General features: G+C 44.1%; 1 protein-coding gene across 1 annotated transcript; it reads right to left on the bottom strand.

The window, feature by feature from the left end:
- Positions 1 to 21383: 21383 nt before the first annotated feature.
- Positions 21384 to 46473, bottom strand: LOC144673767 (scavenger receptor cysteine-rich domain-containing protein DMBT1-like). The gene is made up of 11 exons (XM_078535446.1): positions 46338 to 46473; positions 44525 to 44842; positions 30938 to 31252; positions 28193 to 28507; positions 26325 to 26549; positions 24807 to 25124; positions 24262 to 24579; positions 24082 to 24123; positions 23776 to 23892; positions 22668 to 22775; positions 21384 to 21502 (listed from the first exon to the last, which is right to left on the bottom strand). The coding sequence occupies exons 1-11, from the start codon at positions 46471 to 46473 to the stop codon at positions 21384 to 21386; spliced, it is 2331 nt and encodes a 776-aa protein (XP_078391572.1).
- Positions 46474 to 72089: the final 25616 nt, after the last annotated feature.

Raw genomic sequence — 72089 nt, forward strand, 5'->3', positions numbered from 1 at the left:
ATTGGGATTTTATGTCTGAGCGGACTGGGATTTTGTAACTGAATACAGTGGGTTTTCGGACTGAAGTTCGTGGGATATAATCACTGCGGGGAGGCGGATGTTATTACTGAGAGGACTTGGATATTGTGATTGAGGGGAGTGGGATGCAGTGACTAAGGGGATTGGGATGTAGTTACTGAGCGTAGTGGGATTTATTCGCTGAGGGGAGTGGGATGCAGTGGCTGAGGGGAGTGGGATGTCGGAACAGAGTGAAGTGGGATGCAGTGACTGTGGGCAGTGGGATGTAGTTACTGAGGGGATTGGGATGTAGTCACTGAGGGGATTGGGATGCAGTGACTGAGACAAGAGTGATGTAATGACTGAGGGGAGTGTGATTTAGTGACTGAGAGAAGTGGCAAGCAGTGACTGAGGGTAGTGAGATGCATTGACAGTGGTGAATTGGATGTAGTGACTGAGCGGAGCCGTGTGCGGTGACTGAAGGATGAGGAATGTAGTCACTGAGGGGAGTGGGATGCATTGACTGTGGGGGTGTCATGTAGTGACTGAGGGGAATGGGTTGTAATGACTGAGTGGATTTGGATGCAGTGACGGAGGGGAGTGGTATTCAGTGACTGAGGAGAGTATGCTATAGTGCCTGAGTGGAGTGGCATGTAATCACTATGGGGAGTGGGGTGTTGTGACAGAGTGCAGTGGGATGCAGTCACTGTGGGGATTTGGATGTAGAAACTGAGGGGATTGGGATGCAGTGACTGAGGGTTTTGGGATGTAGGTACTGAAGAGATTGAGATATTGTCACTGATGAGAGTGGCATGCAGTGACTGACGGTGGTGGGATGCAATGAATGAGGGCATTGGGATGTAGTGACTGAGGGGGATGGGTGCAGTGACTGAGGGTAGAGGGAAGCAGTGACTTAGGGTACTAGGATGCATTGACTGAGGGCAGTGGGATGCAGTCACTGAAAGGAGAGTGATAGAGTGAGTGAGGGGAGTGGGGTTTAGTGACTGAGAGGAGTGTCATGCTGTGACTTAGGGGAGTGGGGTGCAATAACTGAGGGGACTGGGATTGAGTGACTGATGGGTGTGGAAATCAGAGACTGAGCGGAGTGGGATTCAGTGATTGAATGGAGAGGGATGTTGTGACTGAGGCGAGTGGGATGTAGTGAGTGAGGGGGTGGGCTGCAGTGACTGAGGGGAAAGGGAAGCAGAGACTTAGGGGAGTGGGTTTTAGTGACTGAGAGGAGTGGCATGCAGTGACTGAGGGTAGTTGGATGCAGTGACTGGGTGTATTGGGATTGAGTGACTGTGGGGAGTGATGCAGTGACTGAGGTCAGTGTGATGCTTTGACTGACGGGATTGGGATTTTATGTCTGGGCGGAGTCACTCTCTTGAGGTGATGGGCGCAGTTAAATATCCCATGTCTCCTGGCTTCATTTTAGATCCAGGGACAACACCAACACTGGAATCTAAGGACCGCTCGAATGAGAAATCTCCCAGAATCAACTAGCTCAAAAGAATCTGAAATACCTGTTAACAGTTTGGAGGAGATATTCCACAGAAAATATTCGCACAGCATGGTCACTGAAAACGGGTACTGAAGGGTGCGGGGTTTATTGACTGAGGGGTGTGGGATGTACTGAGTTGGGTTGGTATGTTGTGGCTGAGGGGAATGAGTTGACGTAAGTGAGGGAGTGAGATTCTTTGCATGAGAGGAGTAGGATGTGGAATTGAGGGGAGTGGAAGGTAGTGAATGAAGGGAGTGTAACGTCTGACAGAGAGTAGAGTGCTGTAGTGACTGAGAGGAATGGGATGTAGTGACTGAGGGGAGTGGGATGCATTGAATGTGGGGAGAGTGATGTCGTGACTGAGGGGAGTGGGATTCAGTGACTGAGGGTAGGGCGATGCAGTGACCCAGTTGAGTTGGATGTAGTGACTGAGGGAAGGCGGATGCAGTGGCTGAGACGAGTGGGATGTGGTCACTGTGGGCATTGGGAAGTAATCACGAAGATAAGTGGGACGTAATGACTGAGGGGAGTGGGATACAGTGACGGAGGGGAGTGGGATGTAGTGACTGAGGGGAGAGTGATGAAGTGACTGATGGAAGGGGGATGCAGTGACTGAGGGTAATGGGATGTTGGGACCTAGGGGAATGTAATTTAGTGACTGAGGGGAGTGGGATGCAATGACTGAAGGGAGTAGGATGGATTTTTTGGCTGAATAGATTGGGTTTTCGGACTGAGGGTCGTGGGATATAGTCACTGCGGGGAGTCGGATGTTATTACTGAGGGGTCTTGGATGTAGTGACTGAGGGGGGTGGGATGCAGTGACTGAGGGGAGTGTGATATAGTGACTGAGGGGATTGATTTTATGTCTGAGCGGACTTGGATTTTGTGGCTCAATAGAGTGGGCTTTCGGACTGAGGGTCGTGGGATATAGTCACTGCGGGGAGTCGGATGTTATTACTGAGGGGTCTTGGATGTAGTGACTGAGGGGGGTGGGATGCCGTGAGTGATGGGAGAGGGAAGCAGTGACTTAGGGGAGTGGGATACAGTGACTGAGAGTAGTTGGATGCAGTGACTGAGGGGATTGGAATGCAGTGACTGAGAGGAGAGTGATGTTGTGACTGAGGGGAGTGGGATTTAGTGACTGAGAGGTGTGGCAAGCAGTGACTGAGGGTAGTGGGATGCAATGACTGAGGGTAGTGCGATGCAGTGACTGAGGTGAATTGGATGTAGTGACTGAGGGGAGTCGGATGTCGTGACTGAAGAGTGAGGGATGTAGTCACTGAGGGGAGTGAGATGCATTGACTATGGGGAGAGTGATGTTGTGACTGTGCGGAATGGGTTGTAATGACTGAATGGAGTTGGATGCAGTGACTGAGGGGAGTGGGATTCATAACTGAGGGGAGTGGGCTATAGTGCCTGAGTGGAGTGGGATGTAAACACTGTGGGGATTGGCATATAGAAAATGAAGGGATTGGGATGAAGTCACTGAGGGTTTTGGGATGTAGGTGCTAATGGGATTGAGATATTGTCACTGAGGGGAGTGGCATGCAATGACTGATGGTAGTATGATGCAGTGAATGAGGGCACTGGGATGTAGTGACTGAGGTGGATGGGTGCAGTGACTGAGGGTAGAGGGAAGTAGTGACTTAGGGTAAAGTGATGCAGTGACTGAGGGCAGTGGGATGAAGTCACTGAGAGGAGAGTGATGTAGTGACTGAGGGAAGTGTGGTTTAGTGACTTAGAGGAGTGTCATGCAGTGACTGAGGATAGTGGGATGCAGTAACTGAGGGGATTGGGATTGAGTGACAAATGGCTGTGGAAATCAGTGACTGAGGGGAGTGGGACTCAGTGATTGAAGGGAGTGGGATGTAGTGACTGAAGGGAGTGGGATGTAGTGACTGAGGGGAGTGGGATGCAGTCACTGAGGGGAGTGGCATTTAGTAAACGAGGGCAGTGTTATGTAGTCACTGAGGGGACTGGATTGTAGTGACTGAGGTGAGTGGGGTGTAGTGACTGAGGTTAGTGCGAGGTAGTTACTGAGCGGAGTGGGATTTAGTCGCTGATGGGAGTGAGATGCAGTGGCTGGGGGGAGTGGGAAGTCGTGACTGAGGGAATTGCGTTGCGTCACTGAGGGGAGTGGGATGTGTTCGCTGAGGGTAGTGGGATGCAGTGACTGAAGGGATTGGAATTGATTTACTGAAGGGTGTGGAGTGCAGTGACTAAGGCGAGTGGGATTCAGTGACTAAGAGGAGAGTGATGTAGTCACTGAGGGTAGTGGGATGTAGTCACTGAGGCGAGTGGAATGCAATGACTGAGGGAGTGCGATGTAGTGACAGAGGGGAGTGAGATGTAGTGACGGAGGGGAGTGGGATCTAGTGAATGAGTGCAGTGGGATTTAGTCACTGAGGGGGCTGGAATGTAGTGACTGAGGGTAGTGGGATGCAGTGACTGAGGGCAGTGGGATGTAGTTACTGAGCGGAGTGGGATTTAGCCGCTGAGGGGAGTGGGATGCAGTGATTGAGGGGAGTCGGATGTAGTGACTGAGGGGAGTGGGATGCAGTCACAGAGAGGAGTGCGGTGTGGTCACTGTGGGCATTGGGAATTAATCACTAAGGTGAATGGGACGTATTAACTGAGGGGAGAGGGATGCAGTGACTGAGGAGAGTGGAATGCAGTGACTGAGGGCAGAGCCATGTAGGGACTGAGGGGAGTGGGATGCAGTGACTGAAGGGAATGGGATGTAGTGACTGAGTGGAGAGTGATGCAGTGTGAATCAGAATGTACTGAGTGGGCGAGTGGGATGTTGTGGCTGAGGGGAATGAGTTGAGGTAAGTGAGGGGAGTGAGCTTCAGTGCGTGAGAGGAGTAGGATGTTGAATTTTGGGGTGTAGAAGGTAGTGAATGAAGGCAGTGTGATGCCTGACTGAGAGTATAAAAATATAGTGACTGAGGGGAATGGGATGTAGTGTCTGAGGGGAGTGCGATGCATTGACTGTGGGGAGTGTGATGTAGTGACTGAGGGGAATGGGATGCTGTGACTAAGGGTAATGGGATGCACTGACTTAGGTGAGTTAGATGTAGTGACTGAGGGGAGACAGTTGTGGTGACGGAGGGGAGAGGGATATAGTGACTGAGGGAAGTAGGATGCATTGACTGTGGGGAGTGTGATGTACTGCCTGGGGGGAATGGGTTGTAATGACTGCGTGGAGTTGGATGCAGTGATTGAGGGGAGTGGGATTCAATGACTGAGTGGAGTGGGATATACTGACTGAGTGAATTGGGATGTAATCACTGAGGGGAGTGGGATGTCGTGGCAGAGTGGAGTTGGATACAGTCACTGTGGGGAGTGGGATTTAGTCACTGATGGGATTGGTATGAAGTCACTGAGGGGTTTGGGATGTAGGTACTGAGGGGAATGGGATGTTGCCACTGACGGGAGTGACATGCAGTGACTAAGGGGAGGGGGATGCAGTCAATGTGGGCATTGGGATGTAGTGACCGAGGGGAGTGGGATGCTTTGACTGGGGGAGTGGGATGTAGTGACTGAGGGGAGTGGGATGCAAATACTGAGGGGAGTGGGATGTTGTGTCTGAGGATACTGAGGTGCAGTTACTGAGGGGATTGGTAGTCAGTGACTGAGAGGAGTGTGATGTAGTGACTGAGTGGGGTGGGATTTAGTGAATGAGAGCAGCGGGATGCAGTAACTCAGGGGAGCGGGATGCAGTCACTGTTGGGAGTGTGATGTAGACACTGAGGTGATTGGAATATAGTTACTGAGTGTTTTGGGATGTAATTACTGAGGGGAATGCGATATTGTCACTGAGGGGAGTGGAATGCAGTGGCTGAAGGGAGTGGGATGTAGTGACTGAGGTAAGTGGGATGCATTGTCTGAGGGGTCTGTTTTGTGGCACTGAGGGGAGTGGGATGTATTGACTGAGGGTGTAAGATGTAGTGATTGAGGGATGTGGGATGCAGTGACTTGTGGGTGTGGAATTTAGTGAATGAGGGGATTGGGATGAAGTGACTAGGGGGAGTTGGATGTATTGACTGAGGGGAGTGGGGTACAGTGATTGAGGGGAGTAGGTTGTAGTGACTCAGGTGAGAGTGATGCATTTACTGAGGTGAGTGAGATGCATGACTGAGGGGAGTGGGATGAATTGTCTTAGGGGAGTGGGATGTAGTGGCTGAAGCAAGTGGAATGTAGTGACTGTGGGGTGTGGATGGAGTGACAGAAGGGTGTGGAATGTAATGACTGAGGATAGTGGGATGCAGTGACTGAGGGAAGTGTGATGTACTGAGGGTGGGGAGTGAGATAAAGTGACTGATGGGAGTGGGATGTAGTGACAGAGGTGGGTGGTATATTGTGACAGCGGGTAGTGGGATGTAGTTACTGAGGGGAGTGTGATGTAGTGACTGACTGGAGTGGGATAAAGTGGCTGAGGGGAGTGGGAAGCAGTGACTGAGGGGAGTGCGGGTTAGTGACTGAGGGGATTGGGATTTAGTGACTGAGGGCAGTGAGATGTAGTGACGGAGGAGGGTGGGATGCAGTGACTGAGCGGTGTGGGATATAGTTACTGAGGGGAGTGGGTTATAGTGACTGAGAGGAGTGAGATGTAATGACTTAGGGGAGTGGATGCAGTGACTGAGAGGAGTGGGATGTAGTAACTTAGGGAAGTGGATGCAGTGACTGAGGGAAGTGGGTTGCAGTGACTGAGGGGATTGGGATGTAGTGACTGAGGGGACTGCGTGTCAGTGACTGAGGGGAGTGAGGGTTAGTGACTGAGGGGATTGGGATGTAGTGACTGAGGGAAGTGGGATGTAGTGACTGAGGTAGGTGGGATGTAGTGACTGAGGGGAGTGGGATGTAGTGACTGAGGGGAGCGGGATGTAGTTACTGATTGGAGTGGGATATAGTGACTGAGGGGAGTGGATGCATTGACTGGGGTAAGTGGTTTGTAGTGACTGAGGGGAGTGGGATGTAGCGACTGAGGGAAGTGGGTTGTAGTGACTGAGGGCGGAGGGATGTAATGACTTAGGGAGTTAATGACTGGTGTACAGCCAGGAGTGACGGTGCAGAGTGACATTGGTGAGTTGAACTGTAGAAAAAATGATGGTGAATCATTATCTAAAGATTCCTACCAATTTAATGCTCTCTTGTAGTGATAGGCGCACTTTATTATCCCATGTCTCCTGACTCCATTTTAGATACAGGGACAACACCAGCTCTGGAATCTAAGGACCACTCGATGTGAAAATCGAATCTCCATGAATCAACTAAGCCAAAAGAAATATCAGTTAGCAGTTTGGAGGAGATATTCCACAAAAAATCTTCACACAGCATTATCGCTGAAAACGGGCACTGAAGGTTGCGGGGTGCACAGCCTGTGGGGAGTGGGATGTACTGAGTGGGGGGAGTGGGAAATAGTGAGTGGGGAGAGTGCGATGTTTTGGCTGAGGGGAATTGGTTGAGGGAAGTAAGGGGAGTGAGATTCAGTGGGTGACCTGATTAGGATGTCGAATGGAGGGGAGTGGGAGGTAGTGATTGAAGGGAATGAAGGGGAGCGGGATACAGTGACTGAGGGAAATGGGGTTCAGTGACCAAGGGGAGCGGGATGCAGTGACTGAGGGAAGAGGGGTTCAGTGACCAAGGGGAGAGGGATGCAGTGACTGAGGGAAGTGGTGTTTAGTGACAAAGGGGAGCGGGATTCAGTGACTGAGGGAAGTGGGGTTTAGTGACCAAGGGGAGCGGGATGCAGTGAGTGAGGGAAGTGGGGTTTAGTGACCAAGGGGAGCGGGTTGCAGTGACTCAGATAAGTGGGGTTTAGTGTCCAAAGGGAAGCGGGATGCAGTGACTCAGGGAAGTGGGATGTAGTGTCCAAGGAGAGCGGGATGCAGTGACTGAGGGAAGTGGGCTTTAGTTTCCAAGGGGAGCGGGATGCAGTGACCCAGGGAAGTGTGGTTTAGTGACCAAGGGGAGTGGGATGCAGTGACTGAGGGAAGTGGGGTTTAGTGACCAAGGGGAACGAGATGCAGTGACTGAGGGAAGTGGGGTTTAGTGACCAAGGGGAGCGGGATGCAGTGACTGAGGGAAGTGGGGTTTAGTGATCAAGGGGAGCGCGATGCAGTGACTGAGGGAAGTGGGGTTTAGTGACCAAGGGGAGCGGGATGCAGTGACTGAGTGAAGTGGGGTTTAATGTCCAAGGGGAGCGGGATGCAGTGACTGAGGGAAGTGGGGTTTAGTGTCCAAGGAGAGCGGGATTCAGTGACTGAGGGAAGTGCGGTTTACTGACCAAGGGGAGCGGGATGCAGTGATTGAGTGAAGTGGGGTTTAATGACCAAGGGGAGTGGGATGCAGTGACTGAGGGAAGTGGGGTTTAGTGACCAAGGGGAGCGCGATGCAGTGACTGAGTGAAGTGACTTTAGTGACCAAGGTGAGCGGGATGCAGTTACTAAGGGAAGTGGGGTTTAGTGACCAAGGGGAGCGGGATGCAGTGACTGAGGGAAGTGGGGTTTAGTGACCAATGGGAGTGGGATGCAGTGACTGAGGGAAGTGGGGTTTAGAGACCAAGGGGAGCAGAATGCAGTGATTGAGGGAAGTGGTGTTTAGTGACCAATGTGAGTGGGATGCACTGACTGAGGGAAGTGGTGTTTAGTGACCAATGGGAGTGGGATGCTGTGACTCAGGGAAGTGGGACTTAGTGACCAAGGGGTTACGGGATGCAGTGACTGAGGGAAGTGGGGTTTAGTGACCCAGGGGAGCGGGAAGCAGTGACTGAGGGAAGTGGGGTTTAGTGACCAAAGGGAGCGGGATGCAGTTACTGAGGGAAGTGTGGTTTAGTGACCAAGGGGAGCGGGATGCAGTTACTGAGGGAAGTGGGGTTTAGTGATCAAGGGGAGCGGGATGCAGTGACTGAGGGAATTGGGGTTTAGTGACCAAGGGGAGGGTGACGCTGTCTGTCAGTAAATTGGAATTTAGTGAGTGCGGATAATTTGTCTAATCCGGCTCCTTTTCTCTCTTCCTCCAATTTCCCAGTCAGAAGTCTTCACTCTCACTCTTGATTCAGTCCTGTCCTCCCTCATTCCAGCCGTTTGTCACTTGTTCTCTCCCTCCTGTTCCCCGCCCCATGCTGAAGCTTTAGTTTGGCTGCTTTCTCCCAGAATTTGAAGAGTTTGGTCCCGGTCAGTTTATTTCTCAGTTGTAATGTGGATGATTCTGCAGCTGAGAGGATTTCTGACGAATCCCTTGGTGAGTAATGGTACTGACTGATTCGCTGTGGTGAAGCAGTGATATCAGGTTAACCAGTAATTGAGGATGTGCCGAACAGAAGAGCAGAACGATTATGATCAAGAGATGACCAATCGGCCCCTCGCGCCTGCTCCCCCATTCAATACGATCATGGCTGATCTTGGGATCCAACTGCACTTTCCTGCCCGCTCCCTAAATCCCTTGATTCCTTGAGACACTAAAACTTTGCCTATCTCTGTATTAAGATTAATTACAGGAAGCCATTCCTGGCACTGGTCAATCATTCCGAATCTCTGTCAAACCCCTGGACTTTCGGAATGAGCCTTTAGGGATGGAAATCTGCCGCCCTTCCCCGCTCTGGTCTATATGTGACTCCAGATCCACAGCAATGTGACTGACCCCTCACTGTCCTCTGGAATGGCCCAGGCAGCCACTCATTTGTATCCAGCCGCTGTAGAGAAGGGAGACCAGACGGACTGCAGCGCTTCAAGAAGGCGCCTGCCCACCACCTTCACATGGTCAGTTATGGATGGACAGTAAATGCTGGCCTTGCCCGCGATGCAGACACAGAACAAATTAAAGCAAAACAAAACCGTGGATTCGCTTGGAGTGAAATCATTGGAAACGCGGGCTGCAACTTTCTAAATATTTTCTCAGCTTCTCTGTCAATTTTATGCCTCTCTCTCACTTGTGGCTTCATCTATCTGTCCGTCTCTCTCTCTCTATCTCTCTCTGCCTCTCTCTCTCTCTGCCTCTCTCTGTCTGTCTATCTCAGCCTGTCTTTCTGTCCCTCTCTCTGTCTCTCTCTCTCTCTCTCTCTCTCTGTCAGTCTGTCTGTCTCTCTCTATCTCTCTATCTCTCTCTGTCTCTCTCTCTCTGCCTCTCTCTGCCTGTCTCTCTTTGCCTGTCTTTCTGTCTCTCTCTCTCTCTGCCTGCCTCTCTCTCTCTGTCTGTCCCTTTTTCTGTTTCTCCCTCCGTCTCTCTTTCCCGCCTTCACTGATTTTTATGTCGATAAATGTATAATATTTCTGTACTCTGCCTATCTGCCACTCTCCCACTCGCTCTCTGTTGCCCCATCTCTTTATGTGTCGGTGATTATCCTCATCTCTCCATTGCTCTAGTTGTCTCCTTTGTCTCAATATGTCTCTGACTGCCTCCCTCTATTTCCTTACCTCACTTTACTGGCTTCCTCTGTTATTTTTCCCTCTGCCTCTTCTTGTCTCTGTTCACCAGCCCTCCTCTCTCTCTGTTTTCTCTTTCTCTGTCTTTCTCTCCGCTTCTCTCCCTCTGCCTGTCTCTCTCCCTGCCTCTCATTATTCCTCTCTCTTCCTGTCCCTCTTCCTCTCTCCTTCTCTGTATCCCTCTCCCTCTCTGTCTCTCTAGCTCTCTATTCCTGTCTCTCTTCCTCTCTCCCTCTATGTCTCCCTCTCTCTTTGTCTCTCACCCCGGTCTCTCTTCCTGTCTCCACCTCTGTCTCTATCTCCCCGTTTCTCCCTCTCCCTCTCTGCCTGTCTCTCTCTCTGTGTCTCTCCCACGTCTCCCCTCTCTCTTTCTGACTCTCTCTCCATCTGCCCTCTTGTATTTCTATCAGTCTCTCCTCCTATTTCTCTCTCTCTCTATTTCTCTTTCTCTCTGACAAGACGTAAACACGGGATGTAATTGATATAAGGAGAGGAAACAAGGGGTTGACAGTGAAGAGAAGGGATAAAGAATGATAATAAGGGAATGGTAGAATTTAGATAAGGTGGAATGAGATGAAGAGAGAAATGGAGAGAGGCAGAACGGATAAAGGGGATTATAAACTGAATTAGAGGAATCAGAAATTAAACGGAAGTGATAGTTCCGAATACAAACTGTGCCTTATAAAATTCTGGGTGTGTTGAACCTGTTGATGTTGTGACTGTTGTTTTTAGATACTAACTACAAGACGATTCGTGTGAAGGTCACTTCAGTGAGAGGGCTCAATGAAGAGAGAGCGAAGGATATCATTATGGATCGGGTGAGAGACTGCACTGCACTCAGGACAAACATGAGAGACACCAGATCCTCCTTTCACACTCTGTGTTCACTGATCAGGAGCTCCCCCCTCAGATAACTGTTCCAATTTCCCCTCTGGTTATTCTCCTGCCCATTGATCAGAAACTGAACTGGACTCGTCATTTAAATACTGTGGCTGCAATAGCAGGTCAGAGGCTGAGAATTCTGCAGCGAGTAACTCTCCTCCTGACTTCCCAAAGCCTGTCCACAATCGACAAGGCACAAGTCAGGAGTGAGATGGAATGCTCTCCACTCGCCTGGATGAGAGTAGCTCCTCCAACACTCAAGAAGCTCGACACCGTCCAGGACAAAGCAGCTCCGCTTGAATAGCACCAAATCCACAAATAATCACTTCCTCCACCTCTGACGCACAGTAGCAGCCGTGTGTGTGCCATCTACAAGATGCATTGCAGGAACTCAGGAAGGCTCCTTAGACACACACATTAGCAGCAGAGTGTACCATTTACAAAATGCACTGCTGGAATTCACCAAGGCTTCTGAGACACACAGTAGCAGTAATGTGCGTACCATTTACAAGATGCACTGCAGCAACTCACCAAGGCGCCTTAGACACAGAGTGGCAGTAATGTGTGTAACATCTACAAGATGCACTGCAGCAACTCACTAAGGCTCCTGAGACACACAGTAGCAGTAATGTGTGTACTATTTACAAGATGTACTGTTGGAATTTACCAAGGCTCGTTAGACACACAGTAGCAGCAGTGTGTACTATCTACAAGATGCACTGCAGCAACTCACCAACGCTCCTTTGACACACAGTGGCAGTAGTGAGTGTACCATTTTCAAGATGCACTGCTGCAATTTACCAAGGGTTCGTAGACGCACAGTAGCAGCAGTGTGTACCATCTACAAGATGTACTGCAGCAACTGACCAAGGCTCCTTCGACAGCACCTACCAAACCCACGACCACAACCAAAAAGAAGGACAAGGGCAGCGGATAATGGGAACACAACCACCTGGAAGCCCACATCCCACGAATGAATAGTAAAAGGAGATATTTATCATGATCAATCCATCTCTCCCACACCCATTCATCCTGCCCTATCCCTCACTTGCTTGTGACACTCATCCATCATTTCTTCTGTTTACGGCAGTTCCAGAAGAATCAATGTCTAAAGGACTTGAAGCGGGAAGACATTCAGTGCTCAGGTGTGGATCCTCCGGAACCTTGAATCAGGTGGAGACTGTCACTGATCAGCCGTGATCCAATCTCCGTGTGCTTTATAAACTCGCTCGATGACGGCTCTGCTTTAACTTCAGCTTCTTTAATACAATGAACCTGTCAGCAACGTGATCATCTACAGCTAGACATGTGTGATTCTGATACCGCTATTGATTCCGCTACACACTGCAAGAGAGGGGGGCAGTTTTACAGCCTTTGCTTTGTTAAATAGAGAATGATGTCCCTCTTTTAAATTAGTGACCGCTGGTCAGACTGAATCCAGACTGACCCTTCCAGCTTCGGCCCGTTCCAGGAAGGAAGTGATCTCCTGTTTAATGAAGGTGTTCTGTTAAAGATCTCCCACTGTGCACAGGTCCTAAAGCTTCATGGAGCTGTCAACACTGAGAACGGGCACTTGTTGAAGGTCAGCCTCTGGGAGGATATCATGTTTTTAATCAATGTTTCTGTAGAATGGGGGGATAATAGGGTGCGGGGCTTTGCAGAGTCAAAAATAGACTCACAAATCAAGATTTTATTGGATATGAGTAATGTTATGTGCCAATAGTTGTTTTAGATCTGCTTTATAAACATATATTGATGTTATTGAGATAGAAAGTAAATGTAAGGGGAGCAGCTGAATTAACTGAAGTTCCTGATAAGAGGTGGATTGAATAACATTTTCCTTACACGGAATATTATTCTTGAGAAAGTGAAAAGTGAGATTTTCTTTCCATTTTGACTGACGACCATCAATAGAAATGTTGTGAAATGATCCATTGACCCTGCAGGGTAAACCTGTCAATCTGCACAGGTCAGAAAGCAGGGCTTCCATTGATGGACAATCAGACAAGGAAATCTCTCCGTTAGAAAGGCATCAATAAAGTGGCAGAATGCAAGGAGCATTCCAATTGCAAGGGTTTGAGTGGCTGAATACTGAGCTTACAACTGGAACACGCTCGAGTCTCTGATAATCCGCTCTGATGGGACATCTGATTGTTTTTAAATTTTATGTGTAAATGCTATTACATGAATTTTGTGCTCAATAAATTCCTGAACGCTTCAACAGAAGGTTTTAAGAATCTCCTTATTTAATGGAATGGCTGCATCATCTGAAACATTTACGCCTCTCTTTCTCTATAAGGGCTGCTCACTGAGTGGGTGAGGCTCAGCATCAGGCAGGATGGGAGTGTGAGTGGTTAGTTGGTTCCACATTCCCAGCTCCCAGGGTCAAAGACTCTTCTCAAACCAGTTTCACTGTCTTGTGATTAAAGTGATACAAGCGCACCCTCTACTGGCAGCGCATTGCTACTACAGGCGCCGCTCTTAGCCAGCCTCAGATAAGTTCAGCAGTTGCATGGCTGCATCTGGAAACAGATTGAAGAGTGAACATTAAACAATACTGTAAAGGATAGACGTTTTCAGCAGGGCGCACTGTTCATTCGGATGGTGCATTTATTCGTTTACCACCTGACCCTGTACATTAACTCATTCCTCATTCCCTATTGGAGATATTGGCTGGAGATAGTAGTTGGGGATTATTTCAGACTGCAACGTGCATAGTTGGTTCAGTTATCAGGTCTAATCCCATTCTGAATGGGAGTAGATAAACGTTGCTGTGTTCTGTAATGTCTCTGCAATACATTGGCAATGTTTAACCTAACAAATTGGCTCTTGTTAAAGGTTTTATTTAAGTCCGTCTTCAAGATAATTTTCTCAATATCTCTGATTCTTTGTCGATATAAATTAGAATGAAAACACAAGCGGTATACGGGACATGATTGATTGTTACAATGAAATTGATAAGAACCCTCCAGTGCTGAACATGTTCTCACATCCCACCAGCTTCCGGGTCTCAGTCACTCTTTCCCAGTGAACTTGTGGTAGAAGCAGCCTCGCCCAGTCTGCATGGCCTGATTTCCCCCCTTCCTGTTCTTATTTCCCCGCAGGCAGACGGTGGCATTTAAACCCACGACCCGCACCGCCACACCCCCCCACCCCCACCACCCCCCCCCCCCCCCCCCCCGCCCCCCCCCCCCCCCCCGCCCCCAACCGCCACCACATCGAGATGCTCCAATTTGTGAGGGCCCAAGAGGGAAATAGATGACTCCAAGACTGGGATTAAGCCGTGGCCCCTCCAGTGACCATAAACACAGGTGCCAACTTGGCTCGGTCCCAAAAGAGAGAGTTCCCTCCCCACTCTGTTACCAGAGTCAGAGAATCCGCTCATACCACCTGCCTCTAGAGCGACATTCCCTGCACCTCACTGACAACCGAGCAGCAGGACCCATTCCCTCTTTGTTACCACAGCCAAGGTACCTGTCTAACTGTCCCCATGGCAGCAGAGCCCTCCCTACTCTCTAACCATTGACGAAGGCTCCACCATCCCCTCTATCACAAGAGGGATAGGACACATCCCGCTCTGTCACGACAGGGACACGCCCTGGCCCCCACATTTTACACTGGGGAGAGGACTGGACCCCACTCTGTCACAACAGAGGCAGCTCACCACCCCGCTGGAAGAGTGAAATCAAATGGTTGAATACTGGAAAATCTCAGTGACTCATTTCTTTAAATCCTGTAAAGCATCGAAGAATTTGAGTAAAGGGATATTTCAGCACATTCTTCAACTGCTCCCTGAACTTAGTCAGTGTCACAGCGTAAATCCCAGTGTTTGTGCAGCAGCTCAGGAGCTGCAGCATGAAGCCCAATTCCCGCACATATTCATCCATACATAGAGAATAGGCCACCATATAAAACATTCGCCTCCATATAGAATACACCATTAAGATCGCCCACCACAGGATGAAATTGGCCGAGATAACAAACAGTAAAATGATTGATTTCCTCCGACTCTCCATCTCTGGGTCTCTGGTCCTCTCCCTACTGCTGTGAGCCCGGAGTCTCCTGCGGGCTCTGGTGCTCATTAAAATGTGTCTGACGGTGAGAACATTGAGCAGCAGAATCAGGATGAATGGGACACAGGGAGTAATAATGTGATGGAGAAATTCCATGATTATCCAAACCGGGGTTGTCTGAACTTCGAACGTTAGAAGGCAAAACCAGGGGTTGTTCCACATTAAATACGAATCTGATAACATAAAATACCAGAAAATATTCTTTAACATGCTCAGCACAGTCTCTGATCCCAGAACCATGGCCGCCATTTTCTCAGTGCAATATTTACTTTTCAACTTCTGGCACCAAATGCCACAAACCGATCAAAGGTGAAAGAGACGGTGAACCAGACAGAACAGTCAGTGGCTGCATAAAGCAGGACTGCATGGATATTACACACAGGCATGGACCACAGGAAAATAAAACATTCCCAATAAACAATTGGAATGTGTCTCAATATCAGGTCGACAATAATGACCAGTAGATCCGCTGCTGCCATGGACACCAGGTAGCGACTGACACATTTTGAGAGACCACAATTTCTCCGAGTTAAGATCACAATCGTCAATAGGTTTACTGTAAGGAACAGTGAAAACAGTGAAATTATACAACATGCTCAAAATTTTGAAATCTCTTTGGCTGAAGGCGCTGAAATGTTCCAGTATGTTGCTGCACCTAGTGATATTTTGAAACTGCTGTAGATACACTAATAATCTGAAATGTCTGTTATATGGCGGAATGCAGTGTAGATGAAATAAACACTGAAATTGCGGAACTCAATGATTATCATAATCCTGATGTCTCACCCTTCCTGAACTGGTTGAAAAACTATGCAATCTTGAAACACTTCAAATTTAGATGCAGGAGAGTAATGCAGTTAAACATGTTCTTTAGCATTAATAGCCATGTACATTGAGACTTACCAGGGACGCCAATAATTGCAAGAATGCGATAGTAACCCGCCTGAATAACGTGGAGCGCCCAATAGACCCGGCTTTCCAAAGATATCCACTTCTAATATGTAGAAAGTTGATAAAGCGCCACCGATAAACTCCTGCTCATTGCCGTAACATTACAATCCAATGTTCTCAGATTGTGACCCATTGTTGTAACATTCCAATATATTGCTCCAAGATTGTGATATAACCTCCCCCTCTCTCTTGGAACAGCAGGTCACTGTAAGTGAGAGAGCTGAAGCTTCCGCTGTCACTATGAACTAACACATTGGGGAGATTCCCTTATTAACAGCAGCGGGAAGGATCCATGGAGACAGGCATTCATTCCAGCCACTGAACAAACAGGTTCAGTTAACGCTTTCAATCCAATTCCTCTTACAAACCAATAATGTTGCACATTTACCTTGTCCTGCTGGGGTCTATGATGGTTTTCTAGGGTCAGAACAGTATAAACAGAGGATTGAGAAGTAGAAAATCGGGCAACATCACTGTTGAAGTTTCTAGTGGACATGATCAATCTGATAGGAGGAAGTTAATTTGATTTGAATTATTGTGCTCGGAAGTGCTCGGTAGTGGAGGTTCAGCTTGTTGTTGGGTTTTGGGTCCACAGGAACCACTTTGTGTTTTGCCTTGGAGGGAGACTTTGTGCTGGGTGTGATGGGAGCCACTTTCTGATTGGTGTGGGGGGAAGTCACATGGTACTTTGAAAATCCTGAACAAATTCAACAACAGCCTCAACATTGATTAACAACAAGAAATTCAGCAACCTCAACATTGAAAACACCAACAAATTCAATAGCAACCTCAACTTTCAAAAACACCAACAACTTAAGCCACCTCAAATTTGAAAACACCAACTTTTTCAAAAAGAACCTCAACATTGAAAAAGCCAACAATTTCAACCACAAACTGAAAGTGGAATAACCCCAACAAATTTAACAAGAACCACAAAATTGAAAAACACCAACAAATAAAACCATAACCTCAACATTGAAAAACACCAACAAATTCAGCGACAACCTCAACATTTACTAACACCAAATAATTCAACAACAATCTCAACATTGAATAAAACCAACAAATTCAACAACAACAGCAACATTTAAAAACACCATCAATTACATCAACAACATCTACGTTGAAAGACACCAACAAATTCAATAACATCTTTAAATTTGAAAAACAACAACAAATTTAACAACAACATGAGCTTTCAAAAATACCAGCAAACTCAACAACTTCAAGATAAGTAAAACAAATAAATAAAAGATGTCTGGACCTGAGTGATGTCTGAGATTCTGTTCAGAGCTCGAGGTGTAGGCTTTCATAATGGTGTATTGATGGATTGAAATATAATGGATATGTACTTCCATTTGAGAGATCTTGGGACAGAGTTGTGGTGGGTACCATACATGGCTGCCCGGACGGGAGTGGACGTGCTGGAGGGCATTGTGTCTTTGCTGAATTATGGAGTTTTACAGCGCTTCCTGTATTTGTGAAGGATGAAGTTGCAGATAGATTGGGTGCCTTCTTGAGGGATGCATGTGTGTAAGGGATGGGTTTCCTGGTTATGAATAGAAATTAATAGGGAACGGATGTCCCAGTGAGGAATGGAGGCGTAGAGGTGCTGGTTGACCTGGTGAGGGATGGAGAATTGGAGGGAGTAGATGCCCTGGTGAGGAATGGATATGTACATGTACTGGGTGACATGGTGGGGAATGGAAATGCAGAGGGACTTGATGTCCTGGAGTGGAATGGTGATCTGTAGGAACTGGATGTCCTGGTGTGGATTGGAGGTGTAGAGGGCTTGGATGCCCTGGTGACGAATAGAGATGTAGATTGACCGGATTTCCTGGTGAGGAATGGAGCTGTAGAGGGACTGGATGCCCCGATGAGGGATAAATGTGCAGGGGGACTGGATATCCTGTTGAGGGGTGGAGGTTTACAGAGACTGTATGTCATCGAACGGGATGGACGTGTGAAAATAATGTATGCCTTTCTGAGCGATGCAGTTGCTAAGAGATTGGGTGTCGAGGTGATGCATGGGGTTGCAGAGGATTTGGATGTTCTGCTGAGGGAGGGAGATATCAGTATTTTTTATTTTTTCGTTGGATGTGAGAATTACTGACAAACACAACATTTGATACCCGTTCCTCATTGTCCTTGAGTTGACAGTGGAATTTCTTCTGGAACCCCCGCAGCCCACCAAGTGTACATATAGTTAACGTATTTTAGGTAGGGAATTCCATGACATTGAACCATCGGCATTGAAGGACCTTTGACATATGTGGAGTAAGGTTGTCTTGATTTTTGTAGAGGAACTGAAAGTTCATTGTTAACCAGAGATTGTGAAGACCATGATACTGGATTTTTAAAAATCGGAAGAGAACTGAAAATGCCAATAGGAATACTTGTGCTAGGAATAAATATGATCGGATGGCTGGATAAATGCTAATAAACTTTCGTTCATGTGGACCATTTATGTAGACGTTTTTGCGTGATCTGGTTTCCCTGGCTAGTCTAATATTTTCTGTCCGGAGTTGCAGGGCCCTGGGAAGACGGTGGGATTCGCCTTCTTGTTCTGCTGCATTCCGACTGGTGCAGAAACACACCTTTTGCTGTTCGAAAGGGACTTCCAGCACTTTTGGTCTATCAGCAGTAAAAGAACAGCAATATCGCTCCAATCCCGGATATTGTTGGGTTTGGAAGGAAACTTGCTTGTGGCATTGACCTTATGCTTCTGCTTCCCATGTACTTCTGTGTGGGAGAAGCTGCGGGTGTGAAACTTGTTGCCGACGGGCCCTTGGTTATTCGATGCAGTACGTCTTTGAAACAATACACAATGCCAACAGTGCCAATGGTGGTGTGATTCATTTCTGAAATGGTGCGCCAAATACGTGGCCTGAGTTATTCTGGATGTTTTTGAGCTTATTGATTGTTCTGCAAAACTGGAAGGGTGAGGGAGGATATCTGCAAGGTTGTTGTTAAGGTTTGAGGCCTTCTTTTCAGAGAACCTTGAACTATGGGATGGGTTAGAGACTGGCGAAGCATGGGTTGTTGTTCAGCCTTGGTGTCAATATCCACGGGGAGACAAGAAGCGATGCCACATTTTTAGCATTTGAGTTCAACCAGCTGGGAGTTTGTCACCAAACAAGTGGGACTCCTTTGTCACCAGCCTTACTGACACTGAGGGGTTTGTGTCCTGCCTGAATGGAACAGAGCAAATTCACGGAGAGATGATACAAAGTGAGTGAGGCGCGGATTAACTTGTACACACCTCACCTTCATCCTATCACAGACAGGAAACAACACATATAGCTTCTCTCTCCGTGGATGCTTTATTACTTGTTGAGTGTTTTCCCACTTTTTGTCTTTTCATTTATAATATAAGTGGTTCTCACTGGTTGATATGGCTGTTTGAATCGTCACCTTTATCCAAGAATTTTCACAGCTGTTGTGCGATACTGCAGAGCGAGGTTGTTCTACAGAGTGAGTTCCATTGTGGGTCGAAGTTGGATAAATGTACCTTTATCTTGTCATTTTAAATATCGAACACGCATTGAATTTTGATCGTCTTCGTGTTCCCCTCTGCACTTAATAGCTCGAGTGCAGGATGCAGTAATATTAAACCAGACTGTGTTGGTTACAGCTGCTAAGAGAATGCAGCAGTATTTGCGCCTCACCTATATTGTGGTCTAGGGACAGCAAGTTCAATAAGTGGAGTTAAAATAGATTTTCGATTTGTTTATCTGTAGTAAACCTTCTTTTAATGCATTTGAGAAAACATAATAGGAAGCGGCTGCAAAACGAAGTTTTTAGAAGCTTGTCATGGATACTCATCAGTTGTTCAAACTCTGAAATGGTTGCTTCGTCGAAGCAGCGACCAGTTTTATTTTAGGCAGCCGAATGCTCGAAATGAATTATGTGTTTTTTAATCATTGGCCACACAGAATATGGGGAAAAAAGACGAATCTGTAGATCTCAACACAAAGTAAGGTGCTACTGAATGAAAAAAAAACACAAAGTTTATTTCGGTAATTAAGGCACATTCGATAAGACTACATTTTTTAGAAATGTTCAGGGGCGTTTCCTTAGATTTGAATAGAGTGACACACGTCTGGCCAGACCGCACCCTGGATTGGTCCATGACTTCCACCTGAAAGAGGGGCAGAAAAAATACGGATTGAGAATTTCCAACAACATCTACACAACTCAAGATAGTTTTGTTTTACTCTTTAGACTATGCTCTATTGAAGTAATCATTTGATTCTCTGGAAAACACGCAGAAGGTTCCCTCTGATCATTTCTGTATCATTAACAATTGGAAAGATTCCAAGTTATCATAACATAGGAACTGACTTGAACTGCACGCTTTCCACCATTGTGCCACAAACATTAGGAAAGTTAATAAAGCAGTGCCTTTACCAGTTTAAAATATACGTGGTGAAATTTGAGCAGAACTGTCAATGCCCATTGGCGACGGAATGTTCCGGGCTTGTCAACGAGTCACTTGGAAGATTGTCATTTTATCAGGATTGAAAATTTAACTCAAGTTCAGTGTTGATCTGAGAGCTATACACAGTGAAATTGTCCATAGCTTTGGCTAATAATGGGAAGCGTACAATTATGGTTTACATATGTGTAATTGTGTGTGTGTGTGTTGGTGTGTGTGTGTGTGTTGGGGGGTGGGGCGGGGGGGCATGTGTGTGTGACGTGTGCGTGTCTGGAAGCAACATTAGTGGTTGTATGTTGTTTAAACCTGAGTCAAAGTGAATTGCTCTCTATTATAATCCGTGCTATGTTTTATGACAGAAGAGGTTCAGAAGGTTCTGGTCGTCCAATATGACCACTAACGGGTCCTGCCGTTTGAGGCCTTAACAAGTGACGCACTTCACAGTGAAAAGCAAGGGAACAATTTTATTTTTTAAAGAATGACATTTGCTTTGTTTAATTTAATTTCGTATAATGGTACAGGAGGTTTAATTTAACGCTGTTTTTTGACCGGGCCTATTGCAGTGAAATTCAGAGCAGAGGTGGGAGGGTGAGTGAAGGAAAAATCAGAGTTAATAATTTTCTCGCAACTCCAAAGACAGTAGGCTCCCGGGGGAGAGCGAAGAAACAACAATTTAGTGATGGCCCCAAGACATCGCGAACAGTTCTAACATCTCGTCGTTTTAGTAGCGGCCATGACTAGCCGACGCCCAGAAAGTAGAAGCCTCATCCTGGTTGGCACCAAACACATCGAGATACTGTGTCGAAATGTGCAGAAACGAAGTCCAGAAGCCGCATAGAGCTCAAAAATCTCTGAACAACCTCTCGACATTTAAGGAACGCGTGCCACATTTGTGACAGGCTGCAGATCGCCCACTAGACTTACCACGGATCTCGGAAGCCATGTGAACTGTGTGGAAACAAGTCAGCAAAAATGCAGAACAGCAGCCTTGGAAGAATAGTGTTTGTGTGTGTGTGTGTGTGTGTGAGAGAGAGAGAGACTGTTTGTGTCTGGCGTTTGTGGCGTGTGTGTGCCGTGTGCGTGTGTGTGTGTGTGGTTGTCTCACCGAGTGCTCAGAGATCAACGTCGGCACGTTCTACTATGAAGAGATCATCTTGACAACTGTCCAACGGCAGGTGACCGCCCCGAGAATCAGTGCCTACACTCTGGGCATCTTCATAATCGCCTAGAGCTGAGAGGAAAAGTGATGTTCATTGAAGTAAATTGTAAACAATCAATAATTAGAATGAAATTTATACGTATCAATCTGCCAAATAATTAAAGGACAGGAACGTAAATACATTGTAGTGATCAGTGTCGGTGAGTTTAGTGGGTGGAGGATTATTGTATAAAGTCGCTTTGCAGAATTCTCTAGTTTCGATATAAAGCCACACGATTCCCATTTAACCAGTGTCCGCATCAAGATGCATGTGCATTGCACAGCTGCAGGGACTGGTGATCAAACACATTAACTGTTTGTTCTTCCCTTTGATCTGTTTTACACCCTTGAAATTATTGGGTGAAATGTCTATGATATTGCTTTATACTCAAAATATATTCACAGTTTTATGTTGGCGGAAATCATTCTGCAATAACTGGGGTCCTGGGCGGTGTAATATATTGGTGTATAATCTTGAAGAAGGTATTTCCTATTTTACACAGTCCAAATGATGAAGAACAAAAGCATGATGCTCGGAAGTAAAATTCCACCCAAACAGACTAATGAAGGAGTTCCCTTCAATGTTTTCTGACCCAGAATCTTTGCCATTCAACCTGTGACCAGTGTAATATTCGAAGTGATTGAATGAGTCAATGGAATCTGAAACTGTTTGCCGGAGAGAGAGAAAAAAAATGTTTGTTGGAGCAATTGTTAGGAACAGAGTCAGAATTGCGTCATCACGTTACAGAATGATTCAGCTCATCTGAGCGCAGATCAGAATAATTAATTGTTAGGTTTCATCGTTATTCTGTTCCCACGAAATCAGGCGATCTGTGGATTAGCAGCACTGGCGTCACTCGATTGTATTATGTATTCGAACATCTGCTCTGTTTATCGGCTCAGATACCTGAGGAAGGCCGCCTGCAGCCCAGTGGAAATTCGGGACAGCGCTTCAGTTCGCTTTCCTCTATCAAAGGAAAAAACATAACATTCTTTGAAAAATAAAGCGCTGTGGGAATACTCAAAACAACCTCGCAACTACTCGCAGTATACACAGGGGCCGTGAGAAAGAGAACTTTCACGTGAGGGTAGTGATTGGAATGGGGGTCGTGCCCATTCATTGCAACAACTTATCGAGAGGGTTAAAGGGAAATGGAATTCCACAGTGTGGATTGGGTTTACAATGGAAAATACGAACCTGAGCCATGGGTCAGAGCGGAATCGATGCGAGGCGGAATATCATCAATCTCTTCGTAAAGGGCTTGGTAGAAACCGCTGGACGATTCCATGCCGCCAGTGACAGCCCCTGTTCGAGGGAAGGAGGAGGGATTAATATTTTGCTGCAATCGAGACCGGTGTAATACTGCAATATTTGCGAATGAAACACTTCACAGATGGTGAATGTCAATGGAGAAAGCCAGTTATTGTGAACATGGAGGGACATAATTGGGTTCATGCATTCATTCTCGTGAGAGCGCGCGTGCGCGCGTGTGTGTGTATCTGCACATCTGCATGGACATCCATTCAACTTCACAAAACATAGGCCCAAATTAATTACGGTCGGAAAGGACGGAATGATCGGATTGCAGGAGAAATGTTTTCCAGCTGCTCACTCGGCCATGATGCCCATGGGGATTACAGTTGAAGAGAAGCTGGAAGGAAAATTGGCTGCTCTCTGCAGACAGCATCAGTTTAGAAACATGAGGGATGTGTTCATGGTTCCTTGTTATATCAGATCAGTGTTAGCAGCTTATTTGCAGGGTGCACGGAACACTAGTGTGTTGCTTTTTCGAATCTGAGGGTCTCAATCTGTTTGGATGCTGAAGAATTATTGATAAATGCCGAAAATCCCAGAAATGCCTCACGACTCAATATGGTGGATTGACTCCGGTGAGAGAGTTTGGGTTTGCGCATCCAGACTCAGAAACTGAAGGAATGGAATAGGCACTGAGTGGATAAATAAAGAATTACTGGAAATAATAACTGAACACAGAGCTCCAAATAGCTAAATTAATTTTCTTTATCCATTGTTGTGCCAATTGGATTGAAATGAAGTCGCAGTACCGGTGGATCAACTTGGAATATGTACGTTGACAGTCAAGTGGCTCTGCCATTTAAATTCGGTATCTCACCGAATCCTCGAGTGCTTTGAACGGAATTAGTGGTAAAAAAAAAATACGGTTAACATTCGTTTCTTAAATGACATGTGACCTTCTGTGAAAAAGGTAGAGGAGGTGAAAACGCGCCACGGTATTGTTCAATTTCCGAGATTCAGCGTGAATTCGGCGCTTCTACTTGAGTCTCACCTTTTCTCTTTGCCTTTCTCTGTATCAATGACATGAGTGCCATTAACTCGACGATCAACAGGACTCCGAGTGTTATACAGATCACAATGGAGGTGGAAGTAGTTTTTACATCATGTCCTGGATGAAATATTATAGAAAGATTTAAAGGAGAAACAGGCTACCTTGCATTTTAAATGTTTCCATTATTCCGTAAAACTCAAATTGAATTCCGAAATCAACAAAAGCAATAGATTGTCAGAAATATCTAGCTCTTCTCGTGAATAAGACCTTTAAAGTTAACAAGAATACTATACTAATAATAAATACCTGCAGCTGTGGACGGAGAAGTCGTCGACGACAAGTAGGGCCCTGTGAAGGAAATATGGAAATTATTGTTTTAAATGCATCTGTTGTTCTTAATTGATGAACTAATCCATCGTACTCAGAGATGAAGTGCTAAGCACCTCCTTCCCGGCCCCAGTGTCCACCACTCTGCACTACCCTTACCCGAACAAATCACACTGGCATCTTCCTTGTGATTACAGTCGGGTTGACCTGTCGCTGATGAAGGACAGTCGGTCAGAAATGATTCTTCTCCGGTGCACTCCACTCCATTCATCCATATATCACTTTCACCCTGGCCAAAATTGGCCCCTCCAGTGGTCCTAAGAGCGGAACTGCAACCCAGCTGTCTGCAGACAACATTGGCATCGGCCATACCCCTGGAGTGATCACACACCATTGCCCAGTTGTTGTTGAACAATATCTCCACTCTTCCGGAGCAGTTGCTGTTACCTCCAGCCAGGCGCAAACCTAAACCCGACTCTGTCAAGGGAATAGCTGATTATTGTTTCTGTAGCAAAATCAAGGAGTACTAGACAAATAGTTGGCTTAATAAAGAGAAGCAAACATCTGATTCTCCATCTCAATGATTTGCACTGTGCACCCGCTCCTTCGCCAAGTTTCCTCCTGTTGAGAAAGGAAATGTGCTGATTGCATTAGACCACAATGTCTGAAATAACACCCACACATCGAGATGTATGTTGCGTTACCTGAACAAACAACGCCTGCATCTTCCCGGTGATGACAATTGTGTTTACCCCACGGGTCTGTCTGACACTGCCAAATGGTCGACTCGTGTGACATGCATTCCACCTCATCGAGCCAAATAGGTCCGGATCCTTCTCCAAATAACCGAGCGTAATAATCAATAGAAGCGAGGTGACCGCACTGTAGCTGTTTACAGATCACTTCTGCATCATGGCTGTCCAGTGATTCAGAGCACACTGTTCCCCAGGTCCCATTGTAGAACACTTCCACTCTCCCCTCACAGCGATGCATTCCATTCACCAGCCGCAGCTCTTTGTGTTCTACCAATGAAGCAACAAATAATCAGCTTGCTAACTCCATTAATATTGTGTAGGACAACACAAGATGCATCGTCCTTGTTACCTTGTCGCCAATTATTACTTCTGAATTGTAGTAGAAAACAGCTGTACTCCAAATGTACGAAGAAGAAGTATTAGAAGGATTTTAAAGGCTAAGCCACACTTAGCTGAGAAACGGTATTGATTGATTTGAGGAAGTTTCAGAAAGAGTACACAATGCAGAATAAGTTCATATGCGCGAATTTCAAAAGGCCTTCGAGAAGGTAACTCAAATGTAAATTCATTACTGAACTCAGAGCTATTGCGCTATGGAATCAGTCTAAAAATGGGTAGAAAACTGACTGCAAAATCCAAGTCCCTTCTAAAGATAGTTATTCAGAATCGCGAAGATGTTTTGCGGGCCACTGAGGTCACGACTGCTGAACATGTACAACAACAACTTCAATTTGGGAATCGGAAGTATAAACTGTAATATCATTTCGGAGGCAGAAAATCACTTTGTTCAATTAACACTAAGAAAGGCTGCTGAAAATAATAATTCAATGACACCTTAATATACGAGCAGAATGGGTGAGCTAATTAGAGCTTAATATTAACATTGAACAAGCTGGCATGGTGAATTTCGGTAAGAAACATAAAGGGACCCCGAACTGCTTGTAAAATAAGAGGGTAAATTAAGTACAGGGGCAAAGGTGTCCAGCGATATGGAGATAACAATCTTCCATAAACTGGCAAAGTGCAATGATGGTACCATAAATACGCAAATGAGTAAATACAATATGATGTACAGAATATTTTTTTGTATGTTGTTACCAAGTACGTGGCTTGAAAGGGGAACTTAGAGCACGTGTAACAGTTGACTCAAATAGCACACCTGTCTTTACAAAGAGGCTACATATGTACCCCGGGGAAAATTAAATTGAAGGATAAGCAAATAATGCTAGCTGAAATATTTCAAGTTTATAATCCGGACGGCAGAAATGTGACAGTTGGCCTGAAAGGCCTTATTTTATGTTGTGGTTTCTTTATGATTCATTTGTATATTCCTCCGTATGAATCCTCAGACAATTAGCATATTAAGAGCTTTCTAACCTGAGCACATGATCCTCACGTCTTCTTTATGACTACAGACATGTTTACTCCATGGAGCTGAAGGGCAATCCCAGAGAAACGATTCGTTACCCGAACAGTTTATCTCATCCAACCAAATTGGGCCTGAGCCAGGTCTACAAGAATCAGGAAGTGTCATCTCCAATGCATTTCCACAACCCAGCTGTTTGCAAGCAACGTGAGCGTTGGCTACATCCCAGGAATCATCAAAGACTGATCCCCAGATTCCATCGTAATAAACCTCAACTCGGCCAGCACATGGGCTGTTACCTTCGGACAGTCTTATCTGCATGTGTTCTGTTAGGCAACAAGAGAGCAAGATTATAATTTGCTCATGTGTTTCTGAGTTTTCCGACAAAGCATCTCTCCACACGGAACTATTACTAAGATATATAACACCCAAATGCTTCAAATATTCATGCATCTCACGAAAGTATTTATGGCCTCCAGTTCAACCATTGTTGTGCGGAATTCTCTGCACGTCTTGTTTTCCCAATTGTATTTGTTCCTACTGAAACGTCTAGTCATGTTATGTTTAAACAGTGATTTTCTAGACACGTTTTACAACTGTATCTGTTCCTCATCCAATAATGCTAACTATATTTGTCACTTTTGTTTTACATTAATTCTGGCTGCCTATTGCATTTTATTTCCATTGGCTGACGTTAAAATCGCTAGATCCCTTCAATTCATACTAATTCACAGTCTTATTGGCCTATTGGTAACTTCATCTGCGTACTGCTGAATGAAAGCCACACAGCCTCAATTCAACTGTCTTACAATTTTCAGTACTCAGGTGAATGGAGATGGCCTGCGGCTGTGCTGGTCTAATTTCCAATGTGTGTAAGTATGTAAGTGCTCCTACATCAGCATAGAACCCCATCCTTGCGCGTGCATATACATGCTGTATCTCACTCGAGTACATCGGCAGAAATTCTGCACATAGCTACGCACTGCAGAATATACATACAACGTTTCGGCAGGTGAGCCTCTGTTTAGATTTAAGTACTGCATAATAATAGACTCGAGCACTTTTCTACTTTTATACTGCGCAGTGGAACAGAATGCTTTCTGCGGATTATGGTGTCATGCCTGCACTAATGCCCAACTCCACATATTAGCAGGTACAAGTACATCAGCGTTCACCTTCACCACTATCTTCTCATTTGCTGATAAACGACGCATGCGTGAATTTGTCGACTCCAGAATCGAAGATTTCAATGCCACTAGACAACTTCGCGCTTCCCCACGCCAGCCCAGCTCACCGCACCCAATCGCTTCCTATCCTGCACCTGCCAAGAACTTCATTTTAACCGGTGCTCTGCTGGCTGAAACGTAGCAGATCACATTCACGCGCATCAGCTTAATTACTTTGTTTGCCAGGTTTACATTGCTTTCCCGTCCACCACTGCTTCCAATTTGAAAGTGAGTCCCTGACCCACCCGCTCCCACTCTTGCACTTCCAGCTTAACACAATGACCACCACTGGCGCTAACCAATTTCTTTATTTCTCCAGACCTCTGCTTTCATAAGTTTCTCAGATAGAGTACATGAACCGCATCATATCTCTCGCCGTCATCGACGTAGGATCAAAGCTTCCTCCCAAAACACCTCTCCTTTTCTAATTATGACACCCCTTCGTGAAATATCCGTCTATGAAGACTTTTTAGCCAAGAGCTTTCTAACGCCTCGCTGTGTCAATTTCCTGTCTGATTGCGCTTCTGTTAAGTTTCTTTCGGCTTTTCCCTCCGTTGAAAGCGCTACAAAAATTCTCATCCTTGTTACAATTCACGGCTGCCTGCGTCCTTTCTCCCTGCATCCACCCCTCTGCATTCACCCCACTGCTTTCAGCGATACAGAGTAAGTAACCTAACTCAGCACTTTGCTCATCAAATTAGCGTTTTATTTCCATTTGATCTGTGAATTGAAATATTCGTTACCTGAACACAAAACTCCCACGTCGTTGCTGTCAGTGAGAGACGAATTAAATAGAAATGAGCTGCAATTCTGAAGATGTAGTTCGTTTCCTTCGCACTGGACATAATTCACCCACACAGGCCCTTCACTCTCTCCGTACTTTGAAGGGTTATAAGCGGCTATCGCGTCACCGCAGTCTAACTCTCTGCAGACCACTTTGGAATCATTCAGGTCCCACAGGGAGTCCTGCACTCGCCCCCAGATTCCGCTGCTGTCTGTTTCAACTCGCCCATCACATCGGCTTCCCCCGTTAGTCAGTCTAAGCGACCAATTATCGCCTATAAATTGCAAGAAATTGAGACCAATGGTTAAATTTTAGCCAAAATAGCAGATACCCGGGATCATCTTTGCTCAGTTAATATTGGATTTAAGCGTGAACATTTTTTATACATATAATTACTCACAATTTACATAATCTGATGTTACCCAGGATTTCCTTTTCTCAGTTATTATACTTTAAATGATTTGCAAGCAGCTGGCTCTGGTATTCTATGGGACATAACGTGAACTTTCCGTGAAGCCGAGAGATTATTATGTGCCCTGATCGAAGTCCAGGGGCTTATAAGGCTTCTGAATATTCACAGTTCTCCTAAACTCATATAGGGGGCAACAAACAATTTACATTTGATAGGGAGCTTTCTTTGACGTCCAAACGCACTTCGAAGCTTTAGAGAGCTTTTGATGTGTACTCACTGCGAATGCAGCGCACCAAACCGTGTAATTGTTGGGCGTACCCGTGACCATATTACGCCCAAATGTGACTTTGTGAATCGTGGGAATAAGTTTGTAATTAAACGGCGCAACACTATGGGACCGGATGTTCCTTTGTCATGCATTAATTCGGCATTTGTATCCCCAGCAAAATCTGAATTTATTGTCCAACCCTAATTATTCATGTGCATGTGCTTTTGAGTAACCTTTTGCACAACTCTAGTGCATTCTATTGTAATTTCCAACATCAGCTAAGGAATTGAAGGTGTCTTAGATATTATTTTTAAGTGGCACATGATCAACAATAATCTACTCGCTGATGTTTATTTTGCGTTCTGTCAGGAACATTCAGCTTCAGACCACATAACAACCTTGGCCCAAACATGGAAAAAAAAGGGCTTAATTGCAAAGGTAAGGTGACAGCAACTGCCCTTGACATCCTGGCATCATTTCACTGAGTGCGATATTAAGAAGCCGTTATCAAAACGAAAAATGGCAGTGATGACTGAAGGCAAATCATCTCAATTCAAGCATAGCACTCCATTAGTTCCTCAGGGTGGTTTCCTAAGACAAACCATTTATATAGGCCTTTTCAATTACCTATTCGATACTATCATTTCAATGTGTGGATGTTCGTTAATGATTTAATTGTCTTCAGTGCAATTCTGCATTCATCAGGTAGATAAGTAGTCCGTGTCTTCAAGTATCAACAACTGGATGAAAACAAAGCTTGGGCTAATGAGTGGCAAGTGAAATTCGCGCCACACAACTGCCAGGCAATGAGCATCACCAAGAAGAGAATGTCTAAGCCCAGCCAATATGAATCATTGACACTGTCCAGCAAACTAACTGGAGCAGGCAAATAAAGACTCTAACTACAGGAGCAGTAGGGAGGTTGGATATTCTGTGATGACTGAATCACCCCATAAACCTTTCCAACGTCTACAACATTAGAAAATGTCAATCAGTAAGTGATAGGAACAGGAGAAGGCCATTTGACAAATCTAGACTGTTTCATCGTTCTATAATTTTATGGCTAATCTGACTGTGGTCTTAACTCAATTTTCCTGACTGAACTCCATAACCCTCGGCGCCTCAGCAGTTCAATACTTTGCCTAACTGAGGCTTCAACACTTTATGACGCTGCCTCCTCTGTGGTGTCCGTAAAATAAAAATCCAAAAACCATTTTGACGATGAAATTGCTCTTCATCTAACAGTGAGAACTGTTAATCTGGAACCAATGTCCCCACTTGGACATATTAAAGCTTTGGTGGAATATCCCATTTCTTGATGGATGCAGCTCCAATGACCAGGAAAAAAGGTTCTCGAGCATCCAGGATCCACCAGCACTTTTGAAACCACCCTTTGAAGAATTATTGATTTTATCCTGCACTTTCACACTGTGGTTGCCGGTTACACAATCTACCAGAACTGTTGAAGGAACTCTCTGAGTCGTCTGAAATGTCAGCTTATAGAAGGGCAAGTGCATAGGAAGACCATCACTACTTTCAAGATCCAATAAATTCCAAATAAACCCGATTTGAAGCTATTTTTTATCGTAGCTGGATTAAAAGACGTGAATTCGTTTGCGAAGTGCACTGTGGTTGCACCGTGAACATTCAAGAGGTCGGCTGACCATCACAATTTCAATGGGCATTTGGGGTGGGAGGTAAATCCGTTCCTTTCAAGATCTATCATCACTCCTTGACAGGACATGTACAAATAAAGGCAGGTACAGCATTTGTAAAGCAAATCCAGGTCCGGTTTTTGAGGCTTAAACATTGTGTCAACAGCTCTTGTTGGTGATTTCTGAAAAAAAATGTTCTGGATACATTCTAATGAGGATAATCAGCATTATATGAGACCTTGAATTGAACAATACCAAACCCTTTCTATTGTAGATAATTTGCCCTGACAAAAACAACACAGGCTAAATTCATTCCGAAGAAACTGTAACAGCTGGTGTAATTCAGATCAATACACTGACAGGTCTCACCTGAGCAGATAACACTGACGTCATTTTCATGTGAACATTGAATTTGATCCCAGGATGAAACTGGACAATCCCAAAAGCTGGATTCGTTGCCCCGGCATCTGTAGTTCTCTCTCCACACTGGGCCGGTTCCCTTCCCAAAGTGAGCTCCTCCCAATATTTCAGCCACTGCCCCACAGCGAAGGTGATCACAGACCACACCGGCGTCTTCCAAACCAAAGTAAACATCACAAATCGTACCCCACTGAGTTCCGTGTTGTGTTTCCAGCCGGCCGGAGCATCGGGTGGCCCCCGATGACAGCCTGAGATCTGTTTGATCTAAACAGTGATGATAATAACAATTAGTCCATCATCACCGACGAATAATATCACAATTTTCATCGTTAAACCGAAAATAATATAATTCGGATTCTCGTTTAATTTCCATCCATTTCAACAGAAGCATTAGCAATTACTGTTACGATAATGACTATTACTACTTGCATGACTATTGCTAACGCCATCACAAATGCTGATTCTAATATTATTACTGGTAGTGTTATTATTACTGATATTTTACTATTGCTACCGTTATTCTATTGCTGCGAATTACATTACTGCAGCTAATACAATTATTGCTGCTGCGCCTATTACCTTCTGTGCTACACTTGGCCGTGATACTATTCCTCCTTCATCTGCTAATGCTGCTACTGCCCAGCAAATTGATGCTGAAACAAACTGTGGAGCCCAAGGAACCGGCCCGACTATTTAATAATCTCATGGTTAATCGCTACCTCGATTGCGAATTTCTACCTTTGCTTTACATGTCTTCATTATCTAATGTGCAGGGAAAACAAGGAGCTCAGTTCACAAAATTACATCTGTAGATTGGGGCAGAAAATGTCTGTGGTTCACTGCACTCTCTCTCTACATCCATGTGCCTCATGTTATCACTGCTGATTGGCCCATCTCCAATTGAAGTTTGGGCTCCATGTTCTTGATCTGCGCACAAGAAGGACTAAGTGATCAGTGACCATTCCCGGAAGCTTTTTATGCTTGTAAACTGCTCGATTGCATAAGTGACATCTTTTCAAACACTGAGTAAAAAACTCACATTGTTGAAATTTCGCAGAAATTGAGCTCTTCTCACTGTTGTTCGCAAACCCATTTGCCCCTCCCCAGATTCTGAGTGATGTTCATCATGCTTACTACGGTTGAACTGCAGATACGCCAGGCTTGCTCAAATATAAGCTTTTGTACTTGCCCGATAGGAATGGAATGCTTGCATTTAAACAGTATCACAGAATCAAAGAGTGCAGAAGGGACCCATCGGCCCATCGAGTCTGCACCGACAAGTGATAAACTCCTGACCTACCTAACTAATCCCATTTACCAGCACTAGGCCCAAAACCTTGAATGTTATAACGTGCCAAGTGCTCGTCCAGGTACATTTTAAAGAACGTGAGGCAACCCGTCAGCACCACGCTCCCATGCAGTGCACTCTAGACCCTCACCTTCCTCTGGGTAAAAACATTTCACCTCACATTACCGCTTAACCTCCTAACCCTCACCTTGAATGTATGCCATCTCGTGACTGACCCTTCAATTAAGAGGAATAGTTGCTCGCTATTCAAATTGTCCAGGGCCTAATCATCTTGTACACCTCGATCAGGTCGTCCCTCAGTCTTCTCTGCTCCAGTGAAAACAACCAAAGTCTATCCAACCTTCATTCATAACTTAAATGCTTGATCCCAGGCAACATCCTGGTGAATGTCGTCTGCACGCCTCCCAGTGCACCAGATCCTTCATATAATGTGGCGAACAGAACTGCAAGCAATACTGAAGCTGTGGCCTCAGCAAGTTTCTATACAACTCCAACATGTCCTCGCTACTTTTGTAACCTATGCCTCGTTTGATAAATGCATTTGGCTTTTTCAACAACCCACTAAAATTCCCCTCTGCCTGCAGAGATCTATCAGCACATAGGCCAAGGTCCCTTGTTCCTCATTACTTCCTAGTGTCATCCGTCCATTGATAACTCCTTGTCAAATTACTCCTTCCAAATGGTATTATTTCACACTTTTCAGGGTTAAATTCCATCTACCACTTATCTGCCCATTTGACCATCGCATCTATAACTTCCTGTTGCCAAAGACAGCAACCTCACTATTAACCACCCGGCTGAACATTGTGTAATCCGCAAACTTTTTAATCACTCCCCACAGAGTCATGTAAGTTGTTTAGATAAATTACGAAAATAGAGGACCCAGCACAGATCCCTGTGGTACGCCACTGGACTCCTGCTTCCAATCACTAAAGCAACCACCGTTTGTAATCACCCACTCTCTCCTACAACTCAAACAATTTTTAATCCACCTTATAAAATGACCCTATTTCCCATGTGCATTTGCCTTCTTTATAAGTCTCCCATGTGGGAACTTGTCAAAGGATTTGCTGAAAACTACATAAACTAGATCAACTGTACTACCCTCATCGACACATCTTGTGGCCTTGTCAAAAGATACAATCAAGTTTGTTAGTCATGAACTGCCTCTGACAAAGCCATGCTGAGTATCGCTGATCAAACATTAATTCTCCAAGTGGAGATAGATTCTGTCCTTCAGAATTTTCTCCAATACTTTCCCTGCCACTGAAGTGATACTCAATAACTTGTATTTCATTGGCTTAAATATACTACCGTTCGTAAATAGCAGAAACACATTACCTTTTCTTCAGTACTCTGGCACCTCCCCCGTGGCCACAATGGAATTAAAAATTTGGATGAGAGCCCCTATGATTTCGCACGTTGCCTGCCTTAGCATTTTGTGACACAAAACATTCAAACCTGGAGATTTGTCCATTCTTAAGCCTGCTAACACCTCCAAAACCTTTTCACTCCATCGGTCAATTTGCTCAAGAACCTCGCTCTCTCTCTCCACGAGTTCGATAAACTCACCCTTATTCCCTTGAGTGAAGACCGATGTGAATCATTCGTTTAACACTCTACCGATGCCCTCTGGCTCCACCAAGTAATTGCCCCCTTCTTCCAAAACGAACCCTACTCTTTCCATGGTTATCTTCTTCAATTGATATACTTATAGAACATCTTGTCATTTTCGCTACTTTTACCAGCTGGAGCTTTTTCATATTCCCTCTTTGCTGTCCTAATTGCTTTGTTAAAATCCCCCCTGCACATTCAGTGATCCAATAATGCCTCAGCTGATTTGCTTCCCTTGATTCATGTAAAATTCCTCTCATTTCCTTCTAACCGTATCCTGTATATCCCTGGCCATCCGTGTTCTCTGGGCTTATTACTAATTCCTATCACCCAAGAGGGAATCTGCTGAGCCGGTAACCTCCCCATTGTCATTTAGAACCCCTCCCCGCTCCCCCCCCCCCCCCCCGCCCCCAACCCCACGCCCCCCCCCCACCCTCCCCCCATCCCCCCACTGCTCCTGTGTAAATTTCCAGTCAATTAGCTTTTTCCGCCTCTACCTTTGCCAGATCCTGCCTTATTTTACTAAAATCCACTCTCCCCCAATCCAAAACACTTTTCTGCAACTTGTCGATTTATTTGTCCATAACAAGCTTGAATTGTACCACGTTGCGGTCGCTATCACTAAAATGCTCCCCCACCACCACCTCAGACAAATGTTTGGATTCATTCCCCAGAATTAGGTCCAGTACTGCGCCTTCCCTTGTTGGACCTTCTACATATTGGCCTAAGAAGTTCTACTGTACACATTTCAAGAAATCCACTCCATCCAAGCCCTTAACACTATGCCTATCCAAATTAAATTTAGGACAGTTGAAATCACCTCATATAATATAGCATATTGCTATTGTTTTTGTAAAGCTCCGCCAATTGTGCACACATTTCCTCCTAGATTTCCCACTGACTATCAGGGGGTCTTAAAAAAAAAACAACTAACAATGTGGCTGCCCCTTTTTTATTCCTGAACGCTACCCACAAATATTCATTCGATGCCCCGTCCAAGGTATCATCTCTGCTTACTGCAGTTACTGTCTCCTTTACTGAACAATTATCAGCGCCTCATATATTAGTGACAAGTGGAAATTAGATCATAGCAAATCTCTATTCCTTCAGTTCAGCCACTACCTAATTTTTTGAAAAGTTCAATCGGCATGCAGGCCTGTGATGAACATTAGTTCCCCAAGCCCTGCCTTGATGTTGTTCATGTTGTCCATAATTCCTATGCTCTACGTTCTTTGAAGGTAACATTCAAACTACTGCATTATTATTTTAAGTTGCTGATTTCTGGTGTGGAATCTGATCTATTTATACTGGAAGCCCCTGCGGGCACTAGCCGAAGATACACTCCTTCCTCGTTGTTGTCACACCCGCAACAATTCAACCCTGCATGATACGGTTTAAAAGAATCAATGACTGAAATTTTGGAAGAAGATATCATTCGGCACCACAATCATATGGCGGCTGTCTGAAAGAATTAGCCAAACTTGTCCACGCTGTTTTTCTTTGTGACTAACACTTAAATTCCCAACTTCACGTATTTCTCCAATATCATTTAGAATTGCCAATTGTTATTTAAACTGCTTGTACAATTTCCACTCATATATTCCAGATCATATGAACTCACTGGATTTTTTTTATCCATGTTGCTTCAGTTTGCTGGTCAAATAGCTTTAGAACCATAGCACCATAGAACACTACAGCACAGGAAACAGGCCATTCGGCCCTTCTAGTCTGTGCCAAAATATTATTCCGCGAGTCCCATTGACCTGCACCGAGTCCATAAATCTCCAGACCTCTCCCATCCATGTATGTATCTAATTTATTCTTAAAACTAAAGAGTGAACCCGCATTTACCACGTTAGATTGTAGCTCGTTCCACACTCTCACCACTCTCTGAGTGAAAAAGTTCCCCCTAATGTTCCCCCTAATCCTTTCCCCTTTCAACCTAAAGCCATGTCCTCTCGTGTTTATTTCTCCAAATCTAAGTGGAAAGAGCCTGCTCGCATTTACTCTGTCTATACCCCTCACAATTTTGTAAACTTCTATCAAATCTCCCTTCAATCTTCTACGCTCCAAGGAATAAAGTCCTAACCTGTTTAATCTTTCCCTGTAACTCAACTCCTTAAGACCCGGCAACATCCACGTAAATCTTCTCTGCACTCTCTCAATCTTACTGATATCCTTCCTGTAGTTAGGCGACCAGAACTGCACACAATACACCAAAGTTGGCCTCACCTATGTGTTATACAACCTCACCATAACATCCCAAGCCATATACTCAATACTTTAATTGTTGTTCTCTCAATACCAATCCTTTGATCACTGGAACAGTGCAATGTTGTTTTTTTTCTTTTTCAATCATTTCCAGGTGACTATTCTCTATTTGAAATATATCAAAAACATTTTCTGATGCAAGTAGGTTAATCACATTTCCTCTTGTCTCTCGACATAACTGATATTCCACACTTTAAACCCCCACTCACCCACTCCCCTCCCCCCACCCACCACACACCCAACGCCGACACCCCCCCTCACAATAATAGTTTAGAAAGCCTCCCCCCAGAGCCGAACGATCTGTGAGATATTCGCAAACAATTTCCTCCTCAAGATTCACTGCAATATGCAAGCTGATGCATAAACATTGTTTTATCACTGTTTAGCATAATTCCTCTTTACACCATTTGAGTCAATTTATCAAGTGCCTTTAGATCAAAATTCTCAACTGGCGCATCCAAAAGCAATTGCATGCATACACGCCCGTCTCATGGTCTTTTTATCCGTTTAATACAATGCTTTTCATTTCAATTGCCACCCCTCATTCTTCCCGCAACAATAAACACTAGCCCCTGTGAAATATGATGTGCCAATTCCAACTGTCCATATATCACCTACTACAGCATATTATTAACCATGTCATTATTTACTGCATTTCTGACATTGGTGCCAGAGCTAAAGCCTGAGAAGGTGCCGTCTACAGATCATTAACATATATAAAATAAAGCTTTTGTCGCAATTTCGGTCATTGGGAGGCATCGCGCCACATTTGAAACAAAGAAGCTTCGCAGTTAAATTCTTGTCCTGTTCCCTTGGCCAATTTGTCCCCAAACAGGCACTGCGCTTTTCATCGTACGGGTTTCAATCTCACTAGCAAGTCTATTCACTCAAACATGCTTTCTTAAGATTACATTTGAAAGGCTACAAACAAAAACACAATCAAAACACATCAGATCTCACAAGTACTTTAACAAGGCAGTCAGTTAGTCAAATGCAATTAACCTCCAGCTGCTCTGTGCGGGCCTTTACTTTAATTTTACAGCTACTATTTTTTTACATCTACTTATTTGTTAAATTTTGAGGCGGATAATCCAGCATAACCTTTACCCTTTCCGCGATAATAGACTGATTGGCTGGTGTATTCCGTGGTGCCCCTCGCCCCATACTGTTTTCGATTAACCTTTCACTTTTTACCAGTGTTTAAATTATATTTGAGGTTACATTTATGCTGCATCTGCAATATTCTTCCAATTTGACGTTGACCCTTGTATTACCTTATTCGTTTTTTTCCTGTTCCAATCGCGTTTGGCTTGGATTTCGAAAGATTTACGGACGTCAAATTCTATAAGCTTCCATTTCCGGCATCAATTTCATTTCAATATATCTGATATCGCCTGCGAAGTTTTGAATTTGGTAACCCCCCCCACCTCCCCCCACCCCACCCCCCTCCACACACACACACACACCCTCGCCGGGCTTCTTTTTGTGAACCTAGCCTGTAGTTCAACTATTTTCATTTGCAAGTCTATTTCAAATTTACACCTGCCTCTTAATATAATTCTTTTACTGACAATTTCTCAGGTTAATTATCCTGGAACAGGTGCCTTGGCCTAAGGAAACCTTTTTAAGCTATCAAAGTGACCGCCAACGTTGTCAAGACCATCTTTCTACCATTGTGTGAATGCTGTCTCGTCCTTGCGCACATAATTATGACCCGTAATGCATTTCTAGGAGCTCCTGCGTCTTTTGCTAAATACATTTAATTGAAACTATCATACCTGAAAAATTGCTATGCATTTAAGTAAATCTATCTTGGGTCAACTATGTTATTATTACCTATACCTTTGACTGTAATTCCGTATTTTGTGCCGTCATCATGTTAATGTCGGCTACTCAATTCAGATTGTTATGTTCTGCAATTATATTCCATTAAATGCCATGCTCCAGTTTATCTCCAATCCCACACTTTTGATATCTTTAAACAATGACTTTAAATTTATCTTTGTGGAAATGTTGAAAGGTCAAATTGTTCTTTGGCGTTTGTAACTTCAGAAGAAATGAAAAATAAGCGAACTCTAAAATGGGCTAACATGCATTATCACCCATTTCTTCAACTTCCCTTCTGAACATCCCCTGTTGTATTTAATATCTTGAATACTGAGAGTCATATTTTCTATGATCAATTCTTTGCTCTGTATGATTATTTGTATTATCTGAAAATTGTGCAATTGTATTGAGCAGCTCCGCTCTCTCCAACTAATTTGAATAGACTTATCCTTGCTTTGATTGTAATGAATATAGTTAAGCCAATCTCGTGTCATAAACTTAGATATTTCAGATCCCAGTAAACATTGCATTTGAGGTTATTGTGACACATTTTATGGCGTAGATTTTGTTAACCTATGGAATATCCCGAGGTTTGTGCTTCTGAATGTTTCGAAGAAAACAAGTGCATTGTGTTTGCCTATCTCAGACCTTCCTTTATTATTTGCCACGTGTACTTCAAAAAGTGCAAGTGTCAGTGCAAAGCTAAAAACCTAATTTTCAATGGTCAAGCACCTTTTCTGACGCCTGTTAACCTTCCCAGCGAACTCACTATCTGGTCTTCCAATTTGAGACATATCCTTCTTGGAGCATTCCTGTCCCTTACCCCCTTGAGGTATTGTCATAGTTGGCCGCCGTAAATGGCTTATTCAAATCGAGATTTAGAAAATGCTTGACCATCGAAAATTAGGCGTTAAGTCAGTTCGAAATTTTCGTCTCCACGTGAACAAAAGTCAATGGGAAGCATTCGATATGTCAACCAGAAACCGCTTGTGAAAAATGATTATTTTAATTAATGGCCTTAAATGTCTCGAAGGTCTTTTGGCAGAGCACGCAACATTTGAACACAACGTTTTTTCCCCCCCAGCAAATATGTTTATGTGCTGATGACTGAGCTGAATTCAGGACAAATCTCCTTTGGAACACGCATATCCCGAGGACTCATCGCACTTCTTTCATTGTCTTGGTGAGAGAAACGTTCCTAATTGTCCAACATTTGGGATACTGAAGCAACCATTGACCTCGACAAAAAAATTTAAACCTGTGGACTAAGGGAAGCCTTGGCAATATCGCTTTTGCAGTTTTATAGCACGGTTAGTTGTGTCCAGGGTTTCAAATAGAGCGCTTAGATTTCTGGCATGATGACTGCAAGTCTCCCTGCACCTGGATATGTGCTCAATGCATAGAACTGAGTTCGACAATCAGCTGATAGATTAAGAAAGACTGGTGCATTGTTTCTATTTCATACCAATGTTTGTGAATTTACATTGGAGTAGACCGCCTGCTTTTACACACTTAGGGTTGTTTTTTGCCTTCGTTGGCCAAGAGATCCTGCCAATATTCCTTAAACAAATTAGCATTGTTAACAAAAGCAGAGTTACCCATCCAAATAGCACAATCCTCAAGTTGTGGTACAGGATAGGAGTCCAACTTAGTTACAACACTAACTTTCTGAAAAGCAATGCAAAATCTTCCAGAGCTATTGTATTTCCGTTCCAGTACAAGAGCAGAGTTCAAATTACTTTAAATATCGTCAAAGCCATCATTAGCTGACGTGTACTTCAACTCCTCCTCAAGCTTGGCCAGTTCACTGGGATTGAATCAGCTGGTGTTAATTCTTTTAATTATAATTGGGGTATCTTCCGCTTGATCCACCCGGTGATACCCCAAGTGGTTCGCCCGGGCTTGCCTGCACATGTAAATAAATGATCCTTAAATAGGCCAGTTAGTTATTTCTTCTCTTGATGATAGAGATGGGGTGGCTCCACACTTAGGCCCGCTAATACCTCTGTGTTAGCCAGCTTCTGCACAGGGTGTTAAATTTGGGAATTTCAAAATCAGCCTCATCAATCAGTCCATCATATCTATCATTGCCACCATCTACCTTCTCTATAAACTCGACTACATCTATTGGCCTAGCATGGTCATGGTCATGGAACATCTTCACTCCGTCCACATGAAACATATTTGACTTTTCCATCGGTCTTAGCCACATTTGTAACTGAGTTTCCTTCTGATCACAACACATAGGGGCAAAAACTAGGCCATTCGGCCCATCGAGTCTGCTCCGCCATTCAATCATTGTTAACAAGTTGCTCAACCCCATTCTCCCGCCTTCTCCCCTAAACCTTTGATCCCCTTACCACTCAAGAACCTATCTATCTCGGTCTTAAATTCACTCAATGACCTGGCCTCCACAGCCTTTTGTGGCGATGAATTCCATAGATTCACCACTCCCTGTCTAAGGACGTTTATCCTCATCGCAGTTCTAAAAGACCTTCCCTTTACACTGAGGCTGTGCCCTCGGGTCCTAGTCTCTCCTACTAATGGAAACATCTTCTCCACGTCCACTCTATCCAGGCCTTTCAGTATTCTGTAAGTTTCAATCGGATCCCACCTGATCCTTCTAAACTCCATCGAGTATAGACCCAGCGTCCTCAAACGTTACTCATATGTTAAGCCTTTCATTCCTTGGGTCATTCTGGTGAACCTCCTCTGGACCCGCTCCAGGGTCAGCACATCCTTCCTGAGATACGGGGCCCAAAATTGCACACAATATTCTAAATGCGGTCTGACGAGACCCTTATTAATCCTCAGCAGCACATCCCTGCTTTTATATTCTAGTCCTCTCGAAATAAATGTCAACATTGCATTTGACTTCCAACTACCGACTGAAATGCAAGTTAACGTTAAGAGAATCCTGGACTCGGACTCCCAAGTTCCTTTGCACTCCAGATTTCAGAATTCTCTCCCCATTTAGAAAATAGTCTATGCATCTATTCTTCCTACCAAAGTGCATGACCTCACAATTCCCCACGTTGTATTCCATCTGCCACGTATTTGCCCATTTTCCTAACCTGTCCAAATAATTCTGCAGCCTCCCCGCCTACTTATTACTACTTGACCCCCACGTATCTTTATATCATCTGCAAACATAGCCAGGCTGCCCTCATTTCTTACATCTAGATCATTACTTTTTAAAGAGAAAAGTTCTGGTCCCAAAACTGAGCCCTGCGGAATTCCACTGGTCACGGGCCGCCATTCTGAGAAGGACACACATCCCAACTGTCTGACTCCTGCCAGACAGCCAATCTTCTGTCCATGCTTCTACCTTGCTTCCAACACCATGGGCTCTTAAGTTACTGAGCAGCCTTCTGTGCGGCACGTTGTCAAAGGCCTTCTAGAAGTCCAAATAGATAACGTCCATTGGCTCTTCTTTGTCTAACCTACACATTACCTCCTCAAACAATTCCAACAGATTTGTCAGGCATGACGTCCCCTTGAGCCACGCTGCCTTCGCCCGATTTTACCATGCACATCCAAGTATTCTGAAATCTCATCCTTAATAAAGCACTCTAAAATCTTACCAACGACTGAGTTCAGGCTGATCGACCTGTAATTTCCCATCTCTTGTCTCACTCCCTTCTTAAACGGGTGTGGTTGTGGGGTTGCGGGGGGGGGGCTGGGGTGGGGGTGGGTGCGGGGTGGGGGTGTGTGTGTGTGGGGGGAGGGGGGGGTGACATTAGCGGTTTTCCAGTCCTCTGGGACCCTCCCTGACTCCAGTGATTCCTGAAAAATCGCCACTAACGCCTCCACTATCTCTTCAGCTATCTCGTTCAGAAATCTGGGGTGTAATCCATCTGGTCCAGGTGATTTGTCCACCTTTAGACCTTTCTGTTTTCCTAGCACCTTCTCCTTGTTAATGGTCACCATACTCACCTCTGTCCCCCGACTCCATTGAACTTTGGGGATGTCAGTCGTGTCTTCCACTGAGAAGACTGACACAAAGTTCCTATTCAGTTCCTCCGCCATTTCTTTGTTCCCCACTACGACTTCTCCAGCGTCATTTTCCAGCGGCCCAATGTCCACTTTTTGCTCTCTCTTATACTTTATATATCTAAAAAAAAACTCTTGCAATCGTTTTTTATATTACTGGCTAGTTTTCCCTCCTATTTAATCTTCTCCCTCCTTAATTATTTTTTAGTTGTCCTCTGTTGGTATTTGTAGGCTGCCCAATCCCCTGGTTTCCCACTGCTCTTCACCACATTTTATGTATTCTCTTCAGCTTTTATGCTGTCCCGGACTTCCCTTGTCAGCCATGGTTGCCTCGTCCGCCTTTTAGTATTTTTCTTCTTCCAAGTGATGAATTTTTGCTTTGTCTCCCAAATAACTCCCAGAAACTCTTTACATTGCTGTTCCACTGTATTTCCTGCCAGGCTCATCTCCCGTTCAATTCTGGTCAGCTCCTCCCTCATGCCTCTGTAGTTTTCTTTATTCAACTGTAATACTGTTACATCTGATTTCAGCTTTTTGCTCTCAAATTGCAGGGTAGGTTCTACCATATTATGGTGACTTCCACCAAAGGGTTCCTTCACCTTAAGCTCCCTGAGCAAATCTGCCTCATTAAACATCACTAAACCTAGAATTGCCTGTTCCCTAGTGGGCTCTACCATAAGATGCTGGAAAAAGCCATCTCATAGACATTCCTCAAATTCCTTTTCTTGGGATCCGCTACGGACCTGATTTTCCCATTCTACCTGCATATTGAAATCCCCCATGATCACTGTAACCTTACCTTTCTTACACACCTTTTCTATCTCCTGGTGTATCTTGTGCCCCACATCCTGACTACTGTTCGGAGGCCTATACATAACTCCTATTATGTTTTTATTTTCCCTTTGTGGGTCCTCAACTCTACCCACACAGATTCTACATCATCTGACCCTACATCATTTATTGCTATCGATTTAATTTCAATTCTTCCTAACAAAGCAACCCCACCCCCTCTGCCAACCTGCCTATCTTTTCGATAGGATGTATATCCTTGGCTACTTAGCTCCCCATCCTGATCCCCTTGCAGCCTTGTCTCCGTGATGCCCACCACATCATACCTGCCAATTTCAATCTGCGCCACACGCTCATTTACCTTCTTTCATATACTGTGCGCATTCAGGTACAAAACCTTCAATCCTGTATTTCCCGTCCCCTTTCTCATTGTCGTCCCATTATCTGATGTGCTTGACGTTAGATTCCTAGCCCTTTCCAAACACTCTGTCCTATGTTGTGTTCTGGAGACTTTAACAGACTCCCAGGGGCTCTCCTTTGTTTTCAGTTTTTTCATAATTTTCCATGAAGTTGAGTCCACCCCCCTCCGCCCCCCACCCCACCCACCCACACACACGATAACCTGCTGCTTTGATTCCCATTAGTCATATTTCTTGGAGTTTAACACTTCCCTCCACCTCTACTTTCTAGATTAAAGTCCTGTTGACCACCCTATTTACCCTTTTCGCTAGAACATTGTTCCCAGATCGGTTCAGGTGGAGACCGTCCCAACAGTACAGAACCCTTCTGTTCGAATACTGATGCCAGTGCCCCTCGAAATGGAACCCATCTTTCCCGCACCACTCCTTTCGCCAAGTGTTTACATCCCTTATTCTCGCATCCCTATTCCAATTTGCACGTGGCTCGGGTAGTAATCCGGAGATTATAACCCTTGAGGGCCTGTTCTTTAATTTAGTTCCTAGTTCCTGATAATTCCCAAACACGTCCTCCTTTCTGGTCCTCTTTCCTATTTTATTTGTCCCGACGTCGACCAAAACAACTGGCTCCTACCCCTCGCTGTTCACTATCATTTCAAGCCGGTCAGAGATGTCCCGCACCCTGGCACCGGGCTGAATTTCTGATAAATAGTTCGGTACTATTCTTGCATCAGATTCCTCATTTTTGCTGTTTTAAAATGTGTCAAAACTGCAAACGAATCGGGCATTTTGTCAGCGTGGCAACTTTGATTGCAACTTACGCCCGTGCAAGCAGCAGCAATCGACACATTTAGTCTGGAACAGGAGGAATAAGTATTGCCAACACGCACCCCACCCCCCCCCCCCCCCCACCCCCTTCAACCTCACCTCCTCTGCCACCACCGTCACCCACCCCACACACACCAGCACAACCGCCACGCCCCCAATAGAGCCCCAGCATCAAAATCCGTGTAAAATCTCAGATCTCCCAGCCAGTGTTATGTGCACATTTTAAATACAATGAGTTTCAGGCGCTTAACGGATTTTCTGGTGTTTTACTCCGTCTAGTGGATAGTGTTTATCAGAATAAATTCTAGTGATACCAATTAAGGCATAACCTGATCCGATTGCTAATGGAATATTAATAATCACTGGGGAAATCTGGAATATTTATCATTTCACTTTTCAGCTTCAGTTTCCCGGATATACTTCCACATTTTTCCCCCCGGAGGTTATGCGGCGTCAGCAGGGAGGAACCAGAAAGGGTTTTTTATTTACCTGAGCAGATGACACCGGCATCATAAGAATGCGACCAGGAATAATGGTGACCCCATGGAAATGAAGCACACTCCCGCAGAACGCTTTCGTCCCCCCTGCACTGAGCAACCTGGAACACCACGGGACCAGTGCCTTCACCAAAGTGAGCCCCAACCGGTGCAGAGACCGCTGGCCCGCAGCACAGCTCTCGACACACGACAGTGGCATCCCGCAAGTCCCAGCTGTAGGCATACACTGTCCCCCACCGTCCCATGTAGTGAATCTCCACTCTTCCAGCGCAACGACTGCCCCCATTCACCAGTCGCAGCGTCACTTTCTCTGCGAAAACATCAGAAAATTTATCAAACATTTACAGGACAGATGCGCAAAAAATTACATACACACAATTTGCCAGCTCACAACTGCCTCATTGCAAAGTGAAATGGGGGGATGTGAGGGAAAACTGCTGTCAAACAGACTTCCAATAAAACCTGGTGCTGTTATTTTAAATGGCTAGAAGAATGGGACGAACATTTATAAAATGCTGTAAAAGAGAATGGGTCAGAAGTCCCAGTCAGAGGGAAGATTGCATCACAGCTACTGGTCCAACGCAATGCAGGTTGCGACAATATATTTTAAATGCAGAGGCCGTACATGGGCCCCGGAGGATTGATCGGTTGTCTATCGGGCTCAGGATTGATTGGCCAAACGAACCGATATATCGCCTCGGAAAATCGTAATAAAATGATCTCGGTTCAGAGCAAGCCATATATATTTTATGAAAACAGCAGCAATCTTTTAACTGGTATTACCCGGCGCCCAAAAGGCACTGATAATCTTACCGGCATTGATATTTAACAGGATGGACTAGTAGAGAAAGCCGAACCTATGAAATAAAATGATGATTACCTGATGCAGGTGCCTGACTGTTTCCAGGTCCGCCTGAAATGAGACGTTGAAAATTTGAGTTCACCGGAGTATTTAACTGTTAAGCCCTGAACCCTCCGTATTTTATATTTATTTTACTGTTAACCATAAATTTATTTCTCTATTTATTTTGCCCTGGTCCCAGCCTCTGTCTTGTTTACATCTTTTGTTTTCAAACAGAACAGACCTTTATGCAACTATTTACACTTTCGGATATTTTACGTTCAGGTAGCGCTGACCTTTTTTTCTAATGAGCATCTACTCTGGACCAATGCTTTCTTCACTTAATCCTACAATTCGCGCTCTCTCTTTGCCTTTCGTTTCCTGAAATGTTTTAAATTTAAACTCCCTCGCTCTATAGTCTATCCCTCAGCTCGCCTTTTGCCTTCACATGATCCGACCACCGTGTGCAGCAACATAAAACCTCTCCGTACTTCCTCTCTTGAATTCCACTGATAATTCAAATTGGTCTCCAGACATTAACAGCATGCGTATCTCCACAAATGCTACCAGATTTGCTGCGAACTTCGAGCGCTTTTTGGTTTATATCGTGACATGCAATTTCACCGAGCCATTTAATTTTAATAGCACGGCAGGGGGCCAATAAGACCATCGTGTCTGCACCAGCTCTCCGGATGAGCATTATGAAATAGCGCCATTGCCATACCTTTTCCCCATAGCCCTGCACATTGTCTCAATTCAAATAAGCATCTAATGCGCTCTTGACGGCCTGGAATGACCCTCCCTCCACCACACTGCCAGACATTGCATTCCAGCCCAGAACCACTCGTTGTGCGAAATAGTTGTTTTTTGTTTTGATTTTACATAACATGTGCTTCTTCTGCAAATCATTTTTAATCTCTAACCCCTCGTTCTTGATCATTTTAGGAGTGGGAGCAGCTGTTACCTGCCATTCTGCCCAGCCCCCTTATGCTTTTAAACATATCTATCAATTCTCCTCCGAGGCTTTTGCTTTCCAATGAGCTCAGTCCTAAACTCTTCAAACTATCTTCGTAACTGAAGTTCCTCACTCCTGAAACCATTCGTGCAAATATCTTATGCAGTCTCTCCAATACGTTCACATCCTTCCAATAATTTGTCGCCATGAACTGTACAGAACACTTCAGCTCAGTTCCAACCAATGTCGCATATAAATCTAGTATTACCCCCTTCTACGTGTACTCAATGCCCTTATTAATGTAACACAGTACACTGCACTCTTTATTAACTTCTCTCTGCACCTGTCCTGTCACCATCAATGACGTTTGTACAGGTACAGCAAGGTCATTCTGCTCCTGCACCCCCTTCAAAATGTCACTCCATATTTTTTATTTTATTTTACTGTCCTTGTTCTTCAACCATAATGCACCCCTCTCAGGCTTCTGCCCATTAAACTTCATCTGCCACTTACCTGCCCATGCCAACAATTTTGTTCATAACCTATTAAAGTTATAAATTGTCCTTTTCGCAGTTTACAACACTCCTAAGCTTCGTATTATTCCCAAACTTTGACATTGTCCCCTGCACACCTAGATCCAGCGCATTAATCTATATCAGGAATATCAATGGCCCAAATGCCAGACTCTGGAAGCTACACTACAAGCCTTCCTCTACACGAAAAATAAAAATCCATTGACCATTGTTATCCGCTTCCTACTTTTGAAGGAATATTACTTCCGTGTTTCCCCTCCCCCTTTTATTATATGAGCAACAACTTATCTCGCAATTCTATTATGTGTCCTTTATTGTTACCTCAAGAAACTCCAGCAAGCTTGGTAAACAGCATTTCCCCTTCAAACACCCATGTTGCCTCCTGCATATCAATCCATATCCTTTTTCATGTGACAACTAATTTTGTTCCGAACAATTGCTACTAGAATCTTGCCCACCAGTGAAATGAAACTGACAGGTCGGTAAATGCTGGGCTTATCCTTTTACCGTTTTTTAAACAAGGACATGATGTTTGTAATTCGGCAGCCCTTTGGCACCTTCCATGTGTCTAGCGAAGACAGGAAAATGATGGCCAGTGCCCCGAAATTCCGCTCTCACTTCATACAATATACCTCAATGCATCCCGTCCGGTCCCGGTGCCTTGTCATATTTAAGAAGAGACAGTATATTCAACATTTCCTCCGAATCATTTTGAACCCTAAGTTCGACACCCCTTACAATAGCGAAAATAAACCACTTTTTTTCTGCAGGATGCCTAATTCAGTAACTTATTCAAATTGTTTTCACAAAACTCAATGGCGCGTGGGTACACTTTCCAACTTTGGTATAGGTCGTCGGAACGCAGGCTTCACCATCGCAAAGATGCCCTGACCATCGTCCTGTTCTTTGGAGAATCTTTGGAAGAAACAACAGACAATTACGCCATTCGGTCCATGGTGGCTTTCCTCCCTCTTTGAAAGATAACTGCAATTAGTCCAACTTCCTTTCCCACATACCCATCAAAATTGCGCTTGCGATCATCTGAATGTCTTTTAGCCGTGTGTAGCTGCACTGAGAAGAGGATATTTATGAATCCGTGTTCAACCTGCTGCAGCTTTTAGGGCAATAACACTCTCAGTGATATTCCTTGGGGATTTCTTGCATACCGAAGCCACTTTCATCATGGAATGCTGAAATTTGCTTTACATTACATTAAAGATTCAGCATATGTTTGATCAATGTTGAAGCGTTTGCCTTTTCTACAAATTATTCAGCGGTGGACATTCAAAGATTCTATGGACGCATTACAGTGATTTGCTTGTGGCGGCTTTATTTCATAAGTCCCTAAGCAAAGCAACCTGTAAGATTGGTTCACGACTATCCACAGAACTGGCTGTAGGTCGTTAGTTTTCTGTTGTACGAATCCTATTGTAGCCAGTCATCACCGACGTGCTCTTACATATTGATATTTTTAAATCAACAATCCCTGCGTTTAATGGATACGTATTGCTACATTTGTTTCCCAAAATGCAGCTTTTAGGCTGACTGGATCCCAATCCCTTGACCAGACAGTGCTTCACAAATCTCCATGTACTTTTCTAATCTTCACATTATAGTGAATAGACAATGCTGACCTTTCAGTGCTGCCCCTAGTGACAATGTCTCTTAACATTATCGTTGTCCTCTTCTATCACCGAGTGATTTTTAATATGCAATGGGATACTGATACTAGCCATCAGCTGTGCTTCCCGAGAGTTCTGAATGATATCCAGTTCCCCAAGCATTGAAGTCTTTCAGCCCTGGGTTCTGTATTGTTAAAAATTACGTGACTGACTAACGTTCTGGAGCTTGAACATTCTCTTTGCTAAAACTCAGCAAAATCACTTTCACCATTTTATTGGAACGGAATGCAAGATGAGAGGGGATAACATTTCAATATTTTCAGAACAAGCACTCTGGTCCTTTTCACTGAATTCAGTTTTTCAATAATAACAGCCACCTCCACCTTATCTAGATACTCAGGGTTGGCCAATAAATTCCAGCCAAGGCAACAACGCACAAGTTTTTGAAAGAACATCAACAATCGACAAACGATAGTCTTATATTCGCCCATTCTTCGGAATTTTATCGTATTAATTCTGTTAAATGATCATTCATTTCATGTTTCTGGCTACTCTTTTCGCTTGTATGTAAAATAATTTGCTCTCTACCGTTTCTTCCCTCAAGTTTTCTAAACCGCTCCGGTTGTTATTTTGGTCAACTTTTCAATTTATTTCATTGCATACGTTTGTCTTATTCACCTATATATGCCGGTCTAACAGCACCTGTGCTTAAGGAAACGGAGCTAACGTCTCGAGTCCATATGAATCTTGTTCTACGGACTCACTCCGCAGGTGTCCAGAGGCCTGTTGAGTATTTAAAGTATTATCTCTTTAATGTCAGATTTCCAGAATCCGCAGGATTCAGCTTAGTCATCCACTCATGTGAGTGTCTTCGAGGGTAATTTTAAAAAATCTCAGCCAAGCCGAAGCAAATGCAAAGAAGTTAGGGATATCGTTGGGCTGCAATTTACCTTCCTGAATGGGATTTAACTGAACAGGAAACCCAGTTAGTCATAGATGTTTTTTTTTATGACAAGAGAGCCCAGGGTTATGTGATGCAGGGATAAATGGATTTGAGGCCATAGCCAGATCAGCCATGATCCTATTGAATGGCGGAGCAGGTTCGAAAGGCCGAATGGCCTATTCCTGCTCCCAAGACATATCTGGCAAAGCAAATGCACGTAAAGAAATCTCAATGTGCATTGAATCCGCAGAAGGTGCAGGTATTGCCTTCGACAGTTCTGTCTGTGACAGTCCCGGTTCGCACATTGAGCACCCTGTATTTCCAACAGACTCGGTTAATGTTGCTCGTTCAAAATTCGACATCAGCCTGCTTCGTTCCTACTTATCCTGAGGCTTATCAAACAAGGGAAAACAAGCTGCTGTGATATGTCCAGTTCAATTTAAATAATAAATTATAATTTGAGGAAAATAACCTATGATGATTCATTAAATTTTAATAGCAAAATAAAATGTAACCTATATTTTTTACATACTGTAACATAAATGAAAAATATTTACCTTCGTGAGTTTGGTGATCCTAAAATAAAATAACACAACCTATGGTTCGATTGTTAAATTTGCTTACTGATGTTTTTCAACTACCCCCTGTGTACGATCCTACATTTGAGTATATTATGCATTTCGCCTGTAAATTTCGATTTATCTCCAAACCCAATGATAGGAAATAAAAGTCAAGTCAGTGCGAAATATGCATTTATAAGGGATACATCACGGCATTTACATTGCTCTCTCAGAATACTCCCCCAGTGCTAACAGATCAATAGGAATGTATTTTTAAAAATACTTATTTTATTACATGTTTGATATTTTTCTGTAACAAGTGAATGGTATATGCAATTTAAATAATTCACATTTTATAAATGCCTCGAGTTTCTTGATTTCAAAATCAATCAACATCAATCAAGAGACATTTAAAGATTGATTTCGCACTCAGTAGCGTTTCCTTAAACTGGAATACCTGAAATTTGATTTTAAAAGTCCGATTCTAATCTTACAGGCACGAAACTTAGATTTAAACTGCAATTCAACGCACATGCCTCGGCTGCTTGCTTAGTTTCATCCTCTGCGGCTTTTGTACAGGCATAGCAGAAAGAAAGTGAAATTAGGAGCAGTTTATTTAGATCCAGCCTGCTACTCGGGGTCGGTCTGAGAGTATTGGAGACGGGCGTGATTGTTGAATCAGCGCGTCTACACCAGCCAAAGCTACACCTGCTGCCGACTGAACACAAATGGGCATTTTAATGGCAGATATCTAACATCAGAAATGTTGCCTCAAACCGTTTGATATATTGAATGTAAAGCGAGGAGAACGTTTTTTCAATTATCCTTCAAATATCAACTTAATTGGTTGATACTAATAGAAATATAATTCGCTAAATAGCGAAAGTATCGCTCTAGAGAAAGTATCGCTCTGGCGCCCTTGGATGTTCAGAAGGTTTTTGAAGAATTCCCATAAAAAGAGGCTGTTGAGTGAATTAAAAGTGCCTGGGATTGGGGGCAATATATTGGCATTGTGTGAGAATTGTTTATCAGGCATTAAATAGATGGTAGGATTAAATGAGGCTTTTTTCAGGGTGGCAGCCTGTGACAAGTCGAGTGCCGCAGGTATCAATACTTGGACCCCAGTTTTTCACAGCATGTAAATAAATGAATGAGAGAAACAAATGCCTTATTTCAAAGTTTGCTGCCAACATGAAACTTCTGGGTATTTCATTGGTGAGGTGGTGGCTCAGGGGTTTCAAGGCGATTTAAAAAGTCTGAGTGAGTGGTCAAATACACGACGGATGCGGCATAACTTAAATAATGGTGAGCTTATCAACTTCGGTTTAAAAAACAACAGAAAGGCAGAGCATTATTCAAATGATGATAGGTTGGGAAATGTTGGCGCACAAAGGGACCTGGTTGCACTTTTGGGCCTATCACTGAAAGCAAGCAGGCCGGTGCAGCAAGCAGTTAGAACGGCAAATGTTATGACGACCTGATTTGCGGGACGACTTGAGTGCAGGAGCAAGGATGTCATACCGCAGCAATACTGAGCCTTGTTGAGGCCACATCTGGAGCATTTGTGCAGTTTTGTCCTTCTTAATTTAGGGCAAATACAATTGCCACAGGGGCAGTGCAGCAAACGTGCACCCGGCTGCTTCCTGGAAAGGTAGGGATGTCATATGAGGAGAGATTGGGCCGAATAGAACTACATTCATTGTAGTATCGATGAAGGAGAGGGGACCTTTTGGAAACACATGAATTCTTACAGGGCTGGACAGAGTGGGCTCAGGGATGATGTTTCCTGTGTCTGAGGGATCGAGGACAAGGGGACAAAGCCTCATCATATGCTGAAGCTCATTTGTCGATGGCAGAAATGACAGATGAGGAGAAAATTCTTCAACCAGACGATGGTGAACCTGTTGAATACGCTGACACAAAAGGCTGTGGAGGCCAGTTCACTGAATACTTAGGTGTGTGGACTCTAAATGTGTCAAAAGGTTTGGAGAGTGAAGTGGAGCAAGCAGCTGAGATAGAGTATCAGTCATGATTGCATTAGATGGCGGAGCGGGATCGAAGGTCAGAATGACCTGCTACTGCTCCTATTTTCTATGTTTCTTTGAATTGAAAAAGTGTTCAAAATTATTAAAGTGCTTACTTTGGTCGGCCTTCTCGAACTAAGTTACATTTAAGAGCTAATTCCGTAATAGATTCGGAAATTTCAACAACAGCATCTTCTGAAGAATAATAATACAAATCAGAAATATCCATTGGAACGATGTTCTAGATCTAGCTAAGGTGCTACTTAAAACGCTTTTATGAGAACCAAGTGCCTAAAATAGTTTTGGCCTCATGTTCTGTACCACAAGGAGTTTATAAATATTTACAATGAGGAATTTGTGACATAAAAGTGTGTACGGGATCGTTGTGTAGTCGATATTGCTTTCACTGATGTTCTACACACTGAATTAACTTACATTCAGAATCAGAAGCACGCTTAACGAACAAAGACAACACACTACTTCTGGCAGCCACTATTTAAAGGACAATTACAGTCCTGATCTGCTGTTTCTGTGGAGAGAGACAGTGGACAAAATGAAGCTAACTGCCCCTGCACTTCTGTTTGCTTTCAGTTTTATATCCAAATTTGCCACACGACTAAACGGTGAATATATATTAAAGTATAAACACATGCAAAATATTCAACCGTCCAATTAATTCACCAAAATAATTTTCCTGTCACGTTTGGCACACTTTCTAACATTGTCCCCTGTTGACCTTAAGGTCGTGTGTTCCAGTCGTGTTCAGAGGCGTAAGCACAAAACCTAGGCTGACTTCTCTTTTCAAAGCTGAGGGTGTGGTACATTTTCGCACATAGTCTCTTTTGAATGATATATTACAAGGGCGCCCCATCGCCCTCTCGGACTTCATGGGGCCGTGCTGTGCGTACATCCTTTGCCGCGGTTCATACAGACACAGCACCGATTGTATTTCAAAAATGTACCTATTTAACAGTAAATCTCTTTGGCTAACACTGAGTTCGGCAGCCCCGAGATATGAATACAGGCACGTTACTTTGAACAGAAAAGGAGGATCATTTCCCAATTGCAGTTAGAACAATTGAAGCATGAAACTAAGAATTCAAAATATGGATCAGGTGAAATCCTGCAAATTACGTAATCCATCAGAGTATCAACACAATTGGATTGTAATGAATTACATTATTGAATAAAACCGATCATTTTCAATAACTTGACGCCGGGCACCTGCACAACATGTTTCCCCCGGCTGTCGTACACTATTTCTAACAGACTCAATTTGAAAAGCACTATCACATTTTAACTCCAGACTACGATCTGTGCAAATGCTGTGGGAGGAATGCAATTAAGGGGCAAGTTCTAACATGTCACTGAATTAAACAAAATGAACTATAAACGTTAGAAGACATCATGTAGGTCCACATTATCTCAATTTGTTCTGTGCTAAAGACTGATAATTATCTTACTAATGCACATAGCTGACTAAAGTTCAGCGTATTAATAGGTAACTCAATTTATTCCATAACTCACAGTTCAAAAGCTGGAATAGAACCAAACTGAGGAAGGATGGCAGCATCATTTGTGCTGCCAGTCACACCTAAAAGACGTGAACATTAACGGGATGATGGTCGCAGATACTGAGCTGTCGATCCACTGCCTTCTGATACTCCGGATGTTGTAGATGTGATTGCTTGACATCACTCAGTGCAGAAAACAGTGATTCCTTACATATAATAAATATATTTGACACTATTGAAAACGGAATTGCGTTCCGTTAAAATGCACCAATCAGAATTAATGTGACCATAAATGGATACAATGAATGAATTTTCCAACCACTACCCTGTCCGGAGAAGCTATTGACGTTATACAGTCTGAATTGGAAATGAGTCACCGATATGACATAAACATCATAGGATCATAGAGGCACAGATTGTAGGTGTGCTGGGTGGAAGAGGGGGGTGGGATGTGCGGAGGCGGGAGCGGTGGTGTGGGTGGCATTGGATTCAGTTTTATGGAGGAGATGTCCAATTTATCTCATATACACAGATCTTCTCCATAAGCTTGCCTATCAGGACTCCCCAAATGCATCTTCAATTACCGTTGAAGATTTCCACGAGAAAATGATGCTGTTACTCTTTAAGGTCAGGCTTTCAAAATCTTAACAATTCCCTGCATGAACCAACCCGCATCATTAGACCTCTCGCAATTATGTTAAACCAAAAAAATCTGGTTACCGGCTCCCATCCGAGAGGCAATAATTTACCTCATTGTGACCTAACAGCACTTCTCTGAATTTGGAATAAATCATGTGAATCGCGTGCAAGCCTGTCTGCACCGACGGAGAAGGATACGAACTCCTGCAATCTCCGTAGGCAACTGAATTACCTCGCCAAGGCTATGTCCTTTCTAAACTTCCTCTATCCCATTTCATCGACCTTGAAATACATCCAAAAGCAAAGTGCACATAATTACACACAATGCATGGACACACCCATAAACATTGAATTGTAAAGCTGTAGCCTGACGACCTTACATTTGCATCCAATGTACCTGTTTACAAACTAACAATCGCATACATTTCATTTCACGCACTGTCTCAACTTGCCCTATCTCCTCCAAGGGATGAGAGACATTTAACCCCGCGTACCTGTGTCCTGCATGCTCGATAAATAGTACAATTAACATAATAACGTCACACCACGTCGTTTCTCTGAAATTTGATCACTTCTTCATTAATCACAATAACGTGTGTCCGCTCAGTATCTGCCCATTTGTGACCAGTCTGCAAAACATTAAATCCTGTCTTTAGAACTGATACTACTTGAGGTGTCCCTAATATGCTATATTTGGGACCAAAAATGAATGCTGCTGCTAATGTTATCATACTGAGCTAACAATGTTTTATATTTGGTTTCGATTTTGTGTCGAACCTTGATATAACTGCACGATTCCTCCAGCATCCGAGGCCATATTCGTCAGTGAAATAAGATGAGTAATTTGGGGATTATTGCAGTAAATTCTCCAGAGCTACTAAAATATATCACTAGCATTTCTGAGGGCAAACTGGGGCGTTTAATGATCAAGCTGAATGTGGTAATGAAACTGATTAAATTTTGTGCGCAGCACAGCGAATTATTGTACTATTGTTACTTAGTTCTTTATATTTGAAAATGAGTGGAGCTCAGCTCAGCAAGGCAATGTCATTTTCTCACTTCAGGTTTGCTGTTCCATTCAGAGAGGCAGTGCAGTTCCGCAAAAAGAATGATCAGAGGGAACTAGGGAGCGGTGACAGAGATGCCAGGCAACTGGCCACAGCGATCCAGAGAAAAGTACCTTTTCAAAATTATGAAAGGGAAGAACAAGGCAAGATGTATACACTGGTGACGTCGCCAAGGCAGGTGCGACAGGAAAAGATACATTGGGAGAATGGGACACCAAATTGGAGGAAGAACTGGAAGTGTAACTCCAATTCAAAGTTGAGCAAAAATTTGCCAATGAAAAAATGATTCCAAAGGTACCTTGAATATAATTCTACACTCCTGGCTGTTGTACGAACTCTCTTCCAAACTCTCAGATTCTCCAGCTCTTCCCCCTCTATTCTTATAACGTCACCTTCAACACCAGCGTTTCTAGTAGGCCTTCCTTTTCAGGCCGCTGTGGATCCACTTGCTCCACGGTTGTCGGGGACCTCGACATTGTATATCCAGGTGCACACATTCCTGACCTCACTACTCCCCATTCTTCTGCTAAGCATGATAAGGTCCAAGATGCATAAAATTCCACGTAACCACACTGCACATTCAATAAATCAATTTCAGTCACGTCCGGCACCTACAGCGCCGCGATGCCATCAATAATTCTCTCAGCCTCTCCAATTCCAGCATTTCGAAGGAAGTATTTTCTGCACCTCTTCCATCATCAACATCCAGTCCCCTTGTAATGCCAACTTTCCAAGCAAGCGCCAAAGGTGCAACACCTGTTTCAATTGCCGGTGCCATTATAAATCCTTCAAACTAAAGTAGTATTTTCCCTCTACCTGCTTTAATTTCAGATATTGCATTCATTTCTCTGACTTCATGGAACTCAGTGAAAGCATTAAGCATGCATTCACAAATGGCTTTTTTGAGATCCTCTGCTAATTACACCGCTGTCACCCTAATTTGCAAGCACTTTCCGATATAGTTCTCTGCCCCTCTGCCACTCTGATCTCTGTATTCACGGCCTTCAACACATTTTGAATTTAGCTCATCGGCAGTTGGAGAAACAGCTCTTCATCTCTCGCTCATGCAATTTAATTAATTCCGAAATCAGCATCGAGTTTAAATGAATCAGATCAGATCTACTGCTCTCATTTTAATTCTGTCAAGTTGCGTTTTACTATTCCTACTCTTTAATCATCATTTTATTAACCATCTCATGCAGAATTATACGGTATATTTTTAATTCCTTCACCATCTGCACCCTCTCCTTCCAGACCTTTCTCTGCCCCTGCGCTTACTTAAACACTGTAAAAACTCAACAATTTGTCTAGATGTCATAGGCGTGCAAAGTCAAAGGCCATTTCTCTTTCAGTAAATAATTTTGGTCAGTCAAATAGTTCCTGCATTTTGTGTTAACATTTCAGATTTGCAGGCACTAAAGTAGCTTGCCTTTTAAATAAAGTGTTTTAATGGATAAATCAAGAGGTGTGGTGCAACTGAAGGTAATGAAAATGACAAACAAAATCGATTAACATCTTTGAAGAGGCTGGCAAATTGAATCTTGGTCATTCCTAGAAGTTGTCTCCTTTGTGGCAAACTTGGCTAAATGCCGCCAGTCAAATGCAGAAGGCAGCCTCCGCGATTGCCATTATCATATTTACCAGCAATACCGGGACCAATAATGTTCTAGTGCAGTTTTGCTTTATTTGCCCAATGTACAGCTGCAGACTGTCTAAGCGGTTCCTCGCTGAATGCTGCGGCATTACACACCAGGTATGGGTAGGGCAACCAGCCAAATACATGAGGAAATTCGAACCCTCAGTGAGGCTGTTGGAGAGAAGCAAAATACACAAACACATTAATGATTCGGCTGAAAGACTCAAATTTCACCTTGGTTGAGGCGTACCGGAAGAGAGGAGCTGTATCCCTTTTCATCATGCAAGGGGATATGTTATAAAAGCTGGTCACTTGGAATCAAGAAAGAATAACACAAACTCCCAATGTATAAAAAAGCAGCTCTTAGTCTGCAGAGCCTCAGAACAGTCTCTGCGTGTTTTGCTACTCTGTTGCAATAACAGGAAGCACCTGGCGTTCAGGGGATTTTTGTGCTCTTGTTTACTTTGCAGTGCCCCTGTTATATTAACAGATTGCCACTTGACATTTCATCTCGGAATTTGAAGTTGGGCGTCATAAAATCCAGCAGGCAAATGTGTCAACGGAAAGCATATCGGGAGATTCTGATTAATTCACTTCAAACACATAATAGATTACTGCCTGCGAAAATACTTCTCAATAATCAGGAAGGCTGAATCACAGTACAAATTTGCTGTAATCAATGTAGCATAGAAAGCACAAATCGTGAACAATTCAGCGTAAATGAAATCAAATTAATAATTCAAGAAACAGGGAATATTGGATGGGGCACTGAGTAAAAAGAGAGACAGAGAAGTTAATAGTATGTTATCGAACTATGACATTATTCCACTATAACTTGCATTAAATGGAGTAGATGAATGTTTCAGATTGCTCCACAATAATTCAAGAAACGTTCACCAGGGGAGACGATCTTACCTGTAGTTTTAAAATGAAATAGAAACAGACGCACATTGTTAAGATTGGATTTCTGTATCCTTGCATCTAGGCCATACATTACTTCTACTGTAAATAATCAGAAAAATAACCAGAATGAATTAGTGTTTTAATGTAAATGGTGAACGCCTTGTGCCCTACGGGGAGGGAAATGCTTCCTTAGTGAATGTCAACTTTTAATTTGTTATGATTCCATTCTAAAATTGGTTTTAAATGCAAACAGTTGGGTTCATAAGCTGCCCACCGACCTGAATGAATAAATTTTAAAGTCAGTCTGATATCTACACGAATAAAAATATAACTGGAGAATGATATCAGCCTATGGATTTAATTTAAATACATGGAGCCAGCTGAGATGTCACAATAATTGTACCGCAAGTTCAATATATATGGGGGAAGGAAAAAGCCTCTCCAGAAATGGGCATTTAAGTCAAACAAAATGCACCAATTGTATTGCCTGCAGGGAGCAGAATGCACGGAAATAGGATGGTGCCCATCATACAAACATTCAAAATAGGTCAAGTAGAATATATGGTCCTTCGTCCCTGCTCCGCCGCTCAATGAGATCATTCGTGATAGTGTTTTGAGTTCCACATTCCCATCTAACTCCGGTAACAGTTAATTCCCCTGCCTAACATGAACATAGCTACACATATCTGCCTCCTTATTAAACATATTTAATGACCCAGCCTTCATTGCCTTTTCAGGCAGAGATTTCAAAAGTCGTGCAACCTTTTGAGAGAAAAAGAAGCTCCTTTTCTTTATGCTGACAGGGCGAACCATATTTGGAAAACAGTGTCCCCCATGTCTGGGCTCATCCCAAAAGGAAACATACTTTCCACAGCCAACTTGTCAGATCATTCAAGTTCTTATATTATTCAAGTCACCGTTCACACGACTAAAATGCAGTCGAAACAAGCCCAGACTGTAAAACCTCTGCTCATAAAACAAGCCACTCATTCCAGTTATCTATCTAATCATCCCCGTCTGACACACCACCAACATATTTTCATCATTTATTCAATCATGGAAAATGTGCACAGTTTTCGAAATGTGGTTTCACCAGTGCCCTGTATGACTGAACAATGACACCCTTACCTTTATGATCAATTCCTCCCCTAAAAAATGTACCCAATCCAGAAGATAACTTACCTACATTTTTAACACGCATAATAACAAGACTACACTGTTCTTTATTCTTCTTGTCAAAATGAACATTCCACATTCCACAACTCCACATTTTCCCACATTATGCTCCATCTGCCAGATTTCCTCGTATACACTCAAACTATCTATAACTTCCTGGAAACTAATTATGTCCTATTCACAACATACTTTCCTACCTAGATTTTTGTGATCTGTGCATTTAACTACGATACCTTCGCTCCCATCATGCAAATCATTGTTATAAATTGTTAAAAGTTGTAGCCCCGGCAGAGACGCCTGAAGGAATCCAGTGGTCACATTCTGCCAATCAGAAAATAAGACTAATTATTGTACAATTCCTTTCATGCCAGACAGACAATGTTCAGAACATACTAAAATTTTACACCAGAACATGATGTATTATTCTTATTATTAGCATTATTATGTTTCTTATAATTGTTATAATTGTTTACTGAAATAGCCTTTCATGTAGAACCTTATTAAATCCCTGCTATAACCCAGGTTTAGGGCCATAGAACCACAGAAGAATTACATCACAGAAGGAGGTTATTCGGCCCATCTTTCCCATGCCAGCCGGAGGACACCAAGGTGCCTTTTCTAATCCCACCTTCCTGCACCCAGTCCATTGCCCTGCAGTTTACAGCACTTAAAGTGCAGATCCAGGTACTTTTTTCAAAGTGTTTAGAGCTTCTGCGCCTAAAACCAACTTGGGCAGCGAATTCCGGACACCCACTGCTCTCTGTGTGAAACAGTTCTTCCTCATGTCCCTCCTACGTCTTCTGCCACTTATGTAGGAACTATGTCCCCTGGTTCTAGAATTCATCATCAAGGAAACAATTTTATCTTGTCCACTCTAAAAAATCCCCTGATAATGTTGTACACCTCAATCAAGTAACCTCTCAGCTATCTTTGTTCTCAGGAAATTAACCACAAGCTATCCAATCTCTCCTCGTAGCTACACATTCCTTAACCTGACAACATTCGTGTCAACCTCCTCTGCACTCTCTCCATAGCTATTATGTCCTCCCTGAAATATGGTGACTAGAACTGCACACCATACTCCAGTTGTGGCCTGACAAGACTTTTATACAATTGCAACATTATATCCTTACTTTTATATTCTGTACCTTTGCCAATGAAGGAGCGCATTCCATATGCCTTCCTTACCCCCTTGACTACCTGAACTGCTGCCTTCAGGGACCTGTGTACTTTTACTTCAAGATCTCTCACCTCATCAACCCTTCTCAGTATATTCCCAATTGTCGTGTAGTCCATGTAACTGTTTGACCTCCCTAAATGTTTGACCTCACACTTTTCAATGTTAAAATAGATCTGCCACTTTACCGCCCACTGCACCGATCCATCTATATCGTTTTGGAGATTATGGCTATCCTCTACACTACGTACTGCTCGACCAATCTTTGTGTCATCTGCAAATTTCCCAATCATGACCTCCGCGTTCACGTCCAAATCGTTAATATATAACACAAACAGCAAGGGTCGTAAAACCGAGCCCTGTGGAACACAATTTGAGACAACTTTCCAATCGCAAAGATATAAATCGACCATTACCCTTTGTTTCTTGTTAAAAGGTCAAACATTTTATACTGTTTGACACATTGCCCTGAATCCCATGGGCTTTTACTTTCCTGACCAATCTGCCATATGGAACCTTGTCAAATGCCGTGCTAAAATCCATGTACACAACATCCACTGCACTACCTTCATCAACCCTTCTTGTCACTTCCTCGAAGAATTCAATCAAATTTGAGAGGCAAGAGCTTCTTTTAACAAAACCATGCTGACCATCCCTGAGTAGTCCATGCCTTTCCACATGACAGTCAATCCCATCTCTCAGGGCCGATTCTACTAATTTGCTCACCACCAATGTAAACTAACTGACTATAATTGTTCGTCATTCCTTTAATCCTTTTTTAAAAAATGGATCTATGTTTGCATTTCTCCAATCCTCCGTTAGCTCCCAGATATCCAGTGAAGTTTGTAGAATCATCCTTAGAGCATCTGCTAACTCACCCCTGGCTTCCTTCAGCAGCCTCGGAAACAATCCACCTGGACCCACTGACTTGTGTTTTTTGAAGGATTTCAACACTTCGAGTACTTCCCCTCTCTTTACTACTATGCCGGCTAATATCTCGCAGTGTTCCTCCTGGACTACTATATCTACATCCTGCCTTTCCTTTCTACACACAGTGAAAAGAACTATTCATTCCGAACCCTTCCCACAGTCTAGGCACCAACACACAAGATTCCATCTTCATCTCTGATATGCCCCACCAGAAATATTCAATCAAATACATTAATCAACCTATTACAGACCGATTGGGGGATAGTGTCAGAGGACAATGTATGTAATGGTTTGTTAAACTAGAAGATGGTGACTGAGGGGAGCGGGTTGTAGTAGCTGAGGGGAGTGGGATGTATTGACAGAGGGAAATGGTATGCAGTGATTGAGGGGATTGGTATGTATTAACTGAGCGAAGTGTGATACAGCGACTGAGAAGAGTGGTACATAGTGGCTCCGAGGGTGGGACACTCTGATTGAGGGGAGTGGGATGGCAATACAGACGGAGATGGGATGCAACTCCTCAGGGGGGTGAGCTGGAGTCAGTGAGGGAGGAGGGTTCTTGTGACTGAGATGTGGGATTTAGTGGCTGAGGGGAGTGGAACAAAGCGAATTAGGGTAGCAGCGTTTAATGACAGGAGGGAGTGGGATTTCGTGGCTGAGGGGACATGGATATAGTTACAGGTGTACAGCCAGGAATGATAGAGCAGAGAGTGCTTGGCGGGTTTCAAATTGTACATTTGATGAAGTGAATCATACCAAATTATTCCTAATAAGTATATGGTCTCTTGAGTTGATATGCGCACTTAAAACACGCATGTCTCCTTATTTCATTGAAGGCCCAGGGACAACACCAGCTCTGGAATCTGAGGAACACTCCACTCTAAAATCTTCTCTTCCCGAATCAAGTAGCCGAAGAGGATCTGAAATATCAGGTATCAGTTTTATGGAGATAACCCGCAGAATATCTTCAGAAATAATAATCGCTGAAATCTGCTACAGAAGGGTGCGGGATGTAGTGACTGAGGGGAGTGGGATGTTGTTACTGAGGGGAGCAGGAGGTAGAGATTGAGGGGTAGGGGCATTTCGTGATTGAGGCGTGTGGGGCGATGTGACTGACGTCAGTGGGATGTAGTGACTGAGGAGAGTGGGAAGCAGTGACTGAAGCTTCTGGAAGTTAGTGACTGGGGTACAGACAGGAGTGACGGAGCAGAGTGATTTTGGCGCGTGTCAGGCTGTATAAAAGATGAAGTGAATCATTATCTAAACTGTCCTAACAATTAAATGATCCCTTGAGGTAATACACGCAGATCAATCTTCCATGTTGCCTTTCTTCGCTGCAGATCCAGGGACAACAATTCCGGAATCTGAGGAAGACTTGATTCGAAAATCCGCTCACCCTGAATCAACTTGTCCAAAAGAATGTGAAACATCAGGTATCAGTTTGGAGGAGATATTTCACAGGAAATCTTCACACAACGTGATCGCTACAACGGGAACTGAAAGGTGTGGGGTGCAGAGACTGAGGGGTGCAGCATGTAGTGAGTGAGGGGAGCGGGATGTTGTGATTGAGTGGAATGAGGTAAAGCAAATGAGTGGAGTGAGATTCAGTGAGTGATGGGAATGGAATATCATGGCTGAGGGGAGTGGCACATAGTGAATGAAGAGAGTGGGATGCAGTGACTGAGGTGATTGGGATGTACTGAATGAGGCGAGTGGGAATCAGTGACTGACAGAAGTGGGATGTAGTGGCTGAGTGGAGTGGGACGTACAACTGAGGGGATTGGGGTTTACTGACTGAGGGGAGTGAAAAGCAATGACTCCGGGGAGTGGGACGCAGTGACTGAGGGGAGGCGAATGCAGTGATTGAGGGGTGTGGAACCCAGTGACTGAGGTTAGTGAGATGTAGTGACTGAAGGTTGTGGAATGTAGTGGCTGAGGGGAGTAGGATGGCATGGCTGAGGGGGTGGGATGTAGAATTGAGGGGATCGAGACGCATTTCCTGCGGGGAGTAGGACGAAGTGAATCAGAGGATTGGGATGTAGTGCGAGAGTCGAGTGGGATGCAGCAACTGAGGGGAGTTGGATGGCAAGGCTGAGCCGAGTGGGATGTATGATTGTGGGGAATGGGACATCGTGACTGAGGGGAGGTGGACTTAGTGACTGAGGGGAGTGTGATGTTATACAGAGGGCACTGGGATGTAGTTACTGAGGGGAGTGAGACACAGTCACTGACGACAGTGGGTTGCAGTGAATGAGGGGAGGTGTTTGTGGTAACTTAGGGGAGTGGGACGCATTCACTGAGGGCAGGGCGGGACGTGGTTCAAGAGGGTGGGATACAGTGACCGAAGGGAGTGCGATGCAGTAAGTGAGGGGAATGGGACGCAGTTACTGAGGGAAGTTGGACGCAGTGATTATGGGGAGTGACACGCATTGAATAAGGGGAGCGAGATGCATTGAGACAATACATTTGAATTCTGTGATTGTGGTATTTTGCATAATTTGCCTTATGTGGCTCCTTTTCTCTCTCCCTCCATTTTCCATTCGCATCTCTTCACTCTCACTCTTGTTTCAATCTCTCCTCTCTTACTCCAGTTTTTTTGCCACTTGTTCTCATCCTCCTGTTCTCCACTTCATTCTGAAGTTTTAGCTTTGCTGACTTCTCCCTGAATTTGGAGATTTTGGGCCCGACCAGTTCATTTCTCAGTTGAGATGTTGATGATTCTGCAGTTGAGGATTTCTAACGAATCCCCTGGTGAGTAATGGTACAGACTGATTCGCTGCGGTGAAGCAGTGATGTCAGGTTAACCAGTAAGTGAGGATGTGCAGAACAGAAGAACAGAACGAATAGGAGCAGGAGAAGACCATTCGGCCCCTCGAGCCTGCTCCCTCATTCAATACAATCACGTCTGATCTTTGGGATTCAACTACCCTTTCCTGCCTGCTCCCTAAATCCCAAAATTGCACGAAGCCATTCCTGGCACTGGTGAATCATTCCGAATCGCTGTAAAATCCCTGTAATTTCGGGATGTGCTTTTAGGAAAGGAAATATTCCGCCCTTCCCCGCTGTGGCCTATGTGTGACTCCAGATCCACAGCAATATGACTGACTCCTCACTGTCCACTAAAATGGCCCAGGCAGCCAATCAGTTATATCACGCCGCTACAGAGAAGCGGACCAAACGGACTGCAGGGCCTTCCCACCACCTTCTCAAGTTCAGTTATGGATGGATAATAAATGCTGGCCTTGCCCGTGATGCAGACACACAACAAATTAAATCAAAACAAAACCGTCCATTCGCTTTGTGTGAAATCATTGGAAATAAAGTCTGCAACTTTGGAAATATTTTTTGAGCTTCTATGCCTCTCTCTGCCTCTGCGTCAGTCATAGCTTCATCTCTCTGTATCTCTCTCTCTGTGTCTTTCTCTGTTTCTTCCTCCATCTCTCTTTCCCTCCTTCTCTGATTTTTATGCTGATACATGTATAGTATTACTGTACTCTCCCTATCTGCCACTTTCCCCATCGCCCTTTGTTACTCCATCTCTTTATGTCTCTGTGAGTCTCCTCATCTCTCCATTTCTAGAGATCTCACCTTTGCCTCAGCCTGTCCCTCACTCCCTTTCTCTATCTCTATACCTCACCCTCTCTATCTCTTTTTGCCTCTGTTCGACTGGCTTCCTCTGCATTTGTCGTTCTGTTTCTCGCAGCCTCCGTTCTCCCCAATCTCTCTCTCAGACTTTCTCTCCACGACCAAAACACAACTTGCTCTCTCCTGTCTCTCTCTCCCTCGCTACGTGTCCCGCTTCCTTTCTCCTTCTCTGTCTCTCTCTCTCTGTCTCTGTTTCTACCTCTCTCCCTATCGCCCTCTCTCCGTCTCACTCTATATATCTTTCTATCTATCATTCTATCAACCTCTGTATCTCTTTCTTCCTCTCTGTGTCTCTCTCTGCCTCTCCGTCTCTCTCTTTCAGTCTCTCTCTTTCTGCCTCTCTCTTCCTTCCTCTCGTCATTTCGCTTTCTCCGTCTCCCTCTATGACTCTCTCTCTCTCTTTATCTCCTCCTGTTTCGCCCTCTCACTTTCTGACTTGCTCTCTCTCCCTGCCTGTCTTCTTATCTGTCTATCCGTCCCTCCCGCTCTTTCCCTCTCCCTCTCTCTCTTTCTCATTCTCTCCTAAAAGACGTAAACACGAGACGTTAATTATATAAGGAAAACCAGCAAGGAGCTGACAGTGAAGAGAAAGGTTGGAGAATGATAATACGGAAAGGGCATAACTGAGATGAGATGGAATTAGATGAAGAGAGGTATGGAGAGAGGGAGAGAGGGAGAGGGCAAAAGGTGATGATAAGCTGGTATAGAAGAAGCAGAAATTAAACGGCAGTGAGAGTACTGAATACAAACTGTGTCCTATGAGAAATTCTGGGTGTGTTTAACCTGTTCATATTCTTACTGCTGTCTTTAGATAATAACTACAAGACGATTCCTGTGAAGGTCACTTTAGTGAGAGGACTCAATGAAGAGACAGCGCAGGATATCATTATGGATCGGATGAGACACTGTATGCACTGAGGACAAACATGAGAAGCCCCAAATAATCCCTTTCACACACTGTAATCACTGATCGGGAGCTCCTCCCTCAGATAACAGTCCCAATTTCCCCTTTGGATATTCTCCTGTCATTTGACTAGAAACTAAACTGGACCAGCCATATTAATACTGTGGCTACACGCAAGGGTCAGGCTGGGAATACTGCGGCAAGTAACTCACCTCCTGACTCCCCAAAGCCTGTCCACCATCTGAAAGGCACAAGTCAGGTGTGTGATAGAATACCCCCCACTTGCCTAGATGAGTGAACTCCCACAACACTTATGAAACTTATGACTCCATCCAGCACAAATCAGCCCCGACTGATTGGCTCCCCATCCGCAAACATACACTCCCTCCACCACCGACACACAGTAGCAGCAGTGTACCATCTACAAGATGCTCTGCCGGAATTGACCAAGGCTGCTTCGACAGCACCGTCCAGATAAAAGAGCACTACCATCGGAAGGACAAGGACAACAGACAGATGTGAACACCACCACCTGAAAGCCCACATTCCAGGAATGTTAAAAAAGAGATAATTCTCACGATCGATCCATCTCTCACACACCCATTCATCCTGCCCAATCCCACCCCCCCCCACCCCTTGCTTGTGACATTCACCCATCATTTCTTCTGTTTGCCGCAGCTTCAGAAGGATCAATGTTTTATCGGCTTCAAGCGGGAAGACATTCAGTGCTCAGATGTGGACCCACCGGAACTGTGAAAGAGATAGAGAGGGTCACCCAGCAGCCGTGATCCCATCTCTGTCTGCTTTACAAACTCGCTCGATGGAGGCTATGCTTTACCGTCAACTTTTTAACACCATGAATATGTCAGCAAAGTGATCACCTACAACTAGAAATGTGTGATTCTGATACCACTATTGATCCAGCTCCACACTGCTAGAGTCAGGGAGTTATTCAGCCTTTGCTTTGTTAAAGAGAGGATGAGTCCCTTTTTTTTAAATTAGTGAGCTCTGGTCAGACTGAAGCCAGACTGATCCTCAGCTCCAGCCCGTTTCAGCAATGAATTGATCTTTTTTTAATGAGGCTTTTCGATCAAGGATCTCCCGCAGGGTGCAGGTCCCAAAGCTTCATGAACCTGTCAACACTGAGAACTGGCACAGGGACAACAGAGAGTCCTTGTTTAAGGTCAGTCTCTGGGAAGATATCATGCTTTTAATCAATGTTTCTATGGAATGTGAGATTAATTTGGTGCTGGGTTTTGCAGAATCAGACATAGACTCGCAAGTCAAGTTTTTTAATGGATATAAGAGTGATTTTGTGTGACAATAGCTTTGTAAGACCTGCTCATGTTGATGTGATAGAAAGTACATGTAACGGGAGCAGGTGAATTAACTGAAGTTGCAGATAAGAGATTGAATGACATTTTCCGCGCGCGGAATTTTATTCTGTGTAAGTGAAAAGTGAGTTGTTTAGCTCATTTTCACTGACGACCATCAATAGAATTTTGTGGAATGTTACATTGACCCAAAGTCAGCAAGCAGGGCTTCCATTGATGGACAATCAGACAAGGAAATCTCTCCATTAGGAAGGCATCAAAAAAGTGGCAGAATGCAATGAGCATTACAATTGCAAAGGATTGAGTGGCTGAATAACGAGCTTACAACTGGAACACGCTTGAGTCTGTGATAATGCCCTTTGAAGGGAAATCTGGATGTTTTTGTACTATGTGCGTAATGGTTGTTGCTTGGACTTCGTGCTTAATAAACTCCTGAAGGCTTATCCTGAACGTTTTAAGAAGCTCCTTTCTTTACTGGATCATGTGAATTATTACTGCCTCTCTTTCTCTATAAGGGCTGCTCACTGAGTGGTGAGGCTCAGCATCAGACAGGATGGGGGTGTAAGTGATTAGTTGATTCCACATTCCCAGCGCCCAGGTTCCAAGGCTTTTCTCAAACCCATTTTACTGCCGCGTGATTAAAATGATACAACTCCAACCTCTGCTGGCGGCTCACCGCCACAACAGGCCTTGCTCTTTGCCAGTTTCAGAGAATACTGCATGATTGCATCTGGGAGCAGTTTGATGAAGTTAGAATATTGAACAATACTGTAAAGGGTTGAAGTTTGCAGCACTGTGCACAGTTCACTCGGGTGGTGCATTCACTCTTTTACCACCAGATCCTCTTCATGAACTCTCTCCTCATTCCCCAATGGAGATATTGGCTGGAGATGGTAGTTTTGGATTATTCCAGACTGCAATGTGCACATCTGGTACAGTTATCGGGTCCTAATCCCTATTCTGTAATTCCTCTGCAATACATACTCAATGATTAACCGTTACAAAATGCATCTTGCTAAAAGTTTCTATAAGGTTCCAATAAAGTTTTCAACGTTTCTCACGCTGATTCTTTTCAAAAGGAAAATATTTTTAAAGCACAAACAATATCGAAAATGTATTGCTGCATTTATTTTTATAAGAACCCCACCGTGCAAACATACCCTCTCTCCCATCTTCCTGTTTTAACTCACTCTGCCCCAGTGAACCTGTGTCAGGAGCAAGATTTCCCAGATTAACTGGCATGGCATTCCCTCTTCCTCTTCCTGTTTCCCTGCAATTCGGCGGTGGCAATTGATCTCAACCCCCACCCCACCCACCCCCCCGCCCCCCTCACCTCCCCGCATCTAGGCTCCAATTTGTTAGGAGACTGGAGGCAGACTGCTGTCACCAGGATTGTTATTAGGCCGTTGTCCGTCCAGTGACCATAAAGGCAGTTACGAGTTTAGCTCTGTCCCCATAGAGAGAGGGACATCCTCACTCTGTTACTAGAGTCAGAGTCTCTGCTTCCTCCTCTGCCAATAGAGCCAGAGGGAAGGCCGCGCTTTGCATTAACATCGTCAGGCCCTGCCCCTCACTGACATCAGAGCGACGGGCCCATTCCCTCTCTGTTAACATAGCAAAGCCACCTGCCTCACTGTCCCCCCAGCAGCAGAGCCCTCCCCGCTCTCTAATCATAGTCACAGGCTCCACCATCCCCTCTGTCGCCAGAGCGATAGGCAGCAGCCCGCTCTGTTGCGACAGGGCCACATCCTGTCCCCCATGTTTTACAATGGGGACAGGAGCGGTCCCCACTGTGTCACAACAGAGGCAGCTCACCGCCCCGCTGGAAGAGAAAAATCAAATGGTAAAATGGTGGAAACTCTCATTGATTAATTTATTCAAATCCTCAAAAGCTTCGAAGACTTGGAGTAAAGGCATACTTCAAAACAGTCTTCAACTTCTGCCTCAACCTTGTATGGATCACGGACTAAATCCCAGTGTTTGTGCAGCAACTCAGGAGCTGCTGCATGAAGCCCAATTCTCGAAAAAGAGTCACCCATAAATACAGGATCAGGCATCATATAAAATATCTGCCTGCATATAGAAAACACTCAACATCGTTCACAACTGGATGAATTTGGCCGAGATAACGAATAGTAAATTGATGGATTTCTTCCGAGTCTCCATCTCTGGGTCTCTGGGACCCTCCCCACTGCTGTGAGCGCGAAGTCTCCTGCGGCTTCTGCTGCTCACTAAAATGTGTCTGACGGTGAGAACATTGAGCAGCAGAATCAGGACAAATGGGACACAGGGGTTAAAAATGTGATGGGTAATTTCTATAGGTACCCAGGCCCTAGAGACTGAAATTAGAAAGTCAAAATACAAAACCATGGACAGTTCATTAGCAAATAACAATATGATAGCATAAAATATCAGAAAACATTAATTACCAAGCTCAGCACAGTCATTGTTCCTCGAACCACGAACCATTTTCTCAGTGCAATGTTTACTTTTCAACTTCTGGCAACAAATGGCCACGAACAGTTCCAAGGTCAAAGAGACGGTGAACCAGCCAGAATAGCCAGTGGCTTCATAAAGCAGGACAGCATGAATATTACATACAGGCATGGCCCTGCAGGAAATTAAAATAGTCCCAATGAACAATTGGAATGTGTCTCAATATCAGGTCGACAATAATGACCAGTAGATCTGCTGATGCCAGGGACACCAGGTATCGAATGACACATTTGGAAAGGCCACAATTTCTCTGAATTAAGATCACAATCGTCAATATGTTTACTATAAGGAAGAGTGAAAATAATGGAATTATATACAAGCTTAATTTAAAAAAAAATGTTTGCCTGAAGGCGCTGAATGTTCCACTATGTTGCTGCATCTAGTGAAGTGTTGAAACTACTGTATTCGCACTAATAAACTGTAATGTATGTTATATGGCGAAAGACAAAAGAGTTCAAATATGACATTGAAATTGCACAACTCGATGATAATCATCATCCTGTTGTCTCTGTTTTCCTGAACTGGGTGAAACTATTTGCAATCGCGAAACATTTATATATTTGATGGAGAAGAGTAATTCAGTTAAACATGGTTTGTGGAATTAATGACCATACATAGTGAGACGTACCAGGCACGCCAATAATAGCGAGGATGGGATAGCAACCCGCCTAAATAAACTGGAGTGGCCAATAGATCCGGCGTTTCAATGACAACCAATCAAAATATGAATTAAGTTCACAAAGCACAGGCGATAAGCTCCTGCTCATTGCTGTAACATTCCATTTTATAATTTTCAGATTCTAATCCATTGCTGTAACATTCCAATCCATTGTTCTCAGATTCCGATTCATCGTTGTACAATTCCAATCCATTTTTATCAGATTCTCATCCATTGTTGTAACATTCCAATCTATTGTTCTAAGATTCTGATCCATTGTTTTAATATTCTGAGGGTTTTAAGAGACTGAGAGTTTTTGAGGAGTGGGATAGTGTATAGAGAGGATTGAGAAGGAGAAAATAGGGCTAATGTAGGAGTTGATCAATAATAAATAAGGGGTGGATATAACCAATGCAATATATATGCCAGGGCACACTTTCTAGAGTATTAAAAAACAATATATTTTCATTGATAGAGATTCAGATTTTACAAAATTCAGAAATGCAGACCAAAAGATGTGTAAATTTTTAAGACTTGGTGAAGCCTTAGCTAAAGTATTGTGTATCTTTCCGGTGAGCCCATTTCAGGAAGGATGTCAAGGCCTTGGAGAGGCTGCAAGAGAGGAATTTTACTGGAATTGCAGCAGGGGTGAGAGGCTTGAATTAGGTGGAGAGAATTAAGGGGAGGTTTAAAAGATACATTAAAATTCATGAAGTGATTTGTTGCAGTAAATAACGAGTGAACCTAGAATTAGTGTCAGTGACGAGCAGAGATTTAAAATGATTGACAAAGAAGCAGAGATGGGATAAACAGTTGTTGGCGGAAGAAGTCAGGGATTTTCAGCCTGAAAGACTGGTGGAGGCAGATGGACACATAACCTTCAAAATAGAATTGCACGTGTACAGACAGTGGAAATTTGCTCATCTAATGGAGGGGAGGAGAGAACGATTGATTTTATTGGCCTTGGAAAATGTAGTATCACACACTTAATATTGAACACTAAGAACAACACGGGCCCTGAGACGAATAAGAGGCCATTAATTTACTACTGACAGGATAGACATGTTGCCTCTCCCGCTGCTGTATGATTCGATGACTGAGTGCCTACAGTGGCCATCGGAAGCCAGAGGCCTAACAAAGGCCAGAGGCACTTATGTCATGGTTACACTTGTGTTGAACAGTTTCTTTGTGCCAGAGGCTGATCTTACTTATACGGTAATGAATAAAGAACAGAAGCAATTGCACCCAGCAACAACTGCAGTCTCCCAAACAGATCAAACCCGTGAAACAAACGTAGGCCCCGAATCTAATGAATACCCTGAAAATAATGCAGAAATGAGACCATTACAGGCCCCGGTAATGATTCAGACTGTGAATCGAATACAGACCCTGTGACTATTGCAGGACCTCAAACTACACCAGGCCTTGAAGTTAACACATGCCCTGAAACTAATTGGTCTTCGCCGACTGTCCCTGGATTCTAGGATTACATCTGCTCGGACTCCAGAGTAACTGCCATTGTCACCGTGTGGGTGAAGAGGCTGATTCTTGACCTGCAGATCTCTGGGCGCATGAGGCAGGGCGACACGCGAGGCACTGCCCTAGAGTACTACGTTGTTCCACTGCCTTCCCTTCTCTGCTGCCGCTCTGCCTCATCATTAAGCCGGTAAGGCACGAAACGCAATGCAGCTTGATGGACAAGATGTTGCCATTCTGATCGATTGGGAACAAGCTCCTGCCACTCATTGCCTTCAATGCTGCCACGCTTTGCAGGGAATTTCAGAGCTCCTTTGTAGTTTCCTTTGTCTTCGCCTGCAATAGTGATCATTTGGGAGATCAGAAAACAGGCCCTTGCTGGGGGATGACATTTCCATAAAACAGATAGAGGATCCTATCCATCGTAGTATCTGAGTCCCACACGTTGCCTATATTTCTGTCCATGTATCAATCTCTGTATCTCTAAACATGCTTTCCCTGCATCTCCCTCGGAGCCTCTGAGT

The sequence above is a fragment of the Cetorhinus maximus genome, unplaced genomic scaffold (genome assembly GCF_964194155.1).
Source record: "Cetorhinus maximus unplaced genomic scaffold, sCetMax3.hap1.1 HAP1_SCAFFOLD_461, whole genome shotgun sequence".
Classification (NCBI taxonomy): Eukaryota; Metazoa; Chordata; class Chondrichthyes; order Lamniformes; family Cetorhinidae; genus Cetorhinus; species Cetorhinus maximus.

Coding starts and splice junctions, on each gene's coding strand:
- LOC144673767 (XM_078535446.1), bottom strand. CDS start 46,473: ATGGTTTCAGGAGTGAGGAACTTCAGTTACGAAGATAGTTTGAAGAGT. Junction 44,843..46,337: donor GGGGCTGGGCAGAATGGCAG/GTAACAGCTGCT, acceptor ATGTTTTCGCAG/AGAAAGTGACGCTGCGACTG. Junction 26,550..28,192: donor CGTGGGAGTTTTGTGTTCAG/GTAACGAATATT, acceptor GTTGCCTAACAG/AACACATGCAGATAAGACTG.